Source organism: Coenobita brevimanus, chromosome 113, assembly GCF_032717465.1.
Source record: "Coenobita brevimanus isolate Jiangsu-jjx chromosome 113, ASM3271746v2, whole genome shotgun sequence".
In the NCBI taxonomy this organism is placed as follows: Eukaryota; Metazoa; Arthropoda; class Malacostraca; order Decapoda; family Coenobitidae; genus Coenobita; species Coenobita brevimanus.
This window is the reverse complement of record NC_137066.1, coordinates 21,717,603-21,788,818: the sequence shown is the minus strand read 5'-3', so window position 1 is coordinate 21,788,818 and position 71,216 is coordinate 21,717,603. Positions and strand designations below refer to the sequence as shown.

General features: G+C 43.0%; 1 protein-coding gene across 1 annotated transcript; it reads right to left on the bottom strand.

Moving 5' to 3' along the window:
* Window positions 1-21,262: 21,262 nt before the first annotated feature.
* Window positions 21,263-51,051, bottom strand: Ube3a (ubiquitin protein ligase E3A). Its single transcript, XM_080286698.1, has 10 exons — window positions 50,912-51,051; window positions 44,018-44,210; window positions 37,334-38,914; window positions 33,778-33,922; window positions 31,785-31,990; window positions 31,223-31,390; window positions 26,965-27,120; window positions 25,978-26,195; window positions 23,115-23,251; window positions 21,263-21,549 (listed from the first exon to the last, which is right to left on the bottom strand). Exons 1-9 carry the CDS (start codon window positions 50,962-50,964, stop codon window positions 23,131-23,133), a joined length of 2,841 nt encoding a protein of 946 aa, XP_080142824.1. The 5' UTR covers window positions 50,965-51,051; the 3' UTR covers window positions 21,263-21,549; window positions 23,115-23,130.
* Between the last annotated feature and the right edge of the window lie 20,165 nt (window positions 51,052-71,216).

The window sequence follows — 71,216 nt, the reverse complement described above, 5'->3', positions numbered from 1 at the left end:
ATTTTATTTTTTTTATGAGGTGGAGCGCAGGGGCACGAGGCTAGACCACCATTAGTCCAGAATATTAAAGGGTAGGCCACCAAGCTACGCCCTGGTAACGTCTACACGTCAAAACATCTGTCCACCTCTGGGACTTGAACCGCGGAGCGCTGGACGCAGAGCTCTCGGTCTGCGGATGTCACTTTTACTCTTTGCTAGCTTCTGACGATATCCTACAGCTTCAGAAAACCCTCTTAGGATGACGGGACAGAATCATTTAATCTTTCAAGCCGAGAACAACTTATTTACATTGTCCTAGCTGACCGCATGATTTTATTCAGCTTAGGAGATCCCCTGATAGAGATGGGGTTGATGATGGCAGTATTTAACCCTTCCAGTTCGAAATTTCTCTCTACTGTAGAGGTGAAGAAAATCATCCGAAGGTAGAGAGAAGAAAACAGGAAAAGTAATGTAGTGGTGAAAGGGCTGTACAGGGGAGGGTAGGTTAAAGTAGGGTAGAGTTGGGTCGGCAATGGCAGGGTAGGGTAGGGTAGGCTGAGGTAGGCTAGTGTAGGGTTGAGAAGAGTAGGGTAGGGTAAATTGAACTGAATAAGTATATACAATAAAATCTGGCGATACAACAACCAGAGTCATATGCCGCCGGACGACAACGAGAATAAAAGCACTCGAAAAGATGAAATACACACACACACACACACACACACACACACACACACACACACAAAATACAATTCATAATTAAAACAAGAAAAACACTAAAACACTAAGAACACTAAAACCACTGTATACTAAATTTTACACGGTAGTGCAGCTGCCTACACCAAGCAAAGGTTTCCCCCTCCACCACAACAAGCATCCTCACCAAGTACCAACAGTAGACTACAATCCCTCTCCTGCCCGGTGCTCAGAGAGGTAATGATGGCGCAATTCCCCAACAGTGGACACCATCAGCAAAAGCCGAAGAGTCAGGGGGACGAAGCATTCCACACAGAAAGTAGGGGGAGAGTCCTCCATTAAAAATCAATGAGAGAACCAGGAATGGCCCATTCGGAGCCAGCATAAAGCCGTCTCCCACCTGCATTCAGACCTCGGCGAATGAAGGGGCCCGTTTACCCACAAATATCACATTTTGTTGGCCCCCACCGCATCCCACCTACTCTGCCAGTGGGAGCAAACAGTGAGTTGTTAGATGAATATCACTGAGCGAGGCAGGGGAGAGGTGAGGATGGGAGAGAGGCAGCAGCCTTTGCCAGAGCGTCAGCATGCTCATTGCCCACAATGGTACAAAACCACAAAGCAGTCCCTAGCAAGCACAGCCATTCTAAAACACTGTAGACAACAAAAGAGGATTGGACGGGAAAACACAAAATGGAGATCGGCAGAGTCGCTAAAAACTGTATAACAAACAGGAGGGAAGCTAAATATCAATTTGACTGCCAGTAAAATAGTAGTAAGTTCTGCGATAAAAGTAGATACGATGGGGGGAAGACTCCCACCACGAATGAAATCGGGAAATATAACACCCAAGCCTGTCCCCTCACGGGATTTCAATCCATCAGTACATACGAGAATCGAGACACAGTGAGAGGAAGCATGTTCTAAAAAAATAGCAAAGAGCCGCCTGTGAGGAAAGAAAGGCCCCTCTCTCAGGAAAGTAAACACACGGTTGCACCCCTGAGAGGAGCCAGGGAGCCATCCTTGGTACACGCACAGGACAAACAAGAAAGGTTGGAACATCCACATCCCCCATGGCAGCCTTCACCCTGTACCCAAACGGATGTGGATAGCGAGGATACGGCGAGGCAGACACTCCCTCCGGAACAGAGCCAACAAAATCTTCCTGAACTTTAGCAAAGACGGTGACACTAAGGACACTAGTTTGAGGCACTCCCTCCTCTTGAGGATATGAGGGAAACAAGGTGGCACCAATACGGAAAAATTCCATAATCAGTAAAGGCAACCTACCACGCAAACCAAGATGGTGACCTGCAATACCTGGCTTGTGAAACGGTAGGACAACAGCCCCCGCCAAGAAGCAGGAGTGGACGAATCTCTCAATATTCTATTTATAAGACTCATGAGGAAGGTCTCTGCTTCATCATCCAGGTACCCTCAGCACTGCATGGGGAATATTATCGACTCCGGAGAAGTGTCATGACAGGGAAAGGGTAGACCAAAGTTTACAACAAGACAAAGGGATGTTGTAAGTCTCTCCGCCCCCAGAACGGATGTCCAACACCTTAATCTCCTCCACCTCCCTAAGCCTGGCAAAAACCGAAGAACGAGTATCCCTACAGGAGACCTCAGCGGTAGGATAGGGTAGGGAACGCTAGGGCAGGGTAGGCTGGGGTAGGGTAGTGTAGGGCAGAGAAAAGTAGGTTAGGATGGGTTGGTTTAGGCTAAAGTAGGACAGAATAGGAGAGGGGTAGAATGTGCCTAGTCCAGGAACGAAAAATATATCAGTTATCCATGTAACTAGCGTTTTCTATTTCGGTAGATTATTTTCTTGTCTGCCTAAAGTATCGTGATGTACGAACAATGAGATTAGATATCGAAACTGTAAGATGCGAATTAGTTACAAAGACGGTATTTTGTTTTGGCTAACGTTACATCGATACGTTCAGCTAAGAGCAACTCGGCAGAACTGAACAGTATATGACGTGCTAGATGAACGCTGTGACCGGAAAATAAATATATATGTATATATACTTCAGCATACAGTAAGCGATTTTATGTTAACTGAAGAGAAGCCACCACAGCTAATGGGTTAAGTTTACACACACACACACACACACACACGTTGCGAAAAGTTTCACTGACGAAGTGGGTGGTTACTGTCCCCCTTGAGCAAGGGGACTGGTGTGTGCGTGTGTGGTCACAGCCTTGCCCTTAGATCGGACTATATGAGCTCTCAGCTCCCTTTCGGGAGGGTAAAAGCTGACGATCACGACCATCAAGTGATCCTGACCGACCCGGTGAATTACACACACACACACACACACACACACACACACACACACACACACACACACACACACACCATTACTTGCAACTGGCTGGCCTATCATACAGCCATATCCTATATTCATGAAGTACAACACATCTTACATTTATGTAGTATGTACAAAAAAAAAAAAAAAAAAAAAAAAGATGGTTATATAATACAGAACTGGGAAATATGATGATGATGATGATGATGATGATGATGAGAGCGGACTAAACAGGGTGAGATGAGGAGAATGAGAGAGATGGATGGACATAACAGTGAATGTATTATGTATATTAACCTGACAAATGCCGAAGTAAGCTGGTAAGGGTGAGGTAATATGGAGCCTGACCCTACCGTGACACCATATAATTATTGATTTATCCACCGATAGATCTATCTATCTATCTATAGCCCGACGCCCTAATCCCGCAAAGAGTGGCCGCGGACAAAACGCCTCCAAGTCGCTCTGTCACCCACCATTTGACTACCCTCCCAACTCACCCCCCCCCCTCATATACCTCTCAACTCCATCCCTCCACCTCATCCTCGGTCTACCCCTCCCTCTCCCTCCCTCCACTTCACCTACATACACCGTCTTCATTCTGTCCTTGACCTCCGTGGCAGGCAGACGTGCTTCCCAGAGCGCTTCATCACACAGTAATTTAACAACTGAGTTGAAACTGATCGGATGCACTACAAAACCAACGTCCCCTGAAATGGCTAGTGCCATGGCCATGAACGAGGGAAGGGAGGCCCCCTTGGGTGACAACGAGGAAGAAAGAGATATGGATACCGGGTTTACAACCCCATCCATGTATATATTAAACAGCCATGGAGACATCACACAACCCTGTTTCAGTCCCACATTGAGATAAAAAAATTCACCAGCTCACCATCCATTCGCACCGTAGCCCTAGCTCCTTCGTACATACTCTTCACAGCATTCAACAATTTCCTCTCCACCCCATATATTCTTAATACCTTCCACATACCTTGCCTATCTATTCTGTCATAAGCTTTCTCCAAGTCCATGAAGGCAGCATACACTTTCTTTCCCTTCTCTAGATACTTCTCCACTAAACATCTTAGAACAATTATATGATCTACACACCCTTTTCCCTTCCTAAATCCCCCTTGTTCTTCTCCAACTAGCTCCTCTGTCATAAGCCTAACCCTATCAATGAGTATTCTACCATATATTTTACCAGTCACACTAAGAAGGCAAATACCCCTAAGGTTACCACATACTTCTCTCTCCCCTTTTCCTTTGTATAAAGGAACAATTATACCTGATTTCCAGTCCTCTGGAACCCTTCCCTCTTCCCAAGCCAATCTACACAACTTCCATATCCACTCCACAACAATCTCACCTCCATACCTCAGCATTTCACCACACACTTCATCAATCCCTGGGGCCTTTCCCATCTTGATCTTCTTCATTGCTTCCACTACTTCCGCCCTACTGATCTCTTCCTCCCTCCTCTCATCTCTCCTTCTCCCAGCCATTCCCCAACCACTTATACTCGCACTGTTGTCACCCTCTACATTCAACAAATCCTCAAAGTGCTCCTTTCATCTCTTCACTGTAGTGGAAGGGTTAATGTAATGTGTGTGTGTGTGTGTGTGTGTGTGTGTGTGTGTGTGTGTGTGTGTGTGTGTGTGTGTGTGTGTGTGTGTGTGTGTGTGTGAGAGAGAGAGAGAGAGAGAGAGAGGTGGGGGAGTTGATGAAATGATGTGGAAAAATACTACGCGTCTTGTAATCACTCACCTGCATTGCCAAAATTCTATCTCGTGAGCATTCTTACTTGGTGTGCATCTCCCCCTGCCTTCGACCTCCATTTTTCTAACGCTGTGTGTCCAGGTACAGCATGGTCTTGACGTTGGCTTGCTTGTTTGACTATCTTGCGTTGGTGTTCAGCCTTTGGTTCCTTCTCTCTGAAAAATGAAATAGTGTTAGTATATTGTATTGCTGGCACTTACTGTTAGGAATTTGGCGGAGAGGAACACGCAGAGAACATCAGGAAAAAGGTAATGAAAAAAAAAATAATAAGAAAACTGTATAAATAAATGAGGGAAACCTGTCATAGAGGTATCCAGGAAAAATGGCCTTGGGTTCATTCTTCCTTACATGAAAAAAAAATAATAATAATACAGTCTCCTCTACTCCTGCCAGCGTCTAGAGATTTCTCCTAAGATGGGTGAAGCTCTACTGAAGGGAAGAGGCTGTGTGTGTGTGTGTGTGTGTGTGTGTGTGTGTGTGTGTGTGTGTGTGTGTGTGTGTGTGTGTGGCTGTGTATGAAGGTGTGCCTGTGTATGGAGGTGTGGCTGTGTGTCTCTGTAGGATATTACACAAACCATCTCCATAACGTGGTGTCTAAATATGTATATCATCATTTCGTAAAGCCTCTTATTTCCTAAGTACAGAATCACCCACTGTCTATCAATAAAGATAATATATACTTACATATATTCACACCATATTACTTCTACCAATGACATACACACACTCTGACACATAAACGTAACCAATACTTTACAATATTTCCACTTTCACAAACATCACACTCCCTACACACCCATCCTATTCCCAGATGTACTTTGCCAGCATGTGGTAGTTAATTCTGCCTTTCACTCTCCCTCATATTTCTCCACTTTCATATGCATCATCCCTCCTACGGACACCCATCTCCCACTGGCACCTCGTCAGCATGGGAGTTAATTCTGGCTATCACTCTCCCTCCGACTGTAAGGTCCGACCCTACACTGAACGTAGCATAGATTAATAAAGATATATATTCAAGGAAAAACTCCAGGATTATGTTAAGCTGAGAGAAGGCCTTACAGAGCAACAGAAAAGAAAAATCAATTGACTCGCTACTATGGATGTATTTATATCTCGGTGCTCTTTCTTATATCTAAAACTAATCTCTGGAGGGGTGACCACAAACAAACTGCCTCCATGTTACCCTGTCATGCATCATCAGGCTGCCTCTCCTTCAACTCACACCAGCATCGTTCATATACCTCTCCACAGCATCCCTCCACCTCATTATTCTCGGTCTCCCACTACTCGTCTCTCCACCTAACTCACATACACTCTCTTATACTCCTTTCACTCTAACTTATCCTAATATTATTGTCTTTGTCTTCAGTTCTGAGCTGTAGCAATACGAATACAAGAATATGACGCGTAAAATAAATAAATATATAGCAAGCATCATGGTAAGAACGTACGTAGAACCGTAGTACTGTATTATATTTTCCTGCCACTGAGCTACATGAAATAAGCTACAAAGGGACGAAAACCTGGGCCAAGTTAAGGTGGAAGAACTATAGGTAATCTCTCAGTCTTCATTCCACATGGCCAAACCATCTCAAGGTACCTCTCCCAACACCCTCCAGCGCATCCACATCAACACCACAGCGCATCTTTACTTTTTCAGATTAATACAGACGATTTGGCGCAGCGGAGAGAACTCGTAGCTATCAAAGAACGAATGAACAGTATCCTCGCTTACCCTTCTGTACCTCAAGAAGACGGGGAAGCTGTTTACACACTATAATTCTATCACCGAGTTATTATACACACAGCACCTGCGTCCTCCCCCTTTCTCGGTTAGAGGGTGACTGATGGGATTCGGAGCTTCAAGGGTTCACAGAGTTCCAGTTCGAGACAGAAGACTCATTTCAATCATGCTCGGTAACATTTGCTTTACTGTATATTTCATTTTAACTATACTCTTTTCACTTATGTGTTATATACTTAAACATTATCATTATCTTTACATTAACCTCTTCACTCTGAGAACGTCTCTTTGCCTCTGTTCATATTACTGTCAGACGATTTTAATTATCTAGAGTAAAACCTGTTGAAAATGATCGCTTATAGCATCAGCATCCATTAACCTCTACGTAAGATGCGCCTTTTTAATTATATCTGCCACCGAGTCTCAAGATATTAATATGTATAAAATGCCCGCCGCCGGACCATCCACCCCGCCACCCCCCACCCCACCACCGGGCCACCACCACCCCACCACCCTAGGAAGGGACAACGGGGGGGCTAATGACCCAGGGCAAGAGGGTCACCCAACCACCACTGACCTGTGCCCCTTCTCCCCGCAACTGCCCCGACACCAGGTGAGCCTGGATCGGAGACAACCTCACCGGCGGGCTAACCATCGACAGTTGCGCTGTCGGCGATTTATTCGTGAACGTGCTTCACTTATAAATTACCGCGGCGCAGCAGACGTCCCCTTCACCCTTTCCACCATCCTGGGTGATGGGGACATTGTTATGACTGATAAATTGATGGCTTTCTTGAGAGAGACCGGACTGATCAGAGTGATGTGACTTTTTTACTGTGTGGTTATGGTTTTTATCAACGGTAAATATGTATATATTGTAATATTAATTAGGGTTGACAGTTGACATATTTTAAATAGTTCCTCCTCCCACCGATCTATTTCTAATATAGATGTCCCCTACATTAAGGCAAGTTCCTCGCCTGACAGTCACCAGCTGATGAGTGCAAGTGTGCAATATAGGAAGGTATTGGGCACTTGTAGTCGATGGTGGTCTGCTGGGCGAGGTTCTTCACTTTTTGTATAAATTATTTAAATACATTATACCATCTTGCTTAAGTTATTCTAATTAGGGCCGACAGCTGACGTATATGGAAATGTTCCTGACTCGTCTGGTTCCCTTTCATATATTGATGGCCCCTATATTAGGTTGTGCCTCGACTGACAGTCGCCAGGTGATGAGTGCAGGTGTGTAATGTAGAAAGGCATTACATATCTGCAGTCGATGGTGTTCTCTTGGTCGAGGCTTTTTTACCATTAGTGTAGGTCTAGTTATTTGTCTCTGTAGGATTTAGTATAGGTTAGCGATTTGTCTGTTAGGTGATTAGTTTTAGGGTCTTTAGATTAGTGTTCCTTTATAATATAAGGTATAAAAAATATAAAACCAAGACAAAATTAAAAAAAAAAATACAAAATAAATAAATAAGATTAAAATTATTATATATATATGTACGTTTGCATGAAAGTGTGTCTGTATGTATGCATGGAAGTGTGTGTGTGTGTGTGTGTGTATGTATATATATATGTTTGTATATATATATATGTATATATGTTTAAATATATATATATATATATATATATATATATATATATATATATATATATATATATATATATATATATACACGGCCTTAATAACCAGGGGCTTCGGCCCCAATGGTTGATAGGTCGGGAAAAAAAAAAAAAAAAAAAAGTTGGGTCTGGTTAGTACTTGGATGGGTGACCGCCTGGGAACACCAGATGCTGTTGGCATCCCTACGTGTCAAGTGGGGTTGGTGGAGGATTAGTGCCCCTCCCTGTAAAACAATTAACTCTAAGCCCTTGACTACCCCGTCTGGGATACATGGCGTCTGGCAATGGATGGATGGACATAAACTCAGAGTGGGAGCGGGCCAAGGGTGTAAGGCCCGCCAGTGAGAAGCATGAGATGAGGAGGCAGCAGTTGCTGGGCGGTAGAAGGAATTAGGAATAGGTGTCGTGGCTGGAGAGCAAGTTGAAGAGGTTGGACTTGGAAAGCTGCTGGTTAAAAATCCGGGCAAGTTCTTCCGGGTCGATGCGAATAGTCTGGCGATCGTCGGCGGCAGGAGAAGGACTTCTGGGCGTGGGTTCGCAGGCGTCACGAGGCGAGGCACGGTGGTGGAGGCGAGGGCAGGAGGTCCTCTTCTTCCCTGTCGATGGAGGGGACGGGAGAAGGAGCCCTTTCCTCGGCTACTGACGGCGAGCGGCGGGAGTCTTCTGTGGCAGCTGGCTGTGTAAGCTCGGTGGGTTGTGCAGTGGCGGTGATGGCGGTGGCAGCAGTTGCCCTGTTTAGGGGAGCGTCGAGCTGCAGCTTTTCCGCGGTGTTGTGTGGGGTCTGGGAGGCTGCAGCTTGAGGGCGCGACGCTCCTGACGAGGGGCAGCATGTGAATCGCGGGCAAAGCACTGCGGGATGACAATTCGCGGAAGCCCGTTCTTCTCAAATATCTGTGGGAGAAGAACGAGCATCGCCGTCTTGTCACCGCCGCAAAATGCTCGTGCAGTCGCGATACACATGGTGACTATTGTGTCGATCTCCCCAGTGCATCGAGGATCCCTGGGCTGACGATTCCAAGCCGAGGGGCGCCGCCGTGCATGAGCAGAGCCCTGCACAGCTGCACCTCTCGGTTCGGTAACGTTAACAGCCTCGGGACCCTTCGGTGCCTGTAGGAGATCGAACACAACAGCCTCACCCTCGCGTAACGGGCGTTTCCGGCCCCGTGAATTGGTGCAATCAATCCCCAGGCGGTGCACGAATACATCGGCGCCGAATGAACCCGTACCCCACCCTAGCGTTGTACCACTTCACGGTGCCAGAGGTGGTGTGGGCCCGTGGTGGCTGGGAACCTGCAGGTGTAGCCCCCCTCGACGGGTCGAAGGCTGGAGCAGGTGGTGAGGACGGAGATGTTGCTGCCATGGCTGCTGCACCGGGAATCTAGGTGGTAGGGACAACGTTCAGTTTAATCGAACGCCCATAGATTATCGCTGCCCTGTTGTTGTCTTTTGCTTCTGCCATTGTGTGTGTGTGTGTGTGTGTGTGTGTGTGTGTGTGTGTGTGTGTGTGTAGATGACAGTCGTAGGGAATGAAGAAGGTAGAAGTGGTTTTGGATGTGGTGGTTGTGTACAAGGAATGTTGTGTGTGTGTGTGTGTGTGTGTGTGTGTGTGTGTGTGTGTGTGTGTGTTAGAGAAAATGTGGCTAAATATGGTTGACGCTCCTGTTTTAAGGTGTCTGTAATTCATCCCTAAGTTTAAAAAGATAAACTCCAATTTCCCCTCCCCCCTTCTATCAGTCATTGCTCCTCTCCCGATTTCCTCTTCTTTCTACTTCTCTCTTTATTACCTCTGTTCCTCCTCCATCCCTCTCTCGTACCCTGTCTGGTCCTAGGTCATTCTCTTCTCTCATTGCCCTACAAAGCAACCTCCTCACTGGCAAACATCATCTATCCCCCCCCGCTGCAGAGAAGCGACTGTCTGTCAACGCATCGCATGATCGCATCGTCAATTGTCATCCCCGCGTGAGGACAGCACCTTACAATGTCACCTCCTTCACATTGCCTGCCTGTCATCGCCGCGCGAGGCACTAAACAGACACATACCCTAAAAAAAAATACAAACGTTGATGCCTATAGCTTCTATTTGGATCAGAAATAGACAAGATTTTCTTCTGCATTGTAGAGACTAAATTCTTATGGAAGAGGTGTTGCAAAGCCTCTACTACTTAGTAGGAGCCTAGAGGTTGCAGTCCATGGCAATACACACCCCTCCGCAGTTAGGGAGGCGACTGAGGTTCCGGGTTCGTGGGAGTATTATTTAATGAACAGAAAACATGCTAAATACAGCAAATAGAAGAAATTTGCCCAATTATTTCTAAATTAAACCTCCTTCCTAATATAAATTCTACAACCAGTCAGCGTCCTCATGTTACTAAGATTTTATCCATTGTCAATCCCATTTATATGTATAAAATGTTTAAATGTAAATTAGTCTAAAGATATTTTGTCGCAGAGCTGCAAGAGTTACACAGAAAAATAAATCTGTGCTATCATTTCTTCAACGAGAAAGGCAGTTACGTATCTCTTATAGCATATAACATATAGTAAACAATTAATGTCCGCAATAGGCCAAGAGTTTTGTGCAATATCACACTATTAAGTCTGAAAAAATTGCCTAAAAAATCAACTCGGCTTAAACCGCCGATGTTAGCGAGCCCGAGAAGTTACCCGACATTTCTAGTAATTTAATTATTTTGGAATTATTTCGGAGCTATTCAAATGTACTGAGAGAGCAGTTCATTCCAGTTTTTCTATGCCATAATGCTTAACCATGCTAGTATACCTTTTTTTGCCCATAATTTCAAATGCACTAGCTTTTCGTGAATCAAAATGCATGCAAATATGACCATATGGCAATACGAGTTGGCGGCCGGTCCATTCAAAACACGTTCTCAAAGTCCATTATTTTAACAAATTTCCGCTTGATTACTGTAGTTCAATACTTCTACAGTGTGCAATAATGTGGTAAGACTTATATAAACGCTTCTGAGGTGAGTTAAATGTGAGTCTGAAGTGATTTAGGCTACAAATAGAGATTTTGTTGTCACTCATTCATGTTTTCTCACTCTACGTTATGTTCATTCATAATTATGATTTTTAAATTTACTAGTTACGGCATTGTTTACGTTGCAGACCTTTAAATTCATTCATACTATTTTGTACTCCATTCAAGAAAAAAGAAATGCGAGAGAAAGAGGGAAGAAATTGAAAAAAAGGAAGACATGAGAAAGAAAAAAGAAAGGAGAAAGAGAAGAAATGAGAAAGGAGAAAGAATAAAACAGAAGAAAGAAGACGAAAATAGAAGAAAGACAAGAGGAAGGAGGAAGATGATGATGAAGAGGAAGAGGAGAAAGAGGAGGTGGAGGAGGAAAGAGGAAGAAGAACAAAAGAAGGAGGAATGAGGAAGAACAGGAGGTATAGGAAGAAGGGGAGGAGCAAGAGGAAGAAAAGGCAGACGAAGAAGAGGACGTAGAGCAACAGGAAGAAGGGGAAAAGAAGAGGGGGAAGAGGAAGAAGGAAAAAAGAAAGAAAAGAAAGAGGAAGAAGAGGGAAAAGAAGGAAGAGGAAGAACAAAAAAGGAAGAGGAGGAGGGAAAGAGAAAATGGAATAGGAAGTGCCGCATCTCTCCTTCCTTTTCTCCTCTTCATCACATTTTTCCTTTCCTGCCCCTTCTCCTCCCATCTTTCATTGCTATCCTCTTCTTTTTTTTATTAATGCATTCTTTTTCTGCCCCTTCTGCCATCTCTCAACCTCCTCCTCCCTTTCACCAGTCTCCTTCCCTCCTCAAACCTGCACTGGCATGTCCTCTACTGGTATATTATATTGGCAGCTTTTGACAGATCTTCATATATACGGGGTTTGCAGCACCTTTAACCTTCTTTAGTTATACTTTTCAAGGAGTGTTCAATTCTCTTGCTGTATGGGGCTACTCTTGGATCAGCATTATTATATTCTTTAGGCAACTTACCTCACTCCAGTTACCTCCATATTCATTTACCTCAGGCCTTTGCCGGTTCCACCTTTATATTTTGTAGTATTTCCAGCCTCCCGTCACCCATCAAATAAATACCAGTACTATATTACAGCAGATCAGTTGGCCCACGCTAGTCAGCTCCCACACAAGTGTGACTAGGTCAAAGAATAAGTCATATGCCCACTGGCTGGGGAGACACCCAAGCACCTTTCCTTACCAGTTTATTTCTGCATAAACATATCAGTGTTTCCCTGTTTATGGTCACAAACTGCCACCATTTATACATCAGTAAGACATAGAAAAGAGTTGCGTAAGGTCAGCAAAACCCATCACTGGGCCTCAGGTGCTGGACTGCCTCCTGTGCTAAACACCACTGCCCACTACTAACGAAGGCTCTCTCATTTACCTGATCCATTATCCTTTCCCTGCTTTCTTGTCTACAGGAGCATATTGGCGGCAGATCACCATTCTCCTTTCAGGGGATGCTGACCACCAGTCCCCTGAGTTCATATCTAGCTGAGTGAAGTGAAAATAATATATGAAGCTAAATGCTGAAGGATTTAATCACTCAATTCAAAATAATGATGCCATCCTTTTTCTGAAGGAATCCACAAACTGAGGTGAGCCATGGTACTGTACACATGGCTTGTATTCTCATCAATTAAGCAAGCACCCTAGCCCTTAGCTATTGATTTTTGGATACAGCTGGGTAATAGGATTTTGTACATTTTAAAGGAGGAGTATGATGATATTTGAATTATTTAAATAACATACAAGACGACAGCAAGGGTTAATAAGGATCTGGTGGCGCTCATGACTGGAATGTCACTCAGCCATATTGCAGAACTTCGGCCTATCAGAATTCTTTCATTCCCCGAACTGCATCTCTCTGGAACTCACTTCCCCAGAGTTGTTTCCCTCCAAACTTCAACCTACAGCTGTTCAGATCCAACTATTACAGACATTTTATGAATGGAGTACACCAGGAATCTGGTGAATGGATTTTTTTTTTTATTCATTTGCTTTTCCTTCCTCTATCCTGCTATTAAAAAAAAAAAATTGCTTGGGAAGAGGTGTTAGGGAGCTGCTTTGACTGACAAGAATACAAGCCATGATTTATAAAGCTGACTAAGCACTGAGTCAAGAGAAGAATATAACAGAGGATAACTGAAGAAGGTTGGCAGACAAAAGCATATAAACACAGAATATGACACCGACAGAACACAGCACATAAAGAACATGAAAGTGTAGCTACAAAAACCTGGAAGAACAAAGAACGTAACTATGAACATACAAATTTAACTGCAAAAGACTGTGTAAGCTGGAAGCAGGGCAATGAAATGGCAGGGGGACAGGGGGACATGGAGGCGATTTGTTTGTGGCCACCCCTTACGGGATTAAGGTGTCTGGCAATAGACAGATAGACAGACAACAACAAACATGCATATGAAGGGAAAACTTAAGGTAGGTTAGTCCATGCTAGGCTGCTCCTGTAAGTGACTAATCTATAAGCGTAAGACGTAAACAGCAAAGAAAATTATCACACGAGTGGATGGTACAACCTACAAGAGGCCTCATTATAAGTTGCATGGCAGGCACTGTAGCTCCGTTTTGTAAGTGATTTATCTTCCTTTTTTGCAACTCAGTATTCTCCTGCATCATTTTCTTCATTATTATTTGCATAAAGGGGAAGAGGGAGGGGGAGGCCAAGGATGAGATGGAGGAATGGAGTGGAGAGGTATATGAGAGAGGGGGGTGTGAGCTGGGAGCAGGACAGTGAAATGGAGGGGGACAGGGCGACATGGAGGCGATTTGTTTGTAGGAGGACTGCTGTGCTTCTGGAAACCAACTGTTAAGCCTATGCCCAAAGTTGTGCACATGCACACTGGTATGTGTATGCATGCATGTCTGTGTGTGCACACACACACACCTAGGTGTGATTATCAATAACAGACTATCTCCGGCTGACCACATCAGTGAGAAGGTACAGAACATGTATACACTGCTTGCAAATATGAGAATAGCATTCACATACATAAATGAAGACATGCTAAGAAGGATAATAACATCATTCATTAGACCAACCCTGGAATATGCATCAGTAGTCTGGAGTCCTCATCTCAAAAAACACATAGACAAGATTGAAAAAGTTCAAAGGGCCGCTACAAGATGGATACCAAGCTTAAGGGATCTAAGCTACGAAGAAAGACTAAATAAACTGAATCTACCAGCACTACAGGAGAGAAGGAAAAGAGGTGACATGATAATGCTATATAAATGCATATCAGGGAAGGAGAAAATAGACATAAATGATTACTTAACATATGGGGAAGCATCAGCAAGAGGACACTGCAAAAAACTGCATAAGAAGAGAGGTGATAAAGACGTGAGGAAATTCAGTTTCCCAAACAGAGCAATTGATCAATGGAATGCACTACCGAATGAAATAGTGTGTGCCAAAATAATTCACAAATTTAAGGATATGTACGATAAATATGGTTTAAGACACGGGACAGTATGAGCTTGACTCATTCCTGTAAAGATACAATTAGTTAAGCACACACACACACACACACACACACACACACACACACACACACACACACACACACACACACACAGAGCACCTTTACTTCAAAGTGAATGTAATAATGAAGTGCATAATATCACTTACTGTTCTTTATTTACACTTATCAATGAAGTATCACATAAAAAATGTATAAACTCTGACCAGCAAGCCACGTTGCTGTTTGGAGTGGTAGCCTCACAATGCATCCAAGAAAACAACAGTAGTCCTTTTACCCTAACATGGCCCAAAATTTCATCCTGTTGCAGCTTATTTCACAAGGCTCAGTGACGGAAAAAGGCAATGCTGCGTCTCTACCTCCTTACCATAGCATTTATTTGTGACTAGCATTATAGTCTAGTGTTAATCTATTATTACAATTCAGTGATCAAGAAGGGTAGATAGTTTTAGGCCAAGTCAGAGCAAACAGGGTATAGTTATTAAGTAGATAATGGCTCTTGTAACTGTTTTACCAAATAAACCATTTCTTATCCACTAATGTACAATCGCATTCTTAAGTGAGGAACACATCTGGTCATGTCTGTCTGTCTGTCTATTATCTACTGCCGATCTATCTAATCCCGTAAGGGGTGGCCACAAACAATATTCCTCCACACCATTTAGCCGTCTGCCATTTGGCTGCCCTCCCGTCAACCTTCCCCCCCTTCCTCATGTATCTCTTCACTCCACCCCTCCATCTCATCCTTGATATGAAACCTTCTCCTTTCACCTTCTATATCCATTGCAGTGCTGAGTGACAGTGTAATAGGGAACTTAGCTGCTTACTGTCTGATGCACTGAACAAGTATACATTTTTAACCTTAACTTGGCCAAAGTGAAAAAATTTTCATCCTTTTACAGCATATTTCAAGTAGCTCGGTGGCAGAAGATAACGCTAAGGCTGTTCATCCTTTCCCTAGCACATTTTTGTGACTAGCATAATATTCTAGTACTAATTAACTGCTAGAAGATAACACTGAAGATGGAAAGATGGTAATTTTAGGCCAAGTTACAGTAAAATGAGTAAAATTAAATAGTTCCACATCCAACCAGCAATGGACAGAATAATAGACAACATGACTACATATGTATCCTTTCTTATGCATGTGACTGTACACCCTCACCAAAAACTACCAGAGCACCTGCACACAAAGGATGGGAAAATGAGCAGAAAGTGGCTAGTCATGTCGGAATGGTTGGTAAGCATGACTGTGGAGTGACACACATTGGAGCCATAACATTGGTGTATGGTGAACATTGCTTAACTGTCACCTCAGAATGGTTGGTATGCATGAATGTGGAGCAAGACATCTAAAACCATGAGACGTGTATGGTGACATTGCTTATCTGGGAGCAACTGGTATGCGTGACTGTGGAGCAGCATACATGCACACTGCTTGTCACCTGTGAATGAATGGTATGTGTGATTGTGATGCGACAAGCTCTGAAACCATGACATTCCTGCATGGTGCACTGCTCTGTTTATTGAGGCTCCAAATGTTTGGCCCTGGTCACCTAATGGCAGCTCTCCATGCTGCTCTAACAGTCTCTCTACGCAGTCACTTATCTCTGAGTTCACACTCTGTGACTTCATCCCATGTCTTTTTCTGTCTGCCACTCACAACTCTACCCTCAACAGTCACAACTCACCCTCCATATCCATTAACCATGACTAACTAATACACATAAGTGGCCTAGAGTTGTTTTCCGATTCTTTGGTCACATATATCAAATGCATGGTGCTTACAGTATTCAGATACCTTCTGGTGAGAGTGTAGACTTGGAAGCAATAATTGCCACCCCTCCCTTGCCTGCGTCCTTGAACTCCAAAACCAGTAAATGGCTGTTTCACTCAGAGGTGAAACAATGCCAAGGAAGTAGAGCGATGGGAAAGGTTGGAGGAGGATAGTAGTAGTAGTAGTGGTAGTATAGTGGTAGCAGTAAATATAATACCCAGGCTCATCTAAACATGAACCAGGTGGACTGCAGGCTGAAGCAACCCTTCTTCTGCAGTCCACCATGCTTCTTTTGAGGGATATGGAAGGAAGGGATGTTAATATAGCAGGACAAGCACACCGCCTCACCATATTGATGCCACCACAAGACAGCATCCTTCTCCAGCACCACAGTGGAGATTGACACACATACATGAGTTGTATGGCCTGTGGTGGAGGGGTGGGTTAACAATTATTGCCTTCAAGTGTACTATTACAACTAAGGTACAGTTATCATCTACTATTATTTGATTGAACAGTACAGATGTCTTCCTAAATACTGTAATTAGTGAAAGAACATTAGGCAGCATTTCCTCTATTGACAAGCTTCTACAACTGTGTAAAGAAAGAAGGCTTACGGCATTATCAGTGAACACAGAGAATTAACCAAAATTTTTATATTTCATTACAAAAGATAAACTCAAAGCACATTTCATAAATATTACCAGTTGTGCAACTTAAAAACTTACCTAGATTATTCTACTACAGTTCTCTACACCTGTACAATATATTTAAATTAAACATAGGGAGGTTCATATATTACGCTCCTCTTCCACTCTGTCTGGCAATATGTCCTGTGTTGCAGGGATTCCTCAGTCACCATTATCAATGTCTATGGTGCATCATTAATCCATTTCCTACCCCCCACTGCCACACCCAGGCCCATACCCACGGACTGAGCCATCCCTAGAACACAAGAGGTATCCCCAGGTGAGCTTCTGGTGGTGTTATTTTATTGACCACCCTCAATTAATCAATCAACATATTGTTTTGCCCCAGCAGGAGCACAGGGGCCCACAGCTAGGCTACTCTGTTCGGACATTTAAGGCAAGACTGGGCAGCTGCTTGCCCAAGTGGCGATACATGTATAATCAACACTCATGACATAAACCCCTGTGGACCACATCCAGCTGAACCAACTTAACCCACTAAACCACCAGGCCAAGACTGCATGAGGGCATCAGGGCTAATGCTCTATATTACTTTTACATTACCTTGGCCCAGATTTTTGTTCTTTTGCAGCTTTTTTTCAAGTGGCTCAGTAGCTGAAAAAGAGAATACTACAGCTTTCATCCTTTCTATAGCACCTCGTCATGACTATACTCTTTTCACCTTAACCTGGCCCAGATTATGGTCATTTTGAAGCTTATTTCATGAAAAGTAAAGAAGGAAAAGACAATGCTATAGCTCCGTAACACTTCCTTGTGACTACTGTTGTATTTTAATGTTAATCTAGTTTTACAGCTCTGCATTCAAGATGCAGAGTGGGCAATTTTATGCCAAGTTAGAGTGAATGGAGTACAGATCAGTGAACAGCATAAAGTCCCAGCCCCAATCTCCTTGCAGGTATTAAAGGACTGTCTCAGCAGGGCAGCACAGCACACCCTTGTTAAACACTTGCTTGGTATATGATCAACAAAAATTTGGACCTTTTGCTGTGTGATGGTTGTTTTTAGTTTATACAATTGCTGTGATGATGCATTTCTCCTTGTACCATTGTTTTTCTCCCATATACTGTCTCTACATCACTAATTATAAGTTCGGTTTTCAAAGCTACATCATCATCCCAGTCGTAAAACAAAGGCATGTTGTATTCAAATGGAACTGTGGAATATAAACTGCCTAATACCACTTTGCCTTTTTCCAAGCATTAGGGCCCGGGAGTAGGCTACCATTAGCGTGGAGCATTTAAAGGTAGGATGCTGACCTACATCTATACTCTGTTCACTGTAACTTGGCCTAAAATTACCATCTCTCCATCTTCATTACCAAGATGCAACAAGTGATTAACAAGAGTAATTATGATGCTAGTCACGAAGAGGTTCTATGAAGAGCATACACATAGTACATACGGTCATATTCTGTGATTACAAGAAATAAGTTCAACAAGGATGAAAATCTGGATCACGTTATGGAAAAAGGATTATGGTACGTGTTTATATGAAGGAAAAACCCTCTGCCACCTCCTGGACTTGAACCACATGGTATGTTGGCCAAGGTACTCGCCAACCCAAGCCCTCGTCAAACCACACTATCAGGCATCTCATGGGAACATATACCACAAAATTAATTCCAACTCTCAGCCCATCGGTGCAACAAAAAGCATTACAATTCAATATTCGTTTGCTTTGCGTCATTTTTTAAATCTTCTAATGTGTCCGACTCTGGGCACAGGTTCCACAGCCCGCTTCCAAGGCCCAGCAGTCCTCCTACATACCATACACCTCTACATGTCACCTACTGCAACTCTAACCTCAACATTTACATCTCTCTCCCTTCGCATCTAGTTGTCACCCTCCGTTCTCTCCACGTGCCCACACCATCTTAATCTATCCCTTCTTGTCACAACACTAACACATTCAAGTTCCACTCTCCCTCTTACCTCATCATTCCTCTCATCCTCCACACCCAAGCTGTTATCCTCCAGCCTCTTCACATTCCAAAACCATCTCTGTCTATCTATCTATTGCCAGACGCCTCAATCCCGTTTGGGGTGGCCACAAACAAATCGCCTCCAAGTCGCCCTGTCCCCCGCCGTCTCTCTGCCCTGCTCCCAACTCACACACCCCCCTCTCATATACCTCTCCACCCCATCCCTCCATCTCATCCTCGGCCTCCCCCTCCCTCTTCCCCCCTCCACCTCACTCACATACACTCTCTTTGTCAGTCTTTCACCCTCCATCCTCTCCACATGACCATCTCAATCTACTATAATTAAAAATATTCAAACTCTCAGCCTACCAGAGCAACAAAAGGCATTACAGTGTTCATATTCAGACTATATTTGTCGTCTAGGGTCAAATGAACAAAAATTCTCCCTGTCCATTCTATACACCTTTCACCTTAACCTGACCCAGATTCTGATCCATTCTCACCTCATTTTAAAGTTCAGTCATTTTTACCTGTGGCAAAGCAGACAGGTCTATAAGTGGTACTACACTTGGGAGAATTTTTTTTTCTCCTTCAAGTAGAGTTCAAATATGTGCTCTTTGTGAGCTCTGAGTGATTTTCTTTTTTCTTGTGAAATACGAAGGTACTCAGCTTGAAATTATGAGCAGATCTGACATGGCAGCTGTTGCGTCAGCTGACACATTAGCTGACTATTAGGCAATTTTCAGTTTTGGTTAATAGGAGGCATTTTAGTGACTTTCTTACAACGTTGCTCAACTTGACTTTTTTAAGTTGATTTGATGCCAGCTGTTGCATCAGCTGAGGCATCAGCAGATTATTTAGCAACGTATTCTGAGTTTCAAAGAGAGGAACCCTTAAAAACCGGATGCTATAGTTTCGCCACAGATCATGAAGATGGTCTCTTCTTGTTCTTACTACTTTAACCCAGATCATTTATATTATTAAGCCCAAACAACTTTTTCTTCTCTAACCTGGATAAATTATTTCCTACTTAAACAAAGCAACTTATTTTCTTACTTAAATCCTGATAACTTTTCTTACTTTAATCCACATAATTATTCTTAAAACCTGAATCATATATTTTCTTACAATAACCTGGATAACTTAATTTTCTTACTTTATACCTGATGGAATATTTTCTTAATTTAACCCACAGTACCCTAGGACTTTTAAAATGTATTTCTGGCATTTCCTGATGATTTGATTTAGCTTAGGAGACTTTTTGAACAGAAGAAGTTAGATACAGGCTTAGTAGTTGTAGCTCCAGGTTCATCTGAAACAAGAAACCAGTGGACTGAAGGCTGAAACTGCCTTCCTCCTGAGGCTCACCCACTCCTTTCAGGGGATGGGGAAGTAGTTGAGGGGCGTTCGTATAATCAGGCAGTTTCACCACCCAGTTATATCAGTGCCACTACAAGAAGGCACCTGTCTCCACCACCTACAGGCTCAACTCTTTATTACAAGAGAATGGTTTGGGATTTGGTACTAACTCTGCCATGATGCTGGGGGCCTGGTACCCTTCATACAGAAGCCTTCAGTTCAATGAGTTCATGTTTCAGATAAGCCTGGAGTCACAACAACAACAACACTATAACAAGATCCCCTTCCTAAGTGGAATAAAATCACATGGTACCAGCAATGCAGAAATAAATAGCATGTCACCTGCATTCTATCCATTTATCTGCCTATAGCTCGACACCTAAATATCATAAGGGATGGCCATTAACAGAAACCTCTATGTCACCCTCTCCTGTGCCATTAGGCTGCCCTCCCTCCAGCAACCTCCCCTTCCTCTATGCCTCACCAACCCATCCCTGCATCCTCAGTCTCTTCTATCAATCAACCTATTACCAGATGCCTCAATACCATCAGTGGTGCCCACATACAATACCTCTCTACACGGGTCACCCTGTACTCTGCCATTAAGCTGCCCTCCCTCCAATTCACACACCTCTCATATATCTCTCCACCCGAGCCCTCCCCCTCATCCTTGGTCTCCCCATTTTCATCTGACATTAGGATGACCTCCCTCCAACTCAACCCCCCATCTCTCATACAACTCTCTGCCCCACATATTCATCTCACCCTCAGTCTCTTCACTGTCCTCTGAACTTAGCTGCCTGCCCTCCATCTTGCACCCTCGCCCCCTATATCTCTCTCTGCCCCTGTCCTCTGTCTCATCCTGTCTCCCTAAATCTCTAAGTTGTCTGGAGATAGCAAATGTAAGCTAAAATAAAAATAAAAATGCATAATTCAAGAGAACAAAATGGTAGCACTATGCACGCACTTTCTGTACATTACTCAGGCCTAAACACAAAAACCGTTGTCTACATACATACGTGTTGCCATTTACATCCAGTGGCTTATTATAGTTATGTTGCAGTAATTCACATTTGTACAGTGCTATATATGAAGGCAACTTTTAACATGAAGTATGTGGCCTTGACTTCTGGTGGCTTATGCTGAAAAGAAAAGAGAAAATAACAGGATAAATGCAAGGTGCTGAGTATAAACTTTTGTAATACTGTACCAGAAATTAAACTTATGCCAGGTACAGCCAGGAGCAAAAGTCTGGAAACACCTCTGCTGTCTGTGGCAATGATAATGCTACATGAACTTTTATGTAATGGCAATATGAAGTGTGCACACACACACACACACACACACACACACACACACACACACACACACACACACACACACTTACTTTAACCCATGGATTGCACAATTACCTTTGTTTTTTCTCCCACCCCATGGTGTGCAAAAAATGAAGGAAAATTTTTTTTGTTTTTGGTCTTGTTTATTATAAACTTGAAGATAAACATCCAGGGCATCATCTGGTGGAAAGAAAAAAAATCTCTGTCTCTCCATCTCTGCGTCGTGCCATACGTAAGTTTGCATAGGGGTAGAGTTGTTTATGGTGATGCACGGCCAGCACAGCCTGAGTTGTGGCTCGCAATGCAATGCTACGATGCCTAAGCTGTGGCTTCCAATCCATGGGTTAAAGGAATCCCTATACTATCTACCTAGCTACTGCCACACACCTTGATCCTGTAAGGGGTGGCCACACGCAAATCATCACCATGTCATCTTGTCCTCTGCCGTTTGGCTGCCCTTCCTCCAACTAACACTTACCTCTTTCATATATCTCTCCACTCCATCCTTTCATCTCTTCCTTGGTCTCCGCCTCCTCACTAACATACACTCTATTACTCAGTCTCTTCTCCATCCTCTCCACATGGCCAAACCATCTCAGTGTACAGTATTTCCCTTAACACTTTCAACATCCACATCAACAGAATGCTCCTTTACTTCCTTTTTTGTCTGTCTGTCTCTCCGTGTAACTCACATGCTCCTCTCAAATAACTCATTGCCATTGTCCTCACTCCTGACTGATGCTCCATACTGAGCTGGCAATGATGATCTATCTATTGCCAGACACCTTAATCCCATAAGGGGTGGACACAAATAGTCTCCGTGACGCCCTGCTGTTATGCAAAAAGAAATATGACAAGCGTGATAAGATTTGTAAGAATGTGGGACTCTCAGCTTGGACTTTGACTCTATATACTTGAGGCTGAATGTTTCCTGGTCTGGAGAAGGATGCCTTCATGAGGTGACACTAATATGACCAGGCTACTCAACTGCCTATTTATACAGATATCCCTTCAATGCTTCCATATCTCCCAAAAGGAGGATGGTGAACTGCAGTGGATTATCAATGTAAGCCTGCAGTCCACTGTGTTCAAATTTCAGTTAAACATGGAGCTGCTGCTGCTACTACTACTACTACTTCTCCTATTACAACAACAACAACTATTCCTCTACTATTACAATATGAATACGAGTACTTCCAGCAAATGAGTATAGCTACGTGCCTAGTATCCAGACTTCCAGCAAATGCGTATGGCTAAGTGCCTGGTAACCACACTTCCAGCAAATGCGTATGGCTAAGTGCCTAGTAATGAAGCTTGCATCCACATTTAACATAATTTTAGTCTGTGAAGAAAAACTATGAATTACTTACCCCCATCTCTATTAAATCAGAGCATCCCAAACCCTTGAGAATATTTAATAGCCTTATACAAGCGATCCTTCAGCTTGTCTTTGCTTGAGTATTCAGGCAAGAGCAAAACGTTGAAGCAGGTGTGAGCAGTTGGCAACCTGTGCAGGAAACAATGGGAGTTAAAAATACAGCTTCACTTCACCCCTCAACATTATCCTCTCACCCATCCACCACCCAATCCAGGTCAACCTCGCTATTATGATCAGGTTGATCCTGAAAAGACAAATGGATCATGACTGACTGCATACTGAACACAGGAACTGCAGCAACCAGCGATATTATATTGAAAAAAATTGCTTCGTAGTGGGTATTAATAATTGTATAAGTGAAAACTGCAATCATATAACAAAAAACAGTGATACTGTACAGCATAATGTTATTATCATATATGTGTATGATTGCATAAAGGTTGATCATAAAGCAAGGTTGGCTGTCTGTCCAATCAGGAAGTAGGGATCTAGGGCAAGGCTACCAGACATTTAAGACAAGAATGACAAATTCCTTTCCCCAGTGCAGCATCAAGTGAGCAACAAACCTCAAACAAACTCTCAGAATTAAACTCTTACGGGACTAAATCTGCTTGGACTGCTTTAAGCCAGCAGACTATATCTTCTGTACTCTGACTTGGCCTAAAATTGCCCACACATACAATTGCCCACATTTGTGGTTCAACTTACAATTTTACCCACAAAATCCTTGAGCCAACTGATCCATACTCTCTTACATTCTCCTTCCATCTGTTACTCACGGTATTCAACAACTTCCCATCTACTCCATATATTCTTAATACTTTCCACAATCCTTGTCTGTCCACCCTGTCATATGCTTTCTCCAAATCCATGATGGTCGCATACAACTTCTTTCCCTTCTCTAGAAACTTTTCCACTGAAGACCTAAGAATGAATATCTGATCTACACACATATGATACAAAGTATACTGCCTGGCTGACTTGTTTGGTAGGCAGTATTATTGCATTTGTGTTTATCAGAAAAGCTGCACACAAGCACTCCATGGTGACGATTTCATTGTACTTTTTCCTTTACTGTTGATGACGAATGATATTTTCAAAAATGGTTTCAGACTGTGCATTTTTGTAATGACTATACACTGCAAGTAATTCTTGGCAATATATGTGTGATGCTAGTTGGTACTGGGGGCTTTCAGGGTTTGGCTTAGTGGCCATCCTTGGTGGTTAAAATCATGGGGAGTATTGGGGGACTAACCTTCTCAGTCAGGTAGGATAGTACAGTAATCTCTCGATTATTCAGACGGTCATTACCCGGATGGTGTGATCTGGCTGTCTGGAACCATTATTCGTACATTTTCTCATAATACCCACACAAAATGCGTGCGTCCAGGTGGAAATTATGGCCGCATAAACATTTTCGCACCTGGCTGGGCAGGAATAGCCCAGAGGCATCACCCTGTCTGGCTGGGTAGTTCATCCAGCGTCCACTACACAACCCCTCAGTCGTTCCCAGTACCCGCCCAGCGACAGTGTAGTAAACAGCTCCTCTCAGACAGTTCTTATGGTGGTGCACATGGTGGTTTTTGTGGTGGTTTCCTACCTGCTTCAGGCCTTGCTATTCCTTGCATGCCTTGTCCTAGGGTGTGTGATGATGGCCCTTCCACCATTGAAAAGGAAGAGGTTAGTAATGACTCTCTAGAAGAGGGAGATCCTGGGTAAGACTGATCCGAGGTGGTCGAATTGTGAATGGTGATGTTGATTGTATTCTACTTTACTGTACTGTACCATGATTTTATTCTATTTTACCATTATGTTTTGTATGCCCACTACATTTTTTTGTGTAGCTGTTTTTTTCATGTTTTCATGTCATTGCAGGGTATGGCCTGGCAGTGGTGATTGCTTGTCTGTGGTTGATGGGTCTGCTTGACCATGGTAGTTGCTTGGCTGTGGTTTATAGGTCTGCTTGACCAGACACAGCAGTGTTAAATACCAGGAACAAGTGTTGTATGATGTACTGTAGTGGCCTTTTACACTGGCTATCAAAGTCTGATTATGTACAAATGGGGGCCAAGGAAGAAGTCCATTATCTGGATGGAGCAATTACCCGGACATGCCTTTGGCTCTATTATGTCAGAAAATCGAGGGATTACTGTACTGATGTGTCCAGCTGGTGAGATTGTATGTAAACACATTGCTTCAGGTGTCGTAAGGAAGACATTTGTAATAACCTATTTTTACATTATATTTTCAAAGAAAAAAATGTGGCTCCGAAAAGCTAACCCTTTATTTTACATGTAAATATATGTCACGTTTTGGAACAATTTTGATTTAGCAAGAGGTTCTGCATAACCTATCTTGTGTTGTATGAAGACTGTACTACAACATGCCTCTCTCCTCTCTTTTACTGATGCCCACTCTCATTTCCATCGATATAGCGTGTTGTTTTTTGCTGCTGCTCTCACCATCACCACTACTTCTATTTCTGAGGCATGCTGAGGGTCAAAATAAAGAAAAACACAGCTGGGTATCTCCTGCTACAACAATAACCACATTAGTATATGCAAAACTCAGCAAACTGAGAGGCAGGAAGCTCACAGATGCCACCCAGTGCCTGACTAACAAAGTAGGACTTGACGCACATTGTAAATAGGCAGATTACGTATTTTTATTTTATTTCTTTAAAATCAGTTTTTATGTACCTCTGAATTTACGTAAGTAGAAGAGTACCTGTTGATGATTAGATAGACAGATGCTGAGGAAGACAGACAGACAGACACAAACAGGTATTCAGACAGACAAATAAAGATTAATAAACAGATACACAGACAGATAGATGAACTGACAGACCAACTCACCTATCTGAGTCAGGGCCATGTCTAGCAATAATAAGCTTCAATCTCGCCAGGCCACCAACAGGAACCCTTGCTGAGCCCGTGGTGAACTGCAGGAGCCGCTTCTTATCCTCAGTGGTCATTTCGTGCACCAACTCCCAGAAGGCCTGAATTATTGCCGTCTCACTCGTGTAGCCGCCATCGTACTCAGTGCTCTTCATCAGTTCCATGAAGTCATAGTGCTGGAAAAACGATAAAGGATATTACACTCTCTTCCCTTAATGTGTACCAGGTCTGTCAGGTGTATAGAGTCAAATTAGGAGGAAGTGAGCAGCACTACATCAACTAAGTGGGTGATGGTTGCTGCCATGTACCACCTCAACAGATTAATAAGAGTCAGTAGAAGGGGTGGGCCCAGAATCATATGAAAGGGAACCCAGTCGACTGCATGTTGAACCCTCCTCCTCCTCCTTTTGGGGGATTGGGAGGGAGCTGCGAAATGTTTGCTACTTGGTTGTACTAGACCCACCACATGAAGGCATCCCCCTCCAGCAACACAGCATAGATTAAAAGAATTAAATAAGAGGCTTTTAATGTCTCAATGAGGATGAGGATGACAGCAATGATGAAGCTTCAGGCCATTGTAATAGACGTTTAGGGAATGGCAAAACTCACAAATACAAGGGGTCCTGGAGAGCGTCACCCTACCGAGGTGGCACAGATATAGCAGGGCGGCTCCACTGCCATGTTGTACATTCTTCTACGCCCTCTCTATCCCCGCAAAAGGAGGACAGTGGAATGCAGGAGGAGGGCAACTTCAGCTTGCAGTCCACCTGGCTAACATTCCAATGAATCTGGGGCCACAACAATACACCCTCCCCCAAAAAAAAATCATGAAATGTGTAAACGGATGAGGAAAAAAATACCAGGTAATAGAGAACCAAACCTGCGCACCAAAAAAAAAGAGTTATGTTCCATCTCCTCGAAAGAGAGAGAGAGAGAGAACCATACCTGTGAGCCACAAATCAGCAGCTCCAACTCCTCAGGCCTGAACAGATTGGAGAGGGGCGAGTCATCCGTGACCATGTTGAATCCACGACGGAACGCTCGGAACTGACGCTCTACCATTTTGTTTAGCAGGAAATCCGCATACAGCTCAACAAACTCCTGCAAGGCGGATATGGATAACATCATCATGATCGTTATTATTATTATCGTTCTTCTCTTCTTCCTTCTCCTCTTCATCATCATCAATATCACCACCACCACCACCACCACCTCCATCATAATCACCATCCTCATCATCATCATCATCATGACACTTTTCCCAGTTAAGGATGAAGTGATGTGGGGGTCCCGACTGCAAGAAAATACCTGATAAAGGAAGAACTAAAAAAGTCTGCTAATTTTCTTTCAAAGGAAGTCTACATACAGCTTGACAAACTCCTGCAAAGTGAATAAGGACAATATTTCATCATCATCTTTCTTTACAGCAAAATGGAAACAGTCTTGTGCCAGAAGTACTTGATATTGCGTCAAAGTGATCGTGTATGGTAGTGTATAGACGGGAATCTGGCACCAAGAGATGAGCTATACAGGCAAGGACGTTCAAACTTTGGGAAAGGAAACTTTACAAGACAGAGAAAGTTTTTCAATGAAGCACACTGGAGAGAATTCAGGGAAACAAGACAGACTCAGAGGAAGTGGGATATCTTTCTAGGTTTCTATAACTCGAGTGTGGAAAAATATGTGCCGAGAGTAAGTGGGAGAGAGAACTGGAAAAAGCATTGGTTCAACAGGAGTATGATGGCAAAAAAAGAAAGGAATGCAGCATGGAACCAATGGAGAAAGAGAGGTAACAACAGAACAATGGAAGAATACAAAAGAACTAGAAATTATTATACATGAATTTGTAAAGAGGAAAAAAGAAGCTTTGAAACAGGTATAACTGACAATATAAGGAGGAACCTAAATTGTCCTATAGGTCTGTCTATGGTAAACTGAAACACAAGGAAGGAATCAACAAGCTGAAAGTACAGGGAAAGGTCTACAAAGATGCAGTAATGAACGCTGAAATAATGAACTAAAGTTTCCAATTGGTTTTCACAAAGGAATATGATTTTGTGGAGGTGGAGGGAGTGACTATAAATGTAGTGTTAAAAGATATAAAAGTGGAAGTGCAGGAAGTGTATAATCTACTGGAAACTCAAGATGTAAAGAAGGCCCCAGGACCTGAAGGGATCTCCAACTGGACACTGAAGGAATGCAGGGAACAACTGGCGGGTAAAATTCACGGTTTAATTGTGTGTTCTCTGAAAGAAGGGAAAGTGAATCAGGAATGGAAGAGGGCCAATGTTGTACCAATTTACAAAGGAGGGAATAAGGAAGAACCCCTGACTTATAGACCAGTGTCCCTGACCAGCAAGGTTGCAAAATTGTGAGAGAGAATCTTGCAAGATTGGTGGATAAAATACCTGGAAGATGTGGACATGTTAGCAGAAAGTCAGTTTGGATTCAATAATGGAAGGTCGTGGTTTCTAATCTGTTGAGCTTCTACTCAATGACGATTGACATGCTACAGGAGAGAGATAGTGGGGTGGACTGTGTGTGCTTAGATCTGGAGAAAGCCTTTCACAAAGTACCTCATAAGTGACTAATGTGGAAACTGGAGCACACAGGACTGAAGAGGAACCTCTTGGAATGGATGAGGGACTTCAAGAGGGACCGACACATGAGAACAGTGTTAAAGGACAAGATGTCAGGATAGAGGGAAGTAACAAGTGAAGTCCTGCAGGACTCGTGACATTCCTGATTTACATAAATGATATGGTGGATGGAATGAACAGTTATGCAAATCTGTTTGCAGATGATGCAAAGACCATGAGGAGAGTAGAAGTTGAAGGGGATTGTAAAATGCTGCAGGAAGATCTGGAAAGGATTTACAAATGGTGCCAAGTGTGAAAAATTAAGTTCAATGCAAAATACTGGAAATGGGTAAACGTACTAAGAGGCCGTCACTGAACTACTCGATGGAAAAGGAACCAATCACAAAAGCAAGAGAAGAGAAGGACCTGGGAGTGTTGGTCCACAATAATTTGTCACCCGAAAAACATATTAACAATACTGTCAGAAAAACATAATAAGCTCTTAACAAACATCTAATGATCTATCTATCTACCTATTGCCAAATGCCTCAATCTTTTATGGGGTGGCCACAAACAAATCACCTCCAAGTCGCCCTGTCCCCCACCACTTAACCGCCCTGCTCCCAGTGCACACCCCCCTCTCTCATATACCTCTCCACTCCATTCTTGCATCTCATCCTTGGCCTCCCCCTCCCTCTTCCCCCTCCACCTCACTCACATACACTCTCACTGTCAGTTTCTTGTTCTCCATTCTCTCCACATGTCCAAAACACCTTAATGTATTTCTCCTAACACTTATCTATCAAACATAAGAGTGGTATCTCAATACATGGATGCGGAGATGATGAAAAAATTGATAGTGGCTCTGATCCACACCAGGTTAGAATATGCAGCAGTGGTGTATGTGAGTGAGGTGGAGGGGGGAAGAGGGAGGGGGAGGCCGAGGATGAGATGGAGGGATGGGGTGGAGAGGTATATGAGAGAGGGGGGTGTGAGTTGGGAGCAGGGCAGTGAAATGGCGGGGGACAGGGCGACTTGGAGGCGATTTGTTTGTGGCCACCCCAAACGGGATTGAGGTGTCTGGCAATAGATAGATAGATAGTGTGGTCCCCATGTAAAAAGAAACATGTAAACAAGATCGAGAGACTATAAACAGCAGCAACCAAGATGGTCCCCAGTCTGTCAGATCTATTGTGCAAGGAAAGAGTAGAAAAGCTGGGTCTGCCTTCCTTAAAAGAAAGAAGAGAGATGGGTGATATGATTGCAGTGTTCAGGGCCATGATGGGAGTAGACAAACCTGACAGAGAAGATCTGTTTGTATGTGATGGGTGAGCAACTAGAGGACATGGAAAGATATTGAAAGGACAAGTTACTTGAAGGATATCAAGAAATACAATTTTTCATACAGATGCACTGACCTGTGGAATACCCTGGACAAAGAGATCATCCAGTCCAAAAACTTAAATGAGTTTAAAGAAAAGTCTGACTGGTTGAGACAAGGGGATGGGACCCCACGTGTGTAGCTCATTTCCTGTATATCACAACCAGGTAAGTACAACTAGGTAAATACATTCTTGGAAAAACAACTCAATAATGATCAATTGTATATCAAACACAGGGACCATAGTGATGTATTAGTGAAATTGGTGATCTTATATAGAGGAAAAAAATGCTTAGTAGGGTGACTGTAAAAGTTAAACAAGGAATCGTATAACAAACAGAAGGGTGCTAAACTGTTAAGATAGCACAGTACAGTCATGTCTCAATATATGTTTGTTCGCTATGTGAAAAATCACTAAAACAATGAACTAGAAGTTATACCCAATTTTTCAATAATGATGCCAAAATGATCACAAATTCACTAGAACGATGCCTTCTTGTCAGTTGTTTGCACCAAGATGACCACCCAATGATTACACTTGCTATGGCCATGTGCCTTTTGTTCTACTTTGTGTGTGGATGGCCACTGAAACACTACTGCTATTACCAAACACAGTAACAGTGCAAGTGCGTAGCCAATAGTACAGTGTATGATATTATGTGGAGTGATAGCTTCTTGTGTGTGAAATACTAGAACTTGTGACTTGGAAATCATGTCTGGCAAGGATGCTACCCCTTCTGGAAAGCATGGCGCTACCGAGAACACCGAGGGCATGCCATTTTTTTTTTTTTTTTAAGGTTACATGGTCATAGACTCTCCTCCCACTCCGCAATGAACCAATTATATTGATGTTGCTATACAATAAATTGCTATGCAATGGGTTTTCACTTGATGTAAATCCCTGTATACCTTGGTGTGACTATAGGCAAATGATCATATTACAAGCCTTACTTTACTACTATTACTACTACTACTACTACCATCACCACTCTATGATATCCAATAGTTCCCCACCATCATCATCATCATTGCCAGACGCCATGTATCCCAGACGGGGTGGCCAATGGCTTAGAGTTAATTGTTTTACAGGGAGGGGCACTAATCCTCCACCAACCCCACTTGACACATAGGGATGCCAACAGCATCTGGTGTTCCCAGGCGGTCACCCATCCAAGTACTGACCAGACCCAACGTTCCCCACCATCATACCATTAAAAACATGGCATATTAAATGGCTACTAACATGCTTGCTGGCCTGAGAGACAAGAATGTTGTCACCACCACTCTTGAGGTCGTGTGTGAGACTGGTACCAAAGACATCTTGGTAGCCCACACGGAAGGTCTGCATAAACACCTCCTCCATGTCCTCACCCTCGTATTCCAGCAGCTCTACCAGGCTCCGGTACAGCGTCTGCAATGAACACTTAGAACTTAAAGACACCAGTACTGTGTATGAAGAAAACACAGAACTTGGAGAAACTGATACATCTGCAATGAACACACACACAAAGTACTGGTGCAATGTCTGCAAAAAAACAAAACTTAGAGAAATTGGTACACTGTCTCTAAATCAACAAACACTGACTGCAGCTCTCTCTCTCTCCCTTCCTTCATGGTTAAGTGAATTTCAATGAACACTACCCATGTGGTTGGAATGAGTCCCATTGGTTACTGTAGCTACTCGTCAAAACAGCTCTTTCAATCTTACTACATGTGGCCATCAACCAAACTAAAAAGGGTTAAGTGTCTTTACCATATTAAAGCAAACATGCTATGCTGTAACTGGGGTATCACTCAATCCTTACCGTATTCCATTCCCGCAGGTCATGGAAAGAGCCTGGTTTACTGCAGAGTTTCTTGTACATAACAGGAGGGAAGTGGACATCAAGAATGACATTGTTGTAGATGGCCAGCCCAAGCACGATGCCCACCAACGTGAACTGGGCGTCACTCTCGAAGCAGTTGGGGTTGAACCAGAACGTCTGAGTCTCATTGTTGATGCAGAACATTGCTGAAAATATAAGGAATAATGAGAGACTGGCTGGAGGAGTGTACAGTATATGAGTGAGCTGGAGGATGCAACCAAGGATGAGATGGATGGATGGAGTGGAGAAAATAGAAAGGTGGGTGTGAGTTGGGATGCAGGTGGCCAAATGGAACAGAACAGGATGAGATGGAGGTGATTTGTTTGTGGGATTAAGATGTCTGGCAATAGATAGATAAAGAAATTAATCATCACCACCATCTGTTCATCACTCTCAAAGCAAATGGAGTTGCACCAGAATGTCTTAGTCTTGTCCTTTACACAGAAAATTGCTGGAAATATAAACAAAACCATCATCATCCATCCACAACTTTCCTGTTAGCGGCTAGTGGTCACTGTAGGGTGATACATGCAAGAAAAGTTGAAGGAGGGAGCATGGCAAAGTGTGTGTGAGACACTTGGCGGTTAAGTATAAAAACTTTTGTGGTGGTGGGGGGGGGGAAGTAATCAAACTTGTGAATTAAAAAATCCATGAATAATAAGGTATGAAAAATATTATTGGGCCTTGGAGGGTCCAATACCTGCCCAAGGCCCCAACCAAATGGGCAGATTTGCACGTAGAATGTGATTGGTGTGAATGAGGAGAGCAAGAAGGTGGAAGTGGTGACGTGTTCAAGAGTGCAAGATATGCTGTGATGGCATTGTGTGAAACAATGATGAAAGGATGTGATGTGGAGGTGTGGGAGAGTGTGAAATGTGTACGATTGGGCATGAAAGGGCGAGGAAGATGCAAAGAAGGAGTTGTTTGGTTGATGAATGAGGTGTGGCAGAGTGGAATGTGAGATTACAAATGACAATGATGATGTGTAGTGCATTCTTCAATGCAAGGCCTGCGGGGGGCTAGGATTGTGATTGAAGAGTGGAGAGTTGAGAAGAACAATGGGACTGCAGTGTATTGATGTGATGAGGAAAGGGCAGATTGAAATGGTCTGGGCATGTTGAGAAGGTGGGGGATGACAACTGGGTGTGGTAAGTGTGAGGCATGAATGTTGGGGGTTGGGTTGCGAGAGGCAGACCAAAAAAGACCTGGGACAAGGTCACAGAATGTAACCACAGGGATCAGGGACTGAACAGGAAGGCTGCCAGAGATCACGCAGCATGGAGAGCAACCACTAGGTGACCAAGGCTGATGCACGCAACAAAGTTGGAGCATTTATAAATTATACGATGAACAATACAATTTCAAAGTAGCTGGGATTAAATCAAGACATGAGTTTCAATACTGATTCAAAACACTGTTGGAAATATAAGAAATTATCAAATTAAAAACTGCAAGAGAGGTATATCTGTGGACTGGGAGGAGAGTTGTTATTTGACGAGAAGGCAGCCTGATGGCATAGGACAGGGCGACAGAGAGGTGATTCATTTATGGTAACCCTTTCCGGGATTAAGATATTAACTACAGTACAGATACAGAGAAGATAATCTCACACACACACACACACACACACACACACACACACACACACACACACACACACACACACTGTACTCAATGAAACAACTATCTTCCCAGTTCCATCTGAAGAAAAGTTATAACTGGCAAAATACAGTGATACCCTATCTCTACTACCAGTTCCATGTTTCAGATGGTTCAGTTTTCTGCTGTGTACAGTATTCATAAAACCTGTGAAGGCATTTGAGTTTCAGTCTACACATGATTCACTCATCAAATTTGACTTATCTACTTCAAAAACTTATCAAATTTTACTTACACTGCTAAGTTTAAAACCAACTACAGGACTTATACATACCATAGTCTGGATTAAAGATCTGTTCCACGATTAGCTGGAAGAACTCCTTGCTAACACCGCCTTCATCAATGCCCTGCTCGCCTTCAAACTCCACAAACAACTGCTTCTTTAGGTCGCCAGGATTCTCTAAGGCAACCATCTCCAACTGGTTAGGGAGGATTTAGTCATTTAACTGTACTATATAGAATAATTTATCAACATCATTATAATCACCACCACCACCACAGTACAGTACAGGCTCCTAAATAGCAATTATAATGGTAATTACAAGAAAATCAAAGCCAACAGTACTGTACTACAAGCAGTTAAGCAATGTAGTACTTTGTATTCGTAATATATTAATGTTGTTGTTATGAGGATGAGATGGAGGGATAGAGTGGAGAGGTATATAAGAGAGGGGGGTGTGAGCTGGGAGCAGGGCAGTGAAATGGAGGGGGACAGGGTGATATGGAGGCAATTTGTTTGTGGCCACCCCTTACAGGATTAAGGTTTCTAGCAACAGACTGACAGATAGATAGTTATTACGAGGAAGACACGTTTTGCCCACTGGGTCTTATAACGATTCTCTAACAGCTAACAATGAACTAATGTTGATGATGCACATACAGTACAACCATCAAAAGCCCAACGTCCGATTTTCAAAGACCTACGTTTTCCAAAATATTTCTTCGTAAAGTAGGGGGGGGGGTTGAAATATTGGCACACAATCAATACACATCTGAAGCCAAAGGATATTTGTGGTATGTGGGTGCAAGAGAGATGTAGTGATATCAGATACTGACTGCGAAATAATGCTGATTTCATGTGTACTGTGTCGGAGAGAGCATGTAGAGACTGTCAGGCGTGGAAGGACTGTTCTTGCTGATGAGTTTCTTGAGTGTGAGGAAGTTTTATTATTTGGAGGACATGTTATGTGCTGGAAGTTCTGTAGCTTGGGCAAGGAATGTTTCGAGGAAGTTCAGGGGAGCGGTTGCTTCTTCCGAGACTGAGTGGGATCTCACTCCATGCTAGGGGATCTCTGTATGCAACATGTGTTAGGAGTGTAATGCTTTATGGTAGTAAGACCCGGGCAGTGAAGGAAGTGGATATTCATAGGCTCAAACGTACAGAAATGGCACTGATTAGATGGAGGTGTTGTGCGTCCTTGAATCTATCTTGCAGTCCATAGGTTATATTTACATTATTTTCTTATCTTCTCTGTCATATGCATATTTTTTCAGGTCTACACATACAGTGGAGTCTCTTTTATCCAAAATTCTTTCAACCGTAATATGCCATTAACCATAAGTTTTACTAAAATGTTCTCATTTCGATTAACTGCAAAACTCTGAAATCTATCCGAAACATGGCAGGCTTGTTTCGTGCCACTAGCATTAACGGTAGTTTACGGTTGCTCCGCTAGTCACTAGAGCGAGCGTTGAGTGAAGATTTAAGTTTACAGTTGCTATTATGGTTACAAAAGTGCAGTTAAGTGTTTTGGTGAGGGTTGAGTGGCTTTTGGGGTGCTGGTGGGCTAGATGTTGCCAGAAATGGGTGATGGGTGAGTGCAATACTGTTCCCTTGTATCCTACACATTATTACAGTGTCTTTTATCCAAAAAAATCGATTAAACGAAACTCTGGAAGTCCCATGATTTTCGGATAAAAGAGACTCCACTGTACATACATGCATACATACACACGTAAATATGATGCCATGTTTCCTCTTCAGGAATCCCTGTAATGGGACTGGACACGAAACAGCTGATGTATTCTATGGACTGCAAGTGTCAACACCAGCTAGGCTAATTACTTCCCAACAGGTGCTAGAAGTTGCTAGGAAAAAATAAATCAAAAATGTTAAACAAGATCTGTAACAATGTGAGACTCTCAGCTTGGACTTTTTACTCGTATAGACACTAAAGAGAGATACAACCAAGTGACTGTACTTGCGGCTGACACATTCAAACTGGGAAAATGAAATGTTACAGGTTAGCTTCATTGCCTCAAGTTATTCATTTCTCATAATTCTTAGCGTGATATACCGGTACCGTACCACTTTTTGTTTTCTTTTCCTTTCTATATGACATGATGAAGTACAGAACTTTTTACCTTGAATTCAATAAATTTTCATGGAACGCATGGCAGTGCAGTGTGTCTGAAGCAATCTGAAACTCTGCCATCACTTCTTGGGGCGACTACAAATGTCCCTAAGCTACTTTGCTAGTTCCATATTCCTAAAAGGAGGATAATGGTCTGTAAGAGATGGGTAAATTAAGCCTGCATTCCTTTGGGTTCACATTTCAGACATGCCCCTACATCAACAGCTACAATGTTCTACTCTTCAGTATAAAATAGGAAGACCTGTAGGTGCTGGAGACAGAGGCCTTCTTGCGGTGGCACCAATGTAGATGCCAGTTATAAACATATAGCTACTTCCCTATCCCCCAAAGGGAGGATGGAGGGCTGCAGAAAGGCATCCTTAGCCTGCAGTCCACTGAGGTCATGTTTCAGATGAACCTGGGGTTACAACTATTACCATTACTGCAACCAGTAATGATTTTACTTACCGGTATAATAACCTAGCCACTTTCTTTTCTGTTACTGTTGCTGCTACTGTTCCCCAGGCTCATCTGAACATAAACCCAGAGGACTGTAGGCTGAATTTCCCTTGTGCAGCTAGTAACCTCCAACTTTTGGGGCACAAAGGGGGAAGTGATGGGTGTTTGTCTAACTGGGCAATGGAGCAGCCAGGTTATATCGGTGCCACCATTTGAAAGAACCTCTCTCCACTATAGCCTGCTCTTTTTACACTAACTTGGGCTAAAACTGCCACCTGTCAATCTACAATGCTGAATTGTAACAATTAATTAATACTGGAATATGATGCTAGTCACAAAGAAGTGGTATGGAAAGGATGTAGAGCTGAAGTATTTATATTTTCTGTTACTGAGGTAGCTACATGAAATAACCAGCAAAAAGATGACATTGTAAAGGTGAATAGAGTATGGGCTAGCTACTACTTTTGTACGTACTGTAACCTATCTAACTTCATCACATGATGCTTCAAATTTTAGATGAGAACATTCTATGACATATATAGTGTTCACCATCATCAGCCTGGGGTGGGGTAAGGTAGGGTTTAGAGAACCAGACGAAACTTGCAAGAATGAGATATTAACCAAAGTTTGCCCAGCTGAATCAGCCACACTCCCATTCACTCACCATGCAAGTCCCCGGAATCCTGGCTCCACCGGTATGTCAAAAAAAGCATTCCTCACGAAGCTTCATACTCACCTCTTTGACAGTCACTCTGACAACTGTCAAGTTAAAAATGGGCGCCAAACCCTGGTTATAAAATCTCTGCACAAAATTCACCCAGCCAGCTCAATTGCCTGTCAGTTTCTTAGCCTCATCAGCTCCTATACCTACTTTCCCATGCACTCATTTACCATATCTAACCACCTTTTTCTAACCAGACCTCCTCCCATCTTCAAATCTGCTCAGATAAACAGTAACATTTTCACCACTATTCACACCCATCTACATGCCATGCAACAAAAATCTGACACACTTACTTCAACAAGAGCATCATCTATAATGCGCTCTCTTCGTACACGCAGCTTTAAATATGGATTGGTTGGCATTCCCTCCATCACTTGCTGGTAGATGCTTATCCTCCGCTCCGAGTACATCCGTATCCTGTTGTCATAGTACAGACCGAGGGCTTTAGTTGCCGGAGTTAGGATAAAAGGATAACTGAGAAAACTGAACTTGTCACCACTTCCTGCTTTGTAGTAAGCAAAGTCTCTATCCATTTCCAACTGGTCACTGAGGAAGTCATCGTAAAACTCTGAGAGGGGGACTAGAGGTATGCGAGCATCCAGTACGTGAATCCCCAGTTCGGACCCTAATGAGTCTTTTGGAGGTGGTCTTGATGCCCAGTCCTTCCCCGCCCCACTAACGCCAAGGAACGGGTCGTCCTGTGCCACATTTTCTAACAAGGACTCCTCCACTGGCAAATCCCGTAACAGGGGCGTATCTAACTGCCCACCCAGTATACTGGCATAGAACAGAAGCTTCATCACTTGCGTGGCCGAGGTTATGCTGTCCTCGTCGTTGATGGTAAAATCCCGGGAGAATTCCGTGGTGAGCAGCTTAATGGTAATTAACTGATGCAGACTCTCCAGCAGGTGGCGGAGACGTGGTGCCTCCCACGTAGCTAAGTGTTGTGTTAGAAGCGCTTGATCCTTCTCTGGCAGCTGGCTGATTGTCCGGCACATCTTTGGCATTGCACTTTCAATGAAGTCTGTTGTGTTTAAGGCAGGGCTTTCTAACAAAATGATGAAAATATTAATGTTATTGGCTATGGCAGTGAAGGCATCTCGACGGACTCGGAGCTGTATGCTGAGCGAGTCTGACAATAACTGTTCAATGGCATACATTAGGGTGCTTCCAAACTCTGCCTCAGGACATTCAAATAAGGCAGCATAAGAACGCCTCACCTCCCCAATATCAAGGGCAGATGGTTTCACATCATTCATTACTAAATTATTCTTACCCTGGTCATCTTTACATTCCTCACTACAGGCTGCACTTTCATCAGCACTTATATCCTCGGCACAGTCCAAGTCTTTATCGAGGTCTCCTTCCTGTGCACGTAACTCCTCTTTGCTCTGAGCCCCGGCATTTTCCGCAGCTTTATCGGTATTTTTGTCGATCATTTCATTGGGCTTTTCTGTGCCGTCAGATCTTTGCAAGAAACTGTGTCTAAGGGCATTTTCATTTGAGAATACTTCCCACAATAACCGTCTAAGCTTAGCGTAATTATTTGAACTCCGGCACTCAGAAATCGTACGAGCAAGGGTCTCTTCAGTGAGTGCAGTGGGGAGGTTCACGCCCTCTGGATGGGGCGAAAGCGGCGGCATGGCCGATGTGGGAGTGGAAACGCCTGCCATATCGACATCCTGCACCAGTGAGCAAGTCTGTGGTAGCTGTGCAGTGGATGAGGCGGTATCAGAGTCTCTCATACCACTACCTGTGACAGACTGCCTGGCTGGCGCCCCTCCCTTGGCACCCTCAACCTCACACAGTCTGGCACGTGACGCAAATAGTTGGAGTGCCTTGCCTGCTGCTTCATTACTCGACAGTGGACCAACCTGCAACAATACACAATTATGTAACAGTTGCAGCTCTTATTGTACATCATCATCATCATCTTTACCATTATTATTATTATTATTATTATTATTAATTATTATCATTATCACCATCATCCAACATGCAACAATACACAACTGTGACATCTGCATCTCTTATTATACATCACCATTACTGCTACTATTATTATTATATTTATCATTATTACTATTATTATTATTAATATTATTATTATTTCAAATATTACCATCAACCAACCTGCAACAATAAACAATTAATGGTATGTAACAGTTACATTTTTTATTGTACATCATTATTATCATTAGCTAGTATTAACATCATTATTATTATTATTATTATTATTATTATTCATTACTATTATTATTATCATCATCACCATTATTATCATTCTTGTCATCATACTCTCAACCTCTTCTCCCACAACAGAATGAGTGGGGAAAAAAAAAAAAAAAAATCATCATCCCAACCCTTTTCCCACCACACAATGCAGTGAGTTAAGGGTCTGAGAGTGAGATAAAAGCCTGATGTCAGAAGAACTATATAAAGTCTAAAGAAAGGGCCACACACTCATTCAATACCATTCAAGCCAACAGAATCCTGACTCCTCATAGGTTAACCATCCACATTTCTCGGGGTTAAATTTTCACTCATTCAAAAAACAACCGTAATGAGTCATTATACCGTATTTAAAACTTTATTCTTTTTGTCTTTTGTGCCCATCATTCAATACACACTCTGAGGGAAATGTCCTACCTATCTATTCCCAGACACCTTAATCCCATAAGGGATGGCCACAAACAAATCGCCTCCATGTCACCCTGTCCCCCGCAATCTCAATGCCCTGCTCCCAGCTCACACTCCCCTCTCTCATATACCTCTCCACTCCATCCCTCCGTATCATCCTTGGGCTCCCCCTCCCTTTTCACCTCACTCACATACACTCTCCTCATCAGTCTCTCACCCTCCATCCTCTCCACATGGCCAAACCACCTCAGTGTGTTCCTCCTAATGCTTCCGATCACATCCATATCCACACCACAACGCTCCTTTATATCCTCATTTGTCAGCCTGTCTCTCCATGTGACTCCACAGGCTCCTCTTATATAACCCATTTCCATTGCTCTCACTCTTGACTTGTGTCCTTCCAACAATGTCCAAGCTTCGCTTCCATACGCCAGAGATGGTATCACAACACTGTCATGCAGCAACCTTCTCACTTCCATGCTCACTTCCCTGCTTCTTATCACTGCTTTCAAGGAACCAGCAACCCTTCTTCCTTGTTGTACCCTTTCAAGCACTTCACCCTCCAAACTTCCATCCTTACTCATCACACTACCCAAGTACTTAAACATACTCACATTTTCCATTTCCTCACCATCCAACCTCACTGTACATTCACTGACTTCACCTCTCTCAAAGACCATCACTTTACTCCTCCCTGCATTCACCTTTAGATTCTGTTTCTTACACACTCTCCCAAACTCATCCACCAAGCCTTGCAGCTCCCCTTCGTCTTCACTCAACAATACAGTATCATCTGCAAACAACAGTACAGGGAGTTTCCAAACACTACCCTCTCTCACCAGGGCCACTCCAACATCCACTACCCTACCTTGTACCCCTTTTATTACCCTATCCATGTACAGACTGAACAACCATGGAGACATGACACATCCCTGTTCCAACCCAACCTTCAAAGAAAAAAATTCACTTAGTTCACCATCCACACGCACTGCAGCCTTAGCACCATCATACATACTCTTCACAGCTTTCAACAACTTCCCATCCTCTCCATATATTCTTAATACTTTTCACAACCCTTGTCTATCCACCCTGTCATATGCTTTCTCCAAATCCATGAAAGCCGCATACAACTTCTTTCCTTTCTCTAGAAACTTTTCCACCAAAGATCTAAGAATGAATATCTGATCTACACAACCTCTCCCCTTCCTAAAGCCTCCCTGTTCTTTTCCAACTAATTCCTCTGTTCTTTCCCTAACTCTGTCAATAAGTATCCTACCATACACTTTTCCCATGAAGTGCACTGTATTAATATCATTTAATATTTTACTTGTCCAAAATTAAGCTTTGTCTTCAAATATACAGTGAATATGTGAGGACACGTGATATCAATACCTCTGTAGGATGAAAAAATATTTTAGAAAGTGGATGTTTTTGGAAACTGATGTTTGGACATCAGAGGCTGTACTGCATTACTCGACAACACTGCAATAATAACCTCCTTAACACTGTCACACACTTCTTGGACCACCCTGTATGACCCTCCTGCCAGCTGCTATTCAATGGACCTGCACTGTACCCACAACACACCACCTCACACACAATGGACCCACAATGGACCCAGAGCAGACGATCTACTCTGATTATTTTCTTAAACAGGGATTCCCAATCTGCTGACAACAAACACCATTGTGCTCTCTTGCTGCATTTAAAATTGTACAGTATTCGTAAGTACCAGCAGATAATCAACAATAAAACCTTAATTTACTACATTTTGTCTGGAGGGAGAGAGAAGGGAAAGATCAGGGATGAGATGGAAGGATGGAATGGAAATATGAGGGAGGGAAGTATGAGCTGGAGGGAGGGTAGCCAAGTGGCAGAGGCCAAGGCAACGTATAGGGGATATGTCTGTGGCCACCCTTTAAAGAATTAAGGCATCTGGCATTATATACAGAGATAGAGAGCTAGACAGCCTGTCTTGGTGGAAAAATTTTTAGGTCATGGCTTACTTATGGTTGCCTGAGATCAGCTATATTCATATTTTTTGAACCATATACTCATGACTTCAAAATTCTTTTTAGCTATCTATTACCAGACTCCTTAATCCCGCAAGCAGTGACCACAAACCCACTGCCTCCAAGACGCCTTGTCCTCTGCCATTTAGCTCCCCTCTCTCCAACTCACACCCCTCTCTCTCATAACTGTATCTCTCCACCCCATCCCTCCATCTCATCCTTGGTCTCCCCCTCCCCTTCTCTCCCTCCTCACAATAAACAATATGAACATGGGCAAAATATGTTACTAGATTATTTGTTTGGCACAATTCAGCTTCTCAAAATACACTGTTATTCCATGAACAGTTGGCTGAGGGCTTGGTTTATCACTTCCCTGAAGCTAGGAAAGCACTGGCTGAACCCATGCATATTCTCAGTTACAAATTATGGAGTAAGTTCTACAATTTGAAAGTTCATACTGATAGATTTTAGTGTTGCTTCATGCCTTAAGTGTTTTATGTAGTCTAAATCTCATTCATCCATCCATCTAATCCTATGTTGCCCCATGATGAGCGTAGGAGCCCGGGGCTAGGCAAGTTGGTCCTGACGTTTAAGACGAATGACCAGCCTCACTCATCCCTGAGTGGCATTGCATGAGCAATAAACCCCAACCATCCCTTGGATATAAACCTACACAGGCTCAATCTGATTGGAGTGCCTTAATTGCTCACTAAACCACCAGGCGCCATAATTTGGTCATATGGTTACCACCCAGTGTAGTAAATGGTTTCCTGGTGTACAGGAAACTATTTGGCTTGTCACTCAATGTACTGTAGAGTCACCCACATGCAGAAGGAAGAGGAAAGAATGAAGAAAAGAAGACAGAAAAGGAAGTGTAAAGTCACCCACAGGCAGAAGAGGAAAGAATGAAGGAATGAAAGGCAGAAAAGGGAGTGTAAAGTCACCCGTAGGCAGAAGGAAGAGGAAAGAATGAAGGAAAGAAAGACAGAAGAGGAAGGAAGAGAGGAATGGACAGACACTCAAAGCAGCAATATATCGAGTGAGTGGATGATGAGCACCCCCTAACCTAAAAATGATTCCATGTTTCCTTTTGAGGAATCCCTGTACAGTACCGGAATTGGCCATGGTACGCTGATACAGTATTTCTATGGACTGGAAGTTAAACCAGGTGCCCAAATCAGCTATTTACCTCCAAACAGTTGCTAGAAACTGTTGAGAAAAAGAATATTTGAGATGTTTAATGAGATTTGTAACAAAGTGAGAGTCTCATCTTGAACTTTACGTAGAGTCACTCAAAACAGTGATAACCAAGTAGTTGCCGCTGAATGTTTCCTGCCCAAGAGTGATGACTGTGTGGCTGGTTAGCAAGTTTGTAGCCACATTTCACTCACCTGGTAGCACCTCCCAGGGTCCTTGGTAGCTACCCTTCTATTAAATGCTGCAAATAATTATCAGACTGGCTTACATGATTTACTGGGTGTATCTGTGTGTATTAACTAATAGTCATATATGGAGATCTGTGTTACATATAAGTTGTTTAGATTTTTTCATTTTCATTTTTAATGGCTTCAACATGCATGCGTTGGCCTTGGTCACCTAATGGCAGCTCTCCTTGCTGCTCAATCTCTAGCAGCCTCCCTATTCATTTCCATTTCCCTAAGGTCATGCTCAATGAGCTCATCCCAGGTCTTTTTCAGTCTACCTCTCGCAACTCTACCCCTAACGTTAGCACTTCTCACTTTCTGCACGCAACTGTCATTCCCCATCTTCTCCACATGCCCAAACCACCTCAATCTACCCCTCATCATCACAACACCAACACACTCCAGTCCCATCCTACTTCTTAACTCTTCCATCGTAATCCTACCCCCCCCAGGCCTTGCACTCAAGGAAGCACTAAGGGGGCAAAGTTTACGATGGAAAAGTTAAGCCCAGCCCCCCCAGTGCATCCTTGAGTACTGTACAAGGCCTTAGTCTTTACTTCCCATCATGACTGTTTATTAATAAACAGTGGTGTATTATGTGAAGAGAGTTTCTATTCTGATTAACAACTTTATAAGGAAAAATGTGTTATGCGTGAGAATGTTAAATGAGGAATTACCATATTGTAGCTACTGCTGTTATACTTGCCTATGAGGTAACCTATGTAAGCAGGAAGTTACAGAAATGCCACTTAACTCCCTCTCAATCCCTCAAAAGATGGTGGGCTGCAGGAGAGAGGCAGTTTTAGCCAGATATCTACTATGTTCACATTCAGAAGAACATACGGTACTACTACTATTACTAGTTCAACCATACTACTGTTGCTGCTGCCTCTGTACTTGCCTGCCCTGATGAAGCACAGTCTGGGTTATTACAACTGGAGTTACCACAGCCATCTGTGAGCTGGAAGTAATATTTTTCTATAAGTTGCTTAGCAGCGCGTTTCACGTTGCCCTCGTCCTGTGGAGGCCAAGCCATATTCCTGTCCTGCTCCGAGCAGCTGTCATCAATTTCCTCATCCCTCACACTCTCACTCCTACAACATAAATACAGTACATTAAGCACAAGGGTAGTATCGGATCATCACTGTTATATTTAACCCACTTTAATCAAATGATACACTTTTATATTTTATCCTTACTATCTCCAGACAGATTTTTGTTCAACTAAGGACAGATCTTTCCTACAGGTGTTAATGAAAGTCGTATATAATTATGGGCACAGCCAGGGAGGTGGTTTAAGTGATCCAGGCCCCCACCCAACCTTTTCTGTATGAATAAGCTTAACAGGAAAGTATCGGTTGTAGTTAATTTTGTCATTCATTTACATTTTGGGTTACTCAATCTAGTAATGACTGCTTTGAGGCTTGTTTCCCTTATTCTTTAGAAATATACCCCTACCCTTACATGGCCAAAAACTGTCACCTAGATTAACACCAGAATACAGTGCAAGATGTGCTGTTGAAAAGATGTTGAGGGGCAGTAGTCTTCTCTGCTACTGAGCTTTGGGAAATAAGTGGGAATGGACAAAAACCTTGGCCAAGTTACTGTAAATGGGTATAGGCTAGATACATGTTTTTTATTAGTCATGGTACTTTACGTGTCAAGTGGGGTTGGTGGAGGATTAGTGCCCCTCCCTGTAAAACAATTAACTTTAAGCCCTTGGCCACCCTGTTTGGGATACATGGCGTCTGGCAATGAATGAATGAATGAACTATTACAATGTCTCCCAAACACCTGTGTTTAAAGAATACAGTACTGACAAACAAAATTCAGCCCCAATCTTTGCAAAATCATGGCTGTGTGTCTATAACTTTATTTTTTTTCTTTTTTTAATGCATGGAATGGAACAAAATGCCAGAAGACCACAAGATTGTTCCTGCAGAGAGAGAGAGAGAGAAATCCATCTAGTTCAAAACCTCTCTCCAGAACTTAATCATGAAGGGAGATAGCAAGAGGAAAATAAAATATACCGGTACATCAATGAACCGAAGGGGCTAAAAGAAACACATGAATAAAAACAGCATAACAGTAACCAAAACAGAATAACCACAAGATCTTACAATGCAGTACAAAATTGCTTCCACTGTCAGTCCAGATCAAAACACATGCTTTAAATTATTTACAAGTCTGTCTATCTATCTATAGCCCGACGTCCTAATCCGGCAAAGGGTGGCCGCAGACAGAACGCCTCCAAGTCGCTCTGTCACCCACCATTTGACTACCCTCCCCCCACCCTCATATACCTCTCAACTCCATCCTTCCATCTCATCCTCGGTCTTCCCCTCCCTCTCCCTCCCTCCACCTCACCTACATACACCCTCTTAGTCAGTCTTTCATTCTCCATTCTCTCCACATGGCCAAACTACCTCAGTGTATTTCTCCTAATCTTCTCAACCACATCCACATCCACCCCACAATGTTCTTTCATTTCTTCATTCGTCAACCTGTCCCTCCATGTCACTCCACATGCTCCTCTCAAGTAACTCATTTCCACTGCTCTCACTCTCGACTTGTTCCCCTCTTGCAAGGTCCATGCCTCACTTCCATACGTTAGGGTAGGGATCACAATACTATCATGAAGGGCTTCTTAACTTCCATACTCACCTCCCTATTTCTCATCACTGCTTTCAGTGAACCAACAACCTTCCTTCCCTGCTGTACGGTACCCTTTCATGCACTTCATCCCCCAAGGGTCCAACTTTACTCATCACACAATCCAAATACTTGAATGCACTCACATTCTCCATATCTTCGCCATCCAACCTCACTGTACATTCTGTGACTTCATTCCTCTCAAACACCATAACTTTACTCTTGTTTACATTAACTTTCAGATTCCTCTTCCTACACACTGTCCCAAATTCATTCACCAAACTTTGCAACTCCCATTCATCTTCACTCAACGATACTGTATCATCAGCAAACAACAACACCAGAATCTTCCAAATCTCACCCTCATTCATTACAGCCACCCCCACATCCACTGCCCTACCTTGCACCTCCTTTACAACCCTATCCATGTATATATTAAACAGCCATGGAGACATCACACAACCCTGTTTCAGTCCCACACTGAGATCAAAGAACTCACTCAGCTCACCATCCACTCGCACCGTAGCCCTAGCTCCTTCATAGATACTCTTCACAGCACTCAACAATTTCCCCTTCACTCCATATATTCTTAATACCTTCCACATACCTTGTCTATCTATTCTGTCATAAGCTATCTCCAAGTCCATGAAGGCAGCATACACTTTCTTTCCCTTCTCTAGATACTTCTCCACTAAACATCTTAAAACAAATATCTGATCTACACACTCTTTTCCCTTCCTAAATCAAGTACCCGTACAAATTAGGCGACGACTATGGAGCGCACAAAGGACACGGTACAGATTGCGACATGAAATGTAAGGGGTGTGAATGATCAGGCGAAAGAGAGAGAGATTGTGCAGGGGCTTGAGGGTGCAAAAGTAGACATATGTAGAATAACTGAGACTAAATGGAGAGTGTGAGAGAGTGGGAGTATGGATGGGGTTGAGTATATGTGCGGGAGCTGGTGGGAATGAGAGGGCAAAGGGAATACCAGTATGTATTGTTGTGTGCAAGAAGTGGAGGGAGAGTATATAAGAGTATGGATCAGTTGGCTCAAGGATTGTCCGGGTAAGACTGAAAGCAGGGCTACAAATGTGGGCGATTGTGTGTGTGTATGCACCAACGCAAGATCATGCAAGTAGAGTTAAAGAAAAATTCCAGGCAAATGTGGAAGCATGCATGGAAAAGTTTGAAAGGAATGAGAGAACGTTTTTTTATTAGAGATATGAATGGAAAAGTAGGGAATGTGAAGGTGGATGGAGTAGTTGGTGAGTGGGGTGTGCCTGCAGAAGTGGATAAGAATGGCAGTGCTCTAGTGGACATTTGTGCAGGGAGGGGGTTGGCGATAGCCAATTCCCTTCTTAGATACAAAATGATTCACAGGTATACATGGTGGGCGTTGAGATGGGTGGATGGTGAACCGAATGAACGGAAGGCAATGACTGATCACGTGTGTGTGGATGACAGAACAAGGTGTGTAATGGATGCAAGAACATACAGAGGTTGGGGGAGTGGAGTTTCTGACCACCATGTGTGAAAAGTCAAGGTTCAAATACAATGGAGAAATAGGAGGGATGGACAGGAGGAAGTAGTCCAGACAAGGATGGTGGAAAGGTTGCAAGAGGATGGGAAAAAAAAAAAAAAAAAAAAAAAGAATATAAGTGAGAAGTGGAGGAGCAATTGGGTAAATATGATTTGCAACACATGGGGGAGGTGGAAGATGTAAGATATTCACAGAAGAAATCTGTGCAGCATGTGAGCTGGTGTGTGGGGTGGAGAGAGGACGGAAGGGGGTGCAAGGAAAAGCAAGGTGGAATGAAGAAGTGAGACAGGCTGTGGCACAAAAGAAGAAAGCATATAGTAAGTAGATGGCAAGCAGGGACATGAAGGAAGTTGAGAGACAGTAGAGAAAGTTATAAATAAAGAGGAAGAGAGAAGTGAAAAGATTAGTCGGAGAGAGTAAGAAGAGAGTGGAGGAGGAATTTGGAAGGAATTTGAGTGTTCAGTGGAGGGAATGTAAGAAATTGTTCTGCAAAGGGGTAAAGAGAGTAGGGCAGGGTGATAAAGAAGTTAGTTGGGGAGTGAAAGATAAAATTGGTAGATTGATAGTGGAGAAGAGAGAAAAAGTAAGCAGATGGAGAGAATAATTTCAGGAACTGTCAAACATAGACAATGAAAGTGATGCGAGATTAAGTGGCTGGAGAATGGCTGGGAGAATGAGGGAGGTGAGAAGAAAGGAAGAAATCAGTAGGATGGAAGTAGTGGAAGTACCGTAATCAAGAAGTCAAAATGGGGAAAGCCCAAGAAACTGATAAGAGTACCGTATGTAGTGAAATAGTGGTACAGTAGAATGGATATGGAAGACGTGCAGATTGGCCTGGGAGGAAGGTAGAGTCCTGGAGGATAGGAAGTCGTGCATAATTACTGTATTCCCCTGTACTAATGAAACAGGGAAAAAGAAGTGCCAGTGAATGGTAATCATAGGGACATCTGTCTTCTAAGTGTAACAGGATAAGTGTATGGTAGGATACTTATTGACAGAGTTAGGGAAATAACAGAGGAATCTGTTGGTGAAGAATCGGGAGGTTTTTAGAAGGGACGAGGTTGTGTGGATCAGATATTCATTCTTTGGTCTTTCGTGGAGAAGTTTCTTGGGAAAGGAAAGAAGTTGTATGCAGCCTTCATGGATTTGGAGAAAGCATATGACAGGGTGGATAGGCAAGGAATATGGAAAAAACAGTATTAAGAATGCATGGAGTAAATGGGAAGTTGCTGAATGCCGTGAAGAGTATGTACAAGGGGGCTAAGGCTGCAGTGCGTGTGGATAATGCACTGAGTGAATTTTTCTACCTGAATGTTGGATTGAAACACAGATGTGTCAAGTCTCCAAGGCTGTTCAATCTGTATATGGATGGGGTTATAAATGAGATGCAGGGTAGGGCAGATGTTGGAGCAGCTTTAATGAAAGAGGGAACCTTCCTGTACTGCTGTTTGCAAATGATACTGTATTGTTAAGACGAAGTGGAACTGCTAGGCTTGGTGAATAAGTTTGGAAGTGTAAGAAATGGAATCTAAAGGTGGATGTAGGTGAAGTTATTGGATGTACAGTGCGGTTGGCAGATAAGGAAATGGAAAATGTGAGTGCATTTAAGTATTTGGGCAGTGTGATGAGTAAGGATGGAAGCCTGGAGGGTGAAGTGCCTTGATACCATTGTTAACAATCCAAAATAGCAATGAAGACATGCAGATGCAATCTTAGAACCGCATTTTTGGCACAAAATTACCCTTAATAGTGTTGATTTATCGAAGACTAACCTAAATTTCCATCTTAACCCAACCTAATTTATCCTATTTTAAGCTAACCTAAGTAAATTTATGCCTTCCCTATCTCTTCTATAATCATACTTTCCTTGTGTACTGATGGATCGCCTTACTCAAAAACACAATTCTGTACTGTACACCTTACAAGGTCTCTGAATCAATTCAAAAGGTTGGTAAACTGATACCGGTACTGAAATAAAACTAGTGGTGCAACTCCCAACAGGTAGCTATCAATAGGCAAACATTTCTGTCAATATATAACAGGTGATCACTGATCCTTCAAGTATACCATTTTTTAAATTGATTTGTACTCATATTTCATCATTTGGTGACATTACTTGGCATTCCCATATTTCCTCCACAAAGTCTCTATTGCAAATGAACTCCTCCCCCTTACCCGGTACTGTGTTAAAACCCCCAGTGGTGATTTGCGACGAAAGTGTCAAAAAGGGAAAATATTAGCTCTCTCTCTCTATTGCCAGACACCATAATCCCGTACGGGGTGGCCATTTGACTCTGAGTTACTTGTTTTACAGGGAGGGGCACTAACCCTCCACAAACCCACTTGACACGTAGGGAGCACGTATGTTTGGTTATATGGTTACCACCCAGCGCTGTAAATGGTTTCTTGGCTTATGCTGAATATACTGTAAACAGAAAACATTGACTCACAGTTTCTTCTCAGTTAGCGATGCTTGCTAGTATCTCACCCCTATTAGTTTATTTCTGTATTTATGCAATTATGCTGATATTTCAAAAGCATAAATAACATTTAGGGCAAGACCAAGGTGTCACATGCAAAATAAACAGGTAATTTTAGAAAGACTGACGAAGAGAGTGTATATGAGTGAGGTGGAGGGGGAAAGAGGGAGGGGGAGCCCGAGGATGAGATGGAGGGATGGGGTGGAGAGGTATATGAGAGAGGGGGGTGTGAGTTGGGAGCAGGGCAGTGAAATGGCAGGGGACAGGGCGACTTGGAGGCGATTTGTTTGTGGCCACCCCAAACGGGATGGAGGCGTCTGGCAATAGATAGATAGATAGATTTTAGAAACAGCATTAGCAAGCACCCTAACCCTGAGAAAATACTTGAATTCAGGTAGTGGGTTCTGCTACGATAAATATTATCCAACAACAGTATCCTGCGTCAGGCTAGATGCGATACACAAAGCCATCTGAATAACATTTCCTGTTTCAAGCCGAAAATTCTTCTTCCCAACGCCAGACATTTTTAGGCAGGCTATACACTTTAACTTGGCCTGAAATACCAGCTATCATCAATCTATACTGAATGCTCAGCTGTAACAAGAAATTAACACTAAAATAGATTCTAGTCACAAAGCTGTGCTATGGAATGGTTGCAGAGCCACAGTAGTCTGCTTCTGCCATGGTTACTTGAAATAAGCTGCTGAAGGATGCAAATCTGGGCCAAGTTAAGGTGAAAGGAATAGAGCACAACACTGAATACGAGATTAATCACAAGCTCAGTAAAATTGCTAGGAAGTACAAAAGAATGGAAAAAAAACAAAAAGGGGGAGATTATGGTAGCAATGTGGGTTATTAAATCAGTTATTGCTGCCCCAGGCTCAAGTGTGAACATGGACTGCAGGCTAAGTAGCTGGCTTGCAGTTCCTCCTCCTTACGGGGGATTGCACTGTAAGGTAGCCTTGCTGAGACGTTTCTATAAACAGGCAGTGTAGCCACCCACTTATATCTGCACCACCACACTACCACAACCCTCACCGTCAGCGGTTTTGGTATACTACGCAGTTTATAAGTATGAAAACAGTTGAAAATAAATCTCATCACTGGTGTCCTCCATTACCTGGTGCCCTCCTCGGCCCCAGCAGCATCACCCGTCTCTTCTGGCGAATTCATTAATTTCTCTTCCACCACAAACACTCAATAAAAAATCCCAATCCCAGCAACAACCTCTGCGGCACAAGACACGTTAGATTGAGTACATCGTCTCCGTCCCGACTCCTAACACCGTCGCCATGTTTATTTAACTTCGCTGTGAAAAGTCATGTTTGGAAAAAGAATCCCGAGGGATGATATAATAATTTGGGTGTCTGGGGAGAAAATCTGACTAACTGAGAGGATTTATATATTATTTTTATATTTCCGCTTCAGTAAAGGCCGTTAATGACTGCTTGCTCTTGCTATGTACTCGTTCCGGTAACTTGATTGTTATATGTGAATAAACGCATATATAAATGATTGCAAAAATATTAGATTAAGTGTACATGAACTAATAATCAATTTAATGTTATTACACTACGTTGTCTCGAGTAGGATTACCAATTTAGCGTTTTTTGCTAGATCTACAAACACTTCTGTTTAGCATCGTTTGCTACCAGAAATCTAGCAATATTCTAATTATTTTTACATTAACGATACTCCAGAAATAATAACCACTGCAGGTTAATTTCTGGAGTTTTATGTAGTTAACAGACTTTCAGCGATTTTTATCTATTCATTTTTTTCCCGATACTTGTAAAGTTAAACTTGGCAACTCTACAGCCCTTCGTTCAAAAGTTCGAGGAGTAATGATGATAACGGACTAGAGAAATTGCTTTTTTTTATTAACTTTCCTGTTGACATCAGACGGAAATAGGTTGCTAAAGTTTCCCGCCTTGCACTTGCATGGGCGACAGATCCCAAGAATTGCGAAGTTGTCCCTAGTGAACTGCAAGTCATATTCACTGGCAGGGTTTCCTAAGGGCAGTGACATCTACGTTGAACGAACTCTCTAGATGAGCATAAACGTGATATATTCAGTACCATGGAGTCTTTTATTTTTATTCTTGGTACCACTGGCGATTTTATGGACTTTTCCACGCTTTAATAAGATGCTTCATCATTCCTTTCACTATTATCAGAAGTCTGTCCAAGTGATTTACATACAGTATTTATTTATTTGTTTTTTACGGATGAGTAAAGGAGGGTGTTAGGCAGCGTACTCTGACTTCAACCCCTCGTCCTCAGAGCACAAGCAACTGACTTGGGTTCTTTTGCACGTACGTAGAAAGCAAAGAGGACGTATTAGGACAACTATTATTTGAAGCGGAAGATTTTGAAAGAATAAAACAATTCACACATAAGTGCTGGAAAAAGAGAGAGAAAAAAATCAAGGAGCTCAGCAACGAATAAACTGTAAAACCAAAAGATACCACAAGAGGGGCTGTTGAATCCCTCTACCAATCATCGCATCGCATTGCAAATATCGGCACAGCTGCATCAGTTACATAATATAGAATATTAAGGTGTAATGTGCACAATAAATTGCTGAGGAAGAGGTCTTACGAAGCCTCCTAATTCGGGGTTGGAAATTAAGCCGTTATGTCGTTGAAATGGAAGGATTTTTAGTACCTCTTCCTGAGCAATTTATTTGGTATATTACACTTTCTTGTCCTCTCTGTCGTTATTGGTATTTTTTAATGCAGTCATAGTTCATATTGGCACCATATTATGGGATATTAAGGTGTAGCAGGCCAAATAAGTCGCCGATGAAGGTATGTTACAAATTCTCCAAGGCCTGCCCCTCCAGATGTCAACAAAGATCAGCTGATAGACGCGCCAGCATGATTTTTGTAATAATATTTTCGTCCATTTTTCTCTGGTGGTGTTTGACATCGTTCTGTATAAGCAGAGAGAGTGAAAACATGGCGGAATTGCTACGGTTTCTCCTGACAAAATTGAAAATCCATCTTTTACTCTCAGTCAGCCGAAACACTCGTGCACGCTGGTTATCTTGTGTTGGTCAGTAGCAGTGGTGTTTTCAAGGCAAGCATCATGCCTCTACTGTGTCGGTCACTAGCAGTGGTGTTTTCAAGGCAAGCATCATGCCTCTACTGTGTCGGTCACTAGCAGTGGTGTTTCATGCTTCCACTGTCCAAAAAGCTACAGGACTGCACCAGGTATGTTCTTGGCTAGAGATAGTTGTTCAGAGACGGCAAAGGGTCCATCGCTGGCACAGACAAAACCCTGTCAGTGATACACTGTCCAAAAAGCCCCACCAGTGAGGTTTACAAACCGGAAAAGATCCAGCCTGTGCAACACAACATGCACAAAACTTCATTCATCCATCATACAGCACTTTATATCAGTTACAAACCTATATAATCAAGTCTTTATCTTTATCTCTGGTTTATCAGGCTCCACTCCACCAACATGTGGTGCTCCGCAGAGCCACCAATATTTTACAAAAATAATGTAACTTGTATTGACACACTTATTGCTCTATAAACTTAATAATAATGAACGTAGAGGATGGAAGTAATGCGAGTATAAGTGGCTGCGGCATGGCTGGGAGAAGGAGGGAGGTGAGAAGACAGGAAGAAATCAGTAGGATAGAAGTTGTGGAAGCAATGAAGAAAGTTAAATCGGGGAAAGCCCCAGGAATTGATGGAGTGTGTGGTGAAATGCTGAAGCATGGGGGAGAGATAGTAGTAGAATGGATGTGGAAGATGTGCAGATTGGCCTGGGAGGAAGGTAGAGTCCCTGAGGATTGGAAGTCAGGTATAATTATTCCCTTGTACAAAGGAAAAGGGGAAAAAGAAGTGTGTGGTAATCATAGGGGCATTTGTCTTCTTAGTATAATAGGAAAAGTGTATGGTAAGATACTTACTGACAGAGTTAGAGAAAGAACAGAGAAATTAGTTGGAGAAGAACAGGGAGGCTTTAGGAAGGGAAGAGGTTGTGTAGATCAGATATTCATTCTTAGATCTTTAGTGGAAAAGTTTCTAGAGAAGGGAAAGAAGTTGTATGCGGCTTTCATGGATTTGGAGAAAGCATATGACAGGGTGGATAGACAAGGATTGTGGAAAGTGTTAAGAATATATGGAGTAGATGGGAAGTTGTTGAATGCTGTGAAGAGTGTGTACGATGGTTCGAAGGCTGCAGTGCGTGTGGATGGTGAACTAAGTGAATTTTTCTCTTTGAAAGTTGGGTTGAAACAGGGATGTGTCATGTCTCCATGGTTTTTCAATCTGTACATGGATAGGGTAATAAAAGAGGTACCGTACAAGGTAGGGTAGTGGATGTTGGAGTGGCCCTGGTGAGAGAGGATAGTGTTTGGAAACTCCCTGTACTGTTGTTTGCAGATGATACTGTGTTGTTGAGTGAAGACGAAGGGGGGCTGCAAGGCTTGGTGGATGAGTTTGGGAGAGTGTGTACGAAACGGAATCTAAAGGTGAATGTAGGGAAGAGTAAAGTGATGGTCTTTGAGAGAGGTGAAGTCAGTGAATGTACAGCGAGGTTGGATGGTGAAGAATTGGAAATTGTGAGTACGTTTAAGTACTTGGGTAGTGTGATGAGTAAGGATGGAGGTTTGGAGGGTGAAGTGCTTGAAAGGGTACAGCAGGGAAGAAAGGTTGCTGGTTCTTTGAAAGCAGTGATAAGAAACAGGGAAGTGAGCATGGAAGTGAAAAAGTTACTACATGACAGTATTGTGATACCAACTCTAACGTATGCAAGTGAGGCTTGGACGTTGTTGGAAGGACACAAGTCAAGAGTGAGATCAGTGGAAATGAGTTATGTAAGAGGAGCCTGTGGAGTCACATGGAGAGACAGGCTGACGAATGAGGATATAAAGGAGCGTTGTGGTGTGGATGTGATAGGAAGCGTTATGAGGAACACACTGAGGTGGTTTGGCCATGTGGAGAGGATGGAGGGTGAAAGACTGATGAAGAGAGTGTATGTGAGTGAGGTGGAGGGGGGAAGAGGGAGGGGGAGGCCGAGGATGAGATAGAGGGATGGGGTGGAGAGGTATATGAGAGAGGGGGATGTGAGTTGGGAGCAGGGCAGTGAAATGGCAGGGGACAGGGCGACTTGGAGGCGATTTGTTTGTGACCACCCCAAACGGGATTGAGGCGTCTGGCAATAGATAGATAGATTCTAGCCTTAACTGGCAACCAGTGTAGTTCATTGAGGACTGGTGTAATCCTCTCATATGCTGGCAAACCCATTATTAATGCTTATTTTCTCAAAACATACTATTTCTAGCTTCTCTTTGCATCTGCTGTAATTCATCTCAGATTTTGATCATTTTGGTGTCATTTTTTCCCTAATTTCAATATCTTTGCTCCCTGAAATGGTAAGTATCACATATTTTTTTTTTATCAACTTGCCATTTTCTGTGAGAATATTTTCTGCATTTTATTGCATTAGGTATAAGGTAACAACCATTTTGCACAACAGATAAGCCAATATGCATCTCCAGGAAGTTTAATCTGTGTTTACCCAATCAAAAAAAGTATCTTTAGGCTTTCCCGCCTTTATATATTGAAAACATGGACAAGCCATTCAAAAAAAAAAAAATGTCTGCCTGCCATTACTATCAACACGTCGTTTAGCATGTATACAACATATAAAATCAAACTGCCATTCACAATTATTTGCCTTAGGAGGGAAACACTGACAGCATCAGGGCTCATTTGAAACCATGGATCATACAGCATATCAGATCAAACTATCATTCAGAACTGTTTGCCTTAGGAAGACAGTAACAGCAGCAGCAAGGCTCATTGTGAAACCATGGATCGTTTCGTTTATAAAGGCATCAACCTGCTTGCATGCATTGCCCTTGGTCACCTGATAGTGGCTCTCCATGCTGCTTGATCTCTGGCAGCCTCCCTATTCAGCCCCTTATCCATGAGGTCATACTCAGTGACCTCGCCCCAGGTTATTTTCGGTCTGCTGCTCGCAACCCTAACCCTAATGTTCACACTTCTCACTTTCTGCTGCCTTATTACTTGGCAAATTAATAAGGCAAATGCTACACACTTACGGTCATATTAAAAGTGTTCAGGAATGGCAAAAGCAATTCTCGCCATAAATCGTGTGTAGGTGAACAGTGAATGAGTTTGGCATAGTATGATGGCCAGCATCACTTCACGATTAGAAATAATAAACGGATGTAATCAATTCGTGCGTAGTCTTTTACTCTCCAACTCCCGAGCTTATACCTCCCTCTTTCATACACCTCTCTACTCCATCCCTCTATCTCATCCTCGATCTCATCCTCCTCTCCCCTCCATCACTCCAATCATATACACTCTTTTATCGTGCAGGGATAGACTATCGAATGTAATAGGTACATGGTTAGTCACTTTATTATTTGTCGTGTGTAGATAAACTTATATCTTTATGTCGCTTGATTAGTTACAGTTTAGCATTTACAGAAGATTTATTTTGGTATTTTAACCATTTAACTTCAATACACTCCAATCAGGATATGTTTTATTTCATGATTCATACGCCTGCTCTGCTCATAATACACTAGTATACCATAAAATTTGTAAAAATTACGTTTTCTATCATTGTGTCACCAGAGAGAACGTGTATAAAGAGACGGGGAAACTAGTGTATTTTACGGCAACGCTGAGACATAAGGAAGTAAAGGAGCGTTGTGGTGTTGATGTGGATATGGAGTTACGTGGAGAGGCAGACAGACAAATGAAGAAGTAAAGAAGCGTTGTGGTGTTGATGTGGATTGGGAGTTAACAGTGATAGAAAGACAATGAGGAAGTGGAAGGTTGTAGTGCTGTTGATGTGGATTTGGAGCTGCATGGAGAGACAGACAGACAAACGAGGAAGTAAAGGAGTGTTATGGTGATAATGTGGATGTGGAGCTACGTGGAGAGACAGACGAGCATATGAGGAAGTGAAGGAGCGTTGTGGTATTGATGTGGATGTGATTGGAAGTGTTGGGAGAAGTACCTTGAGATCATTTGGCCATGTGGAGATAATGGAGATTGAGAGACTTACTAGGAGAGTGTATGTGAGTGAGGTGGAGGGTGAGAAAGGGAGAGGGAGGCCGGGGAAGAGGTGGAGGGATGTGGTGGAGAGAAGAAAGAGGAAAGTGTGAGCAGGAGGGAAGGCAGACAGATGCTGAAGGACAAGATGACATGGAAGCTGTTTTTGGCAAAGCACTTCTTCCTGACTAGCATCATATGAGAGTTTATTTCACCTAGCTAAGTGGCAGAATAAGGCAATGCTTCGGCTCCACTTACATAGCACTTCATCGTGACTAGCATCGTATTCCAGCTTTAAATATATCTCAGCAGTGATGATGGCGAATGGGCAATAAATACGATAATCATTTCGTTTCATTTTTTCTTTTCGTTTCGTGTCGTTTTTAAAGGCTCCAACCTGCTTCCATGTATCGGCCCTGGTCACCAAATGGCGGCTCTCCATGCTGCTCGATCTCTGGCAGCCTCCTGTTCAGTCCCTTATGATCTCGTCTCAGGTCTTTTTCGGTATGTCTCTCTCAACCCAACCCCCCAACATTAACATCTTTCACTTTTTGCACCCAATTGTCATCTCCCATGCTCTCCACATGCCCAAACCATCTCAGTCTACCCCTCCTCATCACAACACCAATACACTGCAGTCCCATCCTTCCTCCCAAACCATCTCAGTTTACCCCTCCTCATCACAGCACCAACACATTCCAGTTACATCCTACCTCCTAAACCACATCAATCTACCCCTCCTCATCACAGCACCAATACATTCCAGTTATATCCTTCCTCCCAAACCATCTCAGTCTACCTCTCCTCATCACAACACCAGTACATTCCAGTCACATCCTACCTCTCGACTCTTCCATCGTAAACCCAGCCCCCCTCCCCCCCCAGGCCTTGCACTCAGGGAAGCATTGCATATCCACCTAACTGTTGTCATTTCTGTACATTTGAGCCTGCGAATATCCTCTTCCTTTATTACCCAGGTCTCACTACCATACAGCATTACACTCCTAATACATGCTGCATACAAAGATCCCTTAGCACGGAGGGAGAGCCCTCTCAATGTCAGGAGAGGCAACAGCTCCCTGAACTTCTTCCAACCACTCCTCACTCTAGCCACACAGCTTGCTCCATCATCATCATCATCATCATCATCATCAAGAACGTCATCATCATCATCATCATCAAGAACGTCATCATCATCATCATCATCCGGACCTCCTTTCCCACCCTAGGGAAGGGTGAGGAGTAACAACGTCCAGAAAGCCTAGGTATGCCTAGTTCGATGAGCCACGCATCCATTCACTCATCATTCAAGCCCCCGAAGTCCTTGCTTCATCAGATAAGCACAAAAAAAAAAAAAAAAAAAAAAAATCACCGATTTCTCTAGCTTCTCGTATACCTATCTGATAAAGTCAATCCAGACGCTGTCACATTTAAAACGGCTGCCAAATCCCTGGTTATGTGCTTCACACAACATTCATCCAGCCAGCTCGATCTCTTGTCCGTCTCTTAGCCTCACCGACTTCCATACATCTCTTTCTCACACACTCATCCACCATATCTCTCCACCTTCTCCTTGGCCTACCTCGCCTCCTCCCTCCTTTAAATTCGCTCAGATATACCTTTTCCACCACTCTATTGTTATCCATTCTCTCCACATGACCATACCATCTCAGTATACTCTTTTCGATTCTGGTGTCACCGACTTCCTCACTCCACATCTTTCACGAGTCACATTATTTCTTATCCTATCTACCCTCTGTACTCCACATATATTCCACACCAGTCGCATCTCCACTGCTCTTACTCTCGACTTTTCATTTTCATGCCACGCCATAGTCTCACATCGACATGTTAAAGTTTGCACTAACATCTTGGTACTAACAGTCCTTCATGTAAGCCTCGTGCACCTGCAACACTCAAGTCTCTGTTTCATATCAAGGCCTTCATAGCACCAGCTACTTTCCCTCCTTGTGTTACTCTACTTTGCACTTTTGCACATTTTCCTCTCTTTTCTATCACTGTACCCAGGTATTTGAACTCTCTCACCAGTTCCAGTCTCTCTTCATTCACTGTAACATCACACTGGGAGTCACCTTCTCTCTCATTAACCATCACTTTACTCTTTTCTACATTTACTGGCAAAGCACGACTCTCACAGACATCAGCAAAGCTCTGCACTAGCCTACCAAGTTCTCGTCAGGTACTTGCAGGCAGTACTGCATCATCAGCATACAACAAATTGGAGATATTCCATCCATCACCATTCATTACCACCGCCATCCCTGTCTCCATTACTCGTGTTTTTACTTCTCTCATCACCCCATCCATATATATATATACTGAACAACCATGGGGACATCACACAACCTTGTCGCACGCCCACACCGATCGTGAACCATTCACTCAGATGCCTATTTACCCTTACACATGCTTCACTACCATCATCGTCATCATCATCATCATCATCATCATCATCATCATCATCATCATCATAATAATAATAATAATAATAATAAAAATGAAGACGATGATGATGATGATGATGATGATGATGATGATGATGATGATGATGTTGGTGATGATGATGATGATGATGATGATGTTGGTGATGATGATGATGATGATGATGATTCTTGTCGACAGATAGACGTAAGGAACTGAAGGAATTCCACAGCAAGCCATGAAGAAAGTCAGGGGAAATGCAGTCAGCCAGCCAGTCAGTAAGCCAGTCAGTAACCCAGTCAGCCATCACTTACCTGCGTTAAAAGCTACGTAATATTTCGCCTGTTAGATTAGATAGATAGATAGATAGATAGATAGATGGATGGATGGATGATAGACTGATAGATGGATGAATAGATAGATGGATGTAGGGATGGAGGGATGGATAGAGAGATACATGGACATATAGATAGATAGATAGACAGATGGATAGATAGAGAGATAGGAAACTTCATACTGCCACAGTTCACTCTAACACACACACACACACACACACACACACACACACACACACACACACACACACACACACACACACAAGCATTATAAGACTGGGCTTGTTGGTGGGGAAGGGAGAGTGTGTGTGTAACTGCAGTGGTGTGGTGATGTGTGGAGAGGTTGCCATGGTAACACATAAACGCCTCACGCTGACCAAGGTAAGAATATGAGTATTCTCCACTATACTCTTTTTACTCTAACTTGGCCTAAAACTCACCTCTTCCCATCGTGATTGCTGAGTTGTAGCAGTAGATGAACACTAGAATAAGATGCTGATCACGAAGAAGTGCTGTGGAAAGGTTGTAGAGCCATAGCATTGTTCTTTCTGCCACTGAACTACGTGAAATCAGCTGCAAAAGAACGAAAACGTAGGTCAGGTTAAAACCTTTGTGTGTGTGTGTGTGTGTGTGTGTGTGTGTGTGTGTGTGTGTGTGTGTGTGTGTGTGTATGTGTGTGTGTGTGTGTGTGTATGTGTGTGTGTGTGTGTGTGTGTGTGTGTGTGTAAAAGGATAACATTGAGGTATTAGGTCAGAGAGAGAGAGAAAAAAAAATTTGTTTCTAGGTGCTACTAATCCCTTGCAAGATACCCAACATTATACAACACCTAATTGCTATGGTTTATTGCAGTCTTCGTTGCATCTCTCTCTCTCTGGGTGTGTTTGGGGTGTGTTTGACGTATTTCGGGTGTGTTTTGGGGGGTTGTGTGGGTTCTGTTTGGGGTGGGTTTCGGGGTTGTGTGGGTTCTGTTTGGGATGTGTTTGGGGTTGTGTGGGTTCTGTTTGGGGGGGTTGTGTGGGTTTTGTTTAGGGTGTGTATAGGGGGGGGTGTTTAGGGGCTCTGTTTTTTCTCCCACTGAACTACTGAACACACACACACACACACACACACACACACACACACACAGTCAACGGCCTTCGTCTCTCTCTCTCTCTCTCTCTCTCTCTCTCTCTCTCTCTCTCTCTCTCTCTCTCTCTCTCTCTCTCTAACGTGCTGTATTGTATGAAAACCTAGAGCTTTAAGATAACGTGTATACACCTACATACGTACATACATACACATGCACACACTACATACACACACGCAAACACTTCATACACATACACACACTACATACACACACGCAAACACTTCATACATACACGCACACTTCACACACACACACACACACACACACACACACACACACACACACACACACACACACACACACACACACACACAAGTATTCTAAGGTAGGACTTGTTGGTGGGGAAGGGAGTGTGTGTGTGTGTGTGTGTGTGTGTGTGTGTGTGTGTGTGTGTGTGTGTGTGTGTAACACACTCTAACCAGGGCAAGACTATGAATATTGTCCACTATACTCTTTGTACTCTAACTTGGCCTAAAACTCCCCTATTTCCGTCCTGAATGCTGAGTTGTAGCAATAGATGAACATTGGAAGATGATGCTGGTCACGAAGAAGTGCTGAGGCAAGGTTGTAGAGCCATAGCATTGTACTTTCTGCCACTGAACTACGTGAAATCAGCTGCAAAAGAACGAAAATCTGGGCCAAGTGAAAGTGAAAAGAATATATCTCCCGCAGTTTATATATAATGTTTTTGTACGAACATTTATATCAACAGTTACCTTTTTTTCCTTCATAATATGTAAGAACGACGTCGAACCAAGTTTTTGAAAAGATCCAGGAATGTAAGAGTTCTCTGTGGTAAGAAATTAAGGAGAAAAGTGTTGTGGGTGTTGGCGGAGCATTGCGGTGAGATGTGCAGGCACACACACACACACACACACACACACACACACACACACACACACACACACACACACACACACACACACACACACACACACACACACACACACACACAATACTCTCTAATGGAACTTGCTGGTGGGAAAATGTGTGTATGTAACTGGTGGTGTGAGAGGTTGCCATGGTAACACACAGGCACCTCCCACTAGTCAACCAAAGACTTCCTTAGCGATATATTTTTGGACAAGGCTGATTAACATCCTTTTGTACGTTTCTTATGCAGATTATTGTAAAGCTTGAAGTATTTATACAGCACAGTAGGAGAGCAAGGTGTAATAAGCAAAATAAATCGCCAAGGGACAGGTGCAAGGGAGTTGTGGAATGAGTTTATAGCTGTAATTTTTATCAGAGCGTTCCATTTAGCTGTATGTATAGCTTATCAGACTTAACATGGCTGAGATCTTCATTCTGATGCTTATTTCCCAAAGCTGATTACAGGCTGAAGAAGACAGCACCACAGCTCTTCATCCCTCGCACAGCAACTTTATCGTGACTAGCATCATACTGTATCGTCAGGCTCTTGTTACAGCTCAGCATTCAAGATGGAGAGATGGCAATTTTAGGCCAAGTTAAAGTGAAATTCTGTATCCATTCCATATCGCCTTTTCGTGACTATACCGGTCTTCCTCTAACACGGGCCGGTTTTCCATCCCTGTGTAGGTCATTTTACTCATTTCACGTAGTCCAGTGCCAGGAAATGACAATGGTATGGCTCTACCATTGTCATTTCCTGGCCTACCTCAGCCTACCCTACCCTACCCTGCCATTGCCGACCCAGCTCTACCCTACTTTAACCTACCCTCCCCTGTACAGCCCTTTCACCACTACATTACTTTTCCTGTTTTCTTCTCTCTACCTTCGGATGATTTTCTTCACCTCTACAGTAGAGAGAAATTTCGAACTGGAAGGGTTAAATACTGCCATCATCAACCCCATCTCTATCAGGGGATCTCCTAAGCTGAATAAAATCATGCGGTCAGCTAGGACAATGTAAATAAGTTGTTCTCGGCTTGAAAGATTAAATGATTCTGTCCCGTCATCCTAAGAGGGTTTTCTGAAGCTGTAGGATGTCGTCAGAAGCTAGCAAAGAGTAAAAGTGACATCCGCAAACCGAGAGCTCTGCGTCCAGCGCTCCGCGGTTCAAGTCCCAGAGGTGGACAGATGTTTTGACGCGTAGACGTTACCAGGGCGTAGATTGGTGGCCTACCCTTTAATATTCTGGACTAATGGTGGTCTAGCCTCGTGCTCCTACGCTCCACCTCATAAAAAAAAAAAAAAAAAAGGAAAGCCAAGGGTCATGAATGAACTAAAGGACTGAACTAAGCGAAGAAGAACAAAAATCGTGGAGAAGATCGCCCCAGATTTGATGAGACAGTGTAGTATAACTGAGTGAAATAGGCGTTGGATATGACGGAACTATTATGATTTGTAATTATAATATGGAGTCCTAACACCCTGTCCAAACCGACCCAATCCTACCTCATCCTGCAAAAACCGACCCAATCCTACCCCACCCTGCCAAAACCGACCCAATCCTACCCCACCCTGCCAAAACCGACCCAATCCTACCCCACCCTGCCAAAACCGACCCATCCCTACCCCACCCTGCCGAAACCGACCCAATCCTACCCCACCCTGCCAAAACCGACCCAGTCAAACCCCACTCTGCCAAAACCGACCAAATCCTAACCCACGCTGCCAAAACGAACCAAAACCTATTCTATACTCTGTCCAAACCGACACAATCCTTCCTCACCCTGACAAAACTGACCCAGTCCTACCCCACCCTGCCAAAACCGACCCAACCCTACCCCACCATGCCAAAACCGACCCAACCTTACCCCACCCTGCCCAAAAAAACTCAATCCTACTCCACCCGGCCAAAACCTGCCCAATCCTATGCCGTCCTGCCAAAACTAACCCAACCTTACCCCACCCGGCCATAACCGACCCAACGCTACCCCACCCTGCCACAACCGTCCCATCCCTACCCTACCTTAACCAAACCAGTCTTATCTAACTCATTGTCCACATTAACACTTTTTTCCATTTTCATCTTTCTTCCTCCAGACGATTTTCTTCAACTCTGGAGAGAAATTTCGTACTGGAGGGGTTAGATACAGTCACCATCAACCCCTTCACTACGAGGGGATCTCCTAAGGTGAATAAAATCGTCCGGCTACCTAGAACAAAGTAACTAAGTCATTCTCTGTCTGAAGGGGTTATTGTGTCTGTCCCATCATCCCGAGAGGGTTTCTTTAAGCTCCAGGAAATCGTCTAAAGGTAGCAAAGTGTAAACATGACGTCAGAGCTTGGTCTAGGCGCCAGATCGAATCCCAAATTATAAACATGACGTCAGCACTTGTTCTAGGCGCCACAGATCGAGTCCCGGAGGTGAACAAAGGTTTTTATATCATATAGACGTTTTATATTTTATATTTTGCAACTTTCAGAGGCATTTACTCAGCTTTAGGAGTCTTATGGATAGGCTTAATCAAACGTATCGAACCTCCCATGTTAGAAAAAATAGCTTACAGAAATGCGTCCTCGTACTGAAGGGGCGGAATGGACAGATCGAGTGACTAAGATATTGAATTATGTATATGACTGGTTTTGTTATTTCTATTATTATTATTATTATTATTATTTCAGGCAAATGTCCCAGGCTTCTAGACTGGCTGACTAGCGAATATTATTAAGTCTCCCGTGGCTCCGTGCTCCTTCCACTCAAGAGCCTCCACTTCACGCATTCCACGCACAAGGTGGCGCCACCGCTGCATTCCTGCGAAGACGAGAGGTCAGGAGGACGACACTTGCTTTTAGTTTGTTTGTTTACTGTAATTGCTTAAAGTTGTGATCCCTCCAACTTGAATGCTCAGTTGTAACTATAGATAACTAGAATACGATGCTAGTCACGAAGAAGGGCTATGAAAAGATACAGAGCTCGTAGTATTGGCTGGATGAATCACTCTTGCGTGATAATCAAAAACGGTGAATAAAACCCACACTTGTAGACGAAGAATATAATTACCAAACAGTTTCGGTGGACACTGCCACCATCTTCAGTGGTCAAGATAGTGAGAGGGAGTGACGTACTGATTATACAAGGGTTCCTTTTTATGCGTGTGTGTGTGTGAAAGGGTGGGGTAAAGGTGAGGTGGGGTGGGGTAGATTGTAAGCGGGGATTAACCCAAGGGGGATTTTGGGGGGGACATTACCGGACAGGTCAGGTGTAATTCCTATCTGACCTTACCTGTGTCATAGCAGGAATGTCCCTTCCTGCTGCGACACAGGTAAGGTCAGATAGGAATTACATCTGACCTGTCCGGTAATGTCCCCCCCAAAATCCCCCTTGGGTTAATCCCCGCTTACAATCTACCCCACCCCACCTCACCTTTACCCCACCCTTTCACACACACACACGCATAAAACGGAACCCTTGTATAGTCAGTAAGTCACTCCCTCTCACTATCTTGACCACTGAAGATGGTGGCAGTGTCCACCGAAACTGTTTGGTAATTATAGTCTTCGTCTACAAGTGTGGGTTTTATTCACCGGCTCGTAGTATTTTTTTCTTTTAACTAAGATACATGAAATAAGCTGCAAAAATACGAAAATACGAGCTTACTTAATGTAAATGAATTATAGTACGTTCAAGATGGAGGGAAGGCATTTTGTATTTTGTTTGTGATGTTATAGTGTCTCTCAGGATCCTAGGATCCTCTCTCGGCTGAGCCAAATTGTCTGGCGTCAGCTGGAACATGATGCTAGAGTTATGTCGGTCGTGAGGGGGTTAATGGTGACGGTATTGACACTGTCAGGCTCCTATGACTCACTCAGTCGAATAAAATCGTCTGAGTCAGCTGAAATGGGGTACTAGAGTTGTCCCAAGCACCAGAGGGTTAAGATTCTTAACCCTCTGGTGCTTGGGACAATTCTAGTATTCCATTCCAGCTGACAGACGATTTTGTTCGGCTGAGTGAGTCATAGGAGCCTGACAGTTACTACACTGTCACCATTAACCCCCGCATGACCGGCATAACTCTGGTATATCATGTTCCAGCTGACGCCAGACAATTTGGTTCAGCCGAGTGGGTCTGGGGCCTGGGGGGCACTGAATGAAAATATCCAAAAAATATTAAAGGGGGGGCTATATCAATTTTGCCACAGGAGGTATACCAAAATTGGACTTTTTAATAAAACCCCCTCCTCTCTCACTCCCTGTGTTTTGTATATGTCCCTCTCTGTCTGCCTATGGTGTGTCTGGTGTTTGCCTGTGGTGTGTCTGTCCCACCCTCTGTGTGTGTGTGTGTGTGTGTGTGTGGTGTGTCTACTGTGTGAAGGTGGCTGTGGCTATGTACGTGTCTTGTGTGTGTCTTGATGTGTGTATGTATGTAGTAGTGTGTGTGTGTGTGTCTTGATGTGTGTATGTATGTAGTAGTGTGTGTGTGTGTGTCGATGTGTGTATGTATGTAGTAGTGTGTGTGTGTCTTAATGTGTGTATGTATGTAGTAGTGTGTGTGTGTCTTGATGTGTGTATGTATGTAGTAGTGTGTGTGTGTGTGTGTATGTATGTAGTAGGGTGTGTGTGTCTTGATGTGTGTAGTAGTGTGTGTAAGTGTCTTTGAGTTTAAGTGTAAGTATGGGGCCTTGTGGTTTTAAGGAAAGCCTGCTACGCAAACTTCCGTCAGCCACATTTTAAAGAAACCTCTATCACACCGGGACTTGAACCCGGGTCCTCCTGATCAGCAGGCCAGCACCATGCTGACCATGCTACCGCGGCCCCATAAGGATAGCGGCTAAAACTTCTACTGTATTTTATTTCTTTACATGTTACAAAAAATGGGAAATTGAACAACATGCATAGACTAAACTAAATTGTCATGTACCTATTAATGTCGCTTTAGGAGGAGATATCTCGAAATTTCCTGAGCTACTTGGAATACCTAAGCCTGCAGTTTAATGCTAATCATGAACAAGTGCTATGGAAAGAATATAGAGCAGTTGCTACTTATATAAAGGGAGAAAGTAAAAACTGCAACTTAGACTGCTATCCAACGGCAGGACTTAAACGATTAACCATATATTACATAAACTTAACACACTGAGTGACACAGAAACTAAACATATGATACAAATTCTTTAATGAAACTTATAATGAGAGTACAAATGACAAAATATACACTGCACAGGAAGACAGTACAGTACTCATTGGTTATACCTTCTGTGAGACCTCTGAGAATGAAAGCCTATCTGTTGTACCGATTTATAAACGGAAGAGATGAATCGCTAAATTTGATCCACAGTAAAAAATAATAATAATAATAATAATAATAATGAATACATAAAACAATAAAGACAAACCATATAGACTACATGTCCACCCTAAACTGACAAAAACCTGGCATCTCTCCACCTTGAATGCTGAGCTGTTTCTAGAGATAAAGACTAGATTATCATGCAAATCACAATGAAGATCTATGGGGAGGATGCAAAACCATAATACTGTCTTATTCTGCCACTTAGATACAGGAACTAAGCAGCAGAAGGACTAAAATTTGTCAAGGTGAGCCAACTACAATGACAGATGAAGTCTGAGATTATATAATGTGTAATCATGAACTGATTGCATCATTCAGTAAAGATTACAAAAGGAAAAGCTATCAAATCTGAAAGTGTAAGTACTATACAAGATATGATTAACCTTGTACATCCATATTCTGAGATATGCTTCCTATATCATAGCCTACACACAAATTCATCCCCCTCAACAGTAATGGTATATTCCTGCTGTCTCCTGACTTCCAATCAACTTATGAAACCTCTCTCCTAAATACAGTACAGTAATATGTTAATGAAGGCTGCTTGTAATTACCTTCAGTAATTATTTAAAGGTAGCAGCAATGGCTAATGAAGGATGTAAGGTATGCAGTCCTTCCAGTTCAATATACTATATCTCCAATCAGGCTTTATCCAGTGTCTCTCCTACACATGTTAAAGAATGTCATATGGGACTCTAAGTTTGAAAAGTCTCTCCTATGCTGATTAACATAGTTTAAAGGTAACAAGAATGGCTTAATGAAGCCTGTCCCTAACCCCTTCAGTCCAAAAGCTCTCCTATCAACCTTTAATTACTTTCCTACTGAAAAGGTTCCTGAAGGTTGTAATGTGACCCTTCCAGTTTGAAAAGTCTTACCCAAGCTGAATAACAGTCTTAAATTAGCAAGAATAAAGGCTAATCATTGGAGCAGTTTGTGCCCTGTAATCCAAAAGATGTAGTTATATTCTCATTTTACTATCTATTTCTACCACCAGACCATCATATCTAACTTGAGACAGACATATAGTACTGTATTAAAGGGATTAATGGAGGAAGAACAGGACTGAAGAGTACTGTATCGGTGCTGTAATAAGAAGGGGTAGATTGAATGATGGGGCATGTTGAAAGGAAGGAGGATGGCAACTGGACACAGAAAATGGCTTGGAACAAGGTCATAGAGTGTGACGTCAGGGATAGGAGGCTGATCACAGAGGTTGCCAGAGGACTAATCCCAACCAGCTAGGACCAGTGGACCACATAGCTCTGAAGGGCAAGGAGAGACCTCGTATACGCTACCCTGGTGGGGGCTCGAACTGTCAACTTTATGGTTGTGAAGAGCAAGCGCTACTACTGAGCTACTGCAATCGAGCAGCATGGAAAGTCGCCATTAGGTGACCAAAGCCAATGCATGCAAGCATGTTGGAACCTTCATAAATGATACGATATAACCCCTCCAGTTCAAAGTCTCTCCCATGCTGAATATCATCTGAAGGAAGCATGAATAAAATCAGTTCATCTTTCAAGTGTGTGGTTAAAACTGAAATCCCATACCATAATGCAACAGTGACGTCACACTTCAAATTAAACATTTACTTATTAAATTTTAAGAAGTAAATTTCGTGAAAATATTATCAGTCTTTTAAACATTAATTTTCGTGCAAACTGAATAGAGAGGTAAGTAAAGTGTTTCTTGTTAAATTAAAGATAACCCCATGAATCAGTGGCATCATCATCTCTCTCTCTCAAATTCCATACAGAGTACCAGAGTAGGATCACTATTTACTGTCCTGCCGATATATCTCTACAGTTTTACAAGGGGATTTAAAAATAAACGGCCTGGTGGTGGTGGCAGGGGATAAAATTTTGCGATACCAGTCTCTAATCTGCTGCCATTCCCTACAGAACCTGAGCATAATAGACGAGAAATTAGCCCAGGTTGATGCAGCAATTCTTAACTCAAAATTGCCCCAAAGAACAACTTTCTGAAGTTTGTCAAACATTTCATGCAACACCCTGTATGGGAAATTTGGATAAAATATTGGTGATATAATTCCCTAACTGTGTGCCATTCCCAACAGAATCTGAGCAGTCTAATGAGTCCAAGCTTTGAAGGTTGGGTTGAAACAGGGATGTGTCATGTCTCCATGGTTGTTCAATCTGTACATGGATGGGGTAATAAAAGAGGTACAAGGTAGGGTAGTGGATGTTGGAGTGGCCCTGGTGAGAGAGGATAGTGTTTGGAAACTCCCTGTACTGTTGTTTGCAGATGATACTGTGTTGTTGAGTGAAGACGAAGGGGAGCTGCAAGGCTTGGTGGATGAGTTTGGGAGAGTGTGTAAGAAACGGAATCTAAAGGTGAATGTAGGGAAGAGTAAAGTGATGGTCTTTGAGAGAGGTGAAGTCAGTGAATGTACAGCGAGGTTGGATGGTGAGGAATTGGAAAATGTGAGTACGTTTAAGTACTTGGGTAGTGTGATGAGTAAGGATGGAGGTTTGGAGGGTGAAGTGCTTGAAAGGGTACAGCAGGGAAGAAAGGTTGCTGGTTCTTTGAAAGCAGTGATAAGAAACAGGGAAGTGAGCATGGAAGTGAAAAAGTTACTACATGACAGTATTGTGATACCAACTCTAACGTATGCAAGTGAGGCTTGGACGTTGTTGGAAGGACACAAGTCAAGAGTGAGAGCAGTGGAAATGAGCTATTTAAGAGGAGCCTGTGGAGTCACATGGAGAGACAGGCTGACGAATGAGGATATAAAGGAGCGTTGTGGTGTGGATGTGGATGTGATAGGAAGCGTTAGGAGAACAGACTGAGGTGGTTTGGTCATGTGGAGAGGATGGAGGGTGAAAGACTGACGAAGAGAATGCATGTGAGTGAGGTGGAGGGGGGAAGAGGGAGGGGAGGCCGAGGATGAGATGGAGGGATGGGGTGGAGAGGTATATGAGAGAGGGGGGTGTGAGTTGGGAGCAGGGCAGTGAAATGGCGGGGGACAGGGCGACTTGGAGGCGATTTGTTTGTGGCCACCCCAAACGGGATTGAGGCGTCTGGCAATAGATAGAGATAGATAGAAGATTAAATAACTAAAGCTAACACTGATTTGAACTAATACACATCTGGTCCACAGGTCGTGCTGGAGTCTGCTGCCTTGACGCTGCTTCCTTGCCACACTTGTCATACCCTGCTGAAGTTTGATCTGCCCTGCCGTGAGAAGCCTGACGGTGGTGTGGTGTCTTCCCCTACTCTGAGATGCCTGGTGGTGTGGTGGTGGTGGAGGCGGCGGCGGCGGCAGGGTGTCGTGTCTTCCCCAGCCGTGAGATGACTTGCTGCTGCTGCTGGTGATCTGCCTGAAGAGGGTTGTGGGAAATAGATAATGATGCAGGGTAGACACTGGTAATGTTCACTGAGCCGTGCCCTCAACACACAAGAACTGGGTGGCGTAATATATGGACCACCTTGTATAATGAGAGGCCATAAGTGTGTGCTGACCCACAAACTTGCCATCAATGCCCCGTCATAACTATTATTGTGTCTTGTAGGAAGCACAAAGAAAACAGGCCACAGAATACCTCCTTGTCTCTTGTTCCTCCTACACAAACATACACGCCTTTCACTTTAACTTGGCACAGAGTTTCATTTAAAGCATATGAGAATGTCACGCAGATCAGTAGCAGAAACAGCCAATACTACAGCCCAAAATCCTTTCCACTGCACTCATTCGTGACTAACATCATATTCTAGTGATAACTATCGCTACTACTCGGCAAACTGTATGGAAACTATAAGCTATCTGTCTATCCATCTATCTATAGCCAGACGACTTAATCCCGTAAGAGGTGGCCACAAACAAGTCGCCTCTATGCCACCCTGTCCCCTGTCATTCTGCATCACTCCCCTTAATTCACACACACCCTCTCTCATATACATCCCAACTCTATCCTCCACTTATAAGTAATACATTAAAACAACTGTGAATTACTGCCGCACAAGCTGAGCCGTAATCATATCCAACACAAACACGAAGAAGCTTTAAAGAACAGAAAACAATACCTTGATATCAGAAGACACTAAGACCACAAGTACTGACAGCCTACACCAAGAAACATAACTAATTTCAGTCAGAGTCCAAGTGAATATGAGAGGCACACAATTCATCACTTCAGCTCAAGATCCGTCCCACCTTTGTAACCTTATGTTGCATCATCCTCTCCACAAAGAAACAAAATCGAACAACCGCCCAACACTACACAT

Bases quoted from the DNA above. Each gene is read 5' to 3' on its own strand.
- Ube3a (XM_080286698.1), bottom strand. From the start codon at position 50,964: ATGAATTCGCCAGAAGAGACGGGTGATGCTGCTGGGGCCGAGGAGGGC. The intron at 44,211-50,911 runs GTAATGGAGGAC...TTTATGTTGTAG, and splicing joins GGGGCCGAGGAGGGCACCAG to GAGTGAGAGTGTGAGGGATG. The intron at 31,991-33,777 runs GTATGTATAAGT...TTATATTTTCAG, and splicing joins GATCTTTAATCCAGACTATG to CAATGTTCTGCATCAACAAT.